The sequence below is a fragment of the Calypte anna genome, chromosome 11, assembly GCF_003957555.1.
Source record: "Calypte anna isolate BGI_N300 chromosome 11, bCalAnn1_v1.p, whole genome shotgun sequence".
In the NCBI taxonomy this organism is placed as follows: domain Eukaryota; kingdom Metazoa; phylum Chordata; class Aves; order Apodiformes; family Trochilidae; genus Calypte; species Calypte anna.
The window spans coordinates 3,898,290-3,969,942 of NC_044257.1; the positions used below are offsets into that span (position 1 = coordinate 3,898,290).

At 44.8% G+C, this 71,653-nt stretch overlaps 1 protein-coding gene across 1 annotated transcript; it reads right to left on the reverse strand.

The window, feature by feature from the left end:
* Positions 1–35,575: 35,575 nt before the first annotated feature.
* Positions 35,576–39,234, reverse strand: IRX6 (iroquois homeobox 6). Its single transcript, XM_030457998.1, is given in 8 exon segments — positions 35,576–35,605; positions 35,607–35,640; positions 35,882–35,978; positions 36,222–36,705; positions 36,819–37,152; positions 37,432–37,541; positions 37,800–38,045; positions 39,190–39,234. Coding segments are annotated over 8 exon segments (1,380 nt in total).
* Positions 39,235–71,653: the final 32,419 nt, after the last annotated feature.

The window sequence follows — 71,653 nt, forward strand, 5'->3', positions numbered from 1 at the left end:
GTTTCAAAGATGACCCATTACTTGGTGTGTGAGCTATAGCACATAACTTCCATTTGTCTCCCTAATAGAGAATCTAACACTGTGAGTTTTTCAAGCTGAGATTTTTTAGAACAAAACAGAGAACAGCAAATATTTTCATGATTTCCCAAAAGACGAATGTGGAGCTTGTTGCTCTGACATTGAGAGGAAGTCAACAATGTAATAAATAACAAAAAATAATCAGAGTTTTAATGGGATGGAATTTTTTTTAAAATGCAGCGGATAACATGAACGTATGCTTCAGAGCATGGGTCTGCATTTCACAAACATAGTTTAAGTTTTCTGTATTTAAATCTATTGGGGAATAAAAACACCAGGGAAAAGGGGGAAGTCTATTTAAGGGGCAACTCCAGCAGGATAATAAATAGGTATTAAATGGCCAGGTGTGGATGTAAGCAGACAATTTCTGCCCATCTGAGAAATGAAGTTCTGCAGCTCCAAGAGGAATGGTTGAAATAAAAACTCCAACTACAGCCCAGATTTGGTATTCCATGGGTTAGCTGAGTTTCACATTAACAGTACTACAGACACTGAGGCATATGAACTGGCTCTCTAAAGAGCCAGGCCATGTCCAACTGGGCTGGACTTTCATGACATGAACTTAACTGGTGTGCTGGTGGTGGTGAGCTGGAGCTAATTACACCCTGCTGGACCTGAGCTCATTTACACTGAGGCACTGGGATGTCTCTGTTCCTCTGTTCCTCTATGTCCCCTGATGTTTTTTTTCCCGTTCTTTCTCCATGGCATGATGCATCCTAGTGTCCTTTGCTTGTATGTACAATGGAGCATGATCAGATTTGTAAGAAGGTCCTTAAAGTGTTTTGTAAAGGCAGCAGTGGCTCCAGAGACCTCCTGGTCTTATGTTTTTTAAGTAGTAATTATCTGGGCAGGTAATTCCATATCTGTGTTTGTCAGTGCCTGTGCAGGCTGACAAATTGGGCTGAGCACTCCTGCAGGAAGGAGTTGGAATGTGCAGATTCCTGTGCAGGTCCAGGTGAGCACTGGCAGTGTTTCTGTACCAAGCACTGCCACAGGAATTACTGCAAACTGCACAAAACTGCTGTCAGGTTTTTGTGGGTTTGGAGATTTCATGTCTAAATCTTTTCCATATTTCATATTTCTCTGTGTCTTTATCATGCATTTCATGTATGATACAAATACATGTATATGTATTTGGAAAGTATTTGTATCAGATTGTTATGGAGGGGATCCTAAAATGTATCAGAGGCTCTAAGGTTTTTATTTACACCAACTTTTTTTCTGCTATTCTTTTGTTTTCTTCTTACAAAAAAAGAAAGCTAACTAACTGTGCAACTGAGAAAAAAAAATAGTTAAGAATTGAAATGTGATAGTGCAAAGTGACCTACCAAAGATTTGAGAGACAGGAAACATGCTTAGATTATCAGTAATGGCTGTGGACCCATCAGGAAAACTCAACTTAGAAAAACTTGGGTTTAATAAACTAGGCTGGAGAAGTTTGTATTGGAGATCCACTATTGCCTTCTGATAGCTGTATGAGAGACTGGTCTGCTGACAGGCTGTTCTTCTTGATACTTCCTCTTCTTAGCAATCACAATGTTTCTCTTTCCAAGGCCAGATCCAATACCCAGGGAAGTAAGTCTATACTAAAAATCCCGGGATCCTATACCCTACTGTGCTATAAGAGCCAAGGCATGGGTTTGAGAGTCCACTACATCTGGTTCATTAGGTGCTGAAATGAGTTTTGCCAGAAAATTACTTCCTCCTGTAGGCAACGTGTTGCATTTGTAGGAAAGGCACAGTCAGTGACCTTAGCTGAATCTCCTAATTCTGTGTGTTCAGCCAGAAAGGGCTGGATTCCTTGCAGATAGATATCAGCATTGTTCCCAGCTTTATGTTTCCATAAAGTGTCCTGATACGTGCATGGCTTGGGTTGTTTTAAAGAAGGATATTCTATTAATGAGCAAATATAAGAAAGAATCTTTTAATGTCAGTCTTAGTTTAAGTGAGTAAGGGAGGGAAGACCAGAACCTGCAGCTGTGTTACTGTGATGAAGGTGATTCTGGTATTGTAGAGTTCTGTACAGCTTCCCCAAAATAGTAGATGTACCCTGGCAGTAATGTCTGCAACTTCTATTCAGCTGCCTATGCCTTACTGACTCAACTGCTTATTTTTGAGCCGTTGTACTTAGGATAAGCAATGGTAATGTAATTCCAGTATTGCCAGCATTGCACATCAGGCATTAAAGACAATTAATGGGCTTTAACTTCCCAAATTACTTAAGAGCTTTCAGAAGAAATCTGGAGAATAATTTTCAGTCATTGGAATGAAAATGTCACAGTTTTGTGCTTTGGTAAATAACCAGTTCACAGAGATGTCTTACTTATCACTGTGGTATGCTGATTCATTAAGGGCTAATTGCAGAGGTCTCTAAATGAAACACCACAAACCACATTCCACTCCAGTGCCAGTTTGTTTAAAGTCTGCAAAGCTTTATTATTAGCACGATTTAATTATGAAAATGGCAACCATGGAGAATTCTGAACACATTCTTTCCCTTGATCATTAGTTACAGGGCAAAAATGAAACACTTTCAACAATGAAGGGTTCATATTTCAAGCTTATACAGTAGCTGCTAAAAGGCTATACTCAGAAAATCAATTTTATTAAAGTCCTTCAAGCACTAAAGGGACCTCCATGCAACTAAGCAATTTTAAAAACATGTCCACAAGCAGTGACTTTTTGATTCATGTTTTTAGCAGGGTTATATTTTCACTGTTTTCAATATTGTCCCCCAAAGCAGGGTCAGGAATGGTTTGAGGGGGGAGAAGAGGTGAGCAAAGCACATTCTGACATAGCTGTGACTTGCATCCTTTACCTTAACGTACTTAAAAGAGGACTATGAGCTGGATCAGAGAGGCCTGGCATGCTCTTAACTAAAACAGATCAAAAATCAATGGTGTTTTCACCTTTTTTAGCTTTCTTTTGAAGCCCAGGAAATTAAGTTTGGGGGACTACGAAGAAATGTTTTAGGCTCTGGATTTTTTTTGAAAAATGAAGCTGTGATTTGAGCTAAAAATAACAAGAAACTATTTTCCTAGAGATAAGAGGGAATGACGTGTATGGTGAGAGGATGAAAAGAGTTTACACATTGCTCTGCTCCTAAAGAGGTGGCAGGGAGCTGAGAGTTGTGTCACTAGTTCAGGGCCCAACATTACTGGACAAATGGAGAACTGAGTGCAAGCCCACCAAAGTCATCGAGTTGGGAAGTGAATTATTGTCCTGATCCAAACTCCTTTGACTTCCATGAATCAAAACTCCCTAAATCAGGGCATAAGCCAAGCTTAGAAAGTCTTTTAGTGCATCCTGAAATTGCAATGGATAGAAAAATCTTCAGCTTTATATACGTGTCCATGTGCATAACTGAGTTAAATCTTTTAAAATGGGTGTAAGCATCCCATTGGTTGTCCACAGGAAAAGTAAACTATCATCTAAAATGAAATATCAATAAAACATTGCTAGTGAGGTAAAAGGTAAAGAGAGAAACATATAAAATAACAAAACCAGAAGCAGATGAAATGGGTGCCTTAGGAGGGTTGTTGTCACCATTAAGAAAACAATAACTTGAAGCAGAACTGTCCCCTCTTATCCGTGGTATGGTTTACCTTTCTTCCTTGTTATTTACATATGTGCTTTTCACTTCTTCTTGTTCTTTGATTTTTTTTCAGCCCCTTATTTCCAAATGCACTGTCTACTTGTCACTCAGTAGCTCAAGCTGTTCCAGATATCCAAGCAGATAGATCAATAAATACAAATTTTTTCATGTGTAGTATCTAAAATGTAGGAATGAGAGCTGAAAGATGATGCAATCTAAAAGAGTTGTTTCTGTTTCTGCCATTTAAAAAGAACATCCTCATCCAAGTCATCCTTGCCCATATGAATATTTCCATGTGTTTCTGTAGGAAGAATCCACTGCCTGCTGTTGAAGTGGGGAAGCTGCAGTAGTTTGGATGTGCTTGGGAAGGGCTTAATGTGCTCAGAGGAGGCTTCCTGCTGCTGCCCTGCCAAAGCAGGTAGAGCCAGGAGGGCTTCTAGGAAATTGTTTCCATTGGATGTTTACAAAATAAGCCCCACAATCTCTCAGCCCAAAATAACTCCCAAAACTTTGGCTGCAGTTTTAGAGCATGGGCAGGATTTTCAAATGCACGATGTTTGGCCTAATAATCTTCCCATTTAGCATGGTTATGAACCTTGCATTAGCTTAGTAGAAACAAACCAAAGCAAACTGGCAGCATGTTAAAGAAATTATGATCAAGTGCATGCTTATGTATACATCCAACATTCCAAATATTCCATGCTGAAGCCACTGAGGTCAGTCCAACATGTTTTATCAGTTAGAATGTGTGAATTAATCCAAATTCCCCACATCTTTCAGATTTAACAGCAATGGATCAGTGAAGTCATTACATTCTTTTTTTTTCTTTTCTACTTTTATATGATGGGATGTTAGACCTTAAGCCTCTGGTGACAGCAATAAATATCCATCATTAGTTTTGAGTGATTATGACAGACTGATCCAATTCTGCCTATAAAAGATCATTTCCTTCTGGGAACTGTAAGGAATGTAACTGATGGCAGGAAAAACAAACCCTCTTCTTGGAAAACTTAAAATGTGTAAATCAGATTTTTGATGCTAATGTTGGTTGGTGTCATTTTCAGTTGCATAAAATTAGGTATTGATATTGTCTGTTTCTGCACAATTTGAAAATCCTACAGCACCATCCCCACTTGGGGCCTGGCTTTCCTTTGCAGCTCTGCTGCCCCAGGAGCAATTCCCCTCCCTGCTTCTCATCACTTTTAACTGTACAGGAGGAGAGCTCTGCAATGAGGAACAAACCCTTAGGGGCTCAGACCTGGACAGTCCAGGAGTGTTGAGCCTCTTGGCCACACACATTCAGGGCAGCCTGGTGGAAGCAGTGAGGAGCTGACAGGTTTTTGTTTGCAACAAGAGTTACTTGGCACAACCTCAGTAAAAGAACCCCACCTCAAGTGGCTCTGGAGCAAGGTGGTACAAGTATTAAATAAAAGCAGATATTAGGTGACCCACTTAATTTTTAAGAAGGGCAACGCAGCTCAAATTGTGACTCGCTGCTGCTGCTGGCTGAAATGGGTTTGTCTTGCTGAGCAGCAGTCTAGTGAGTTCTGCACAGCTCTTGTTCAAAGCAAAAAGCCCATGGGCTTAAGAAGGGCTAAGTGGATTATGAGGGGAAACAATTTTTGATCTATGAAAATATATATATCATCAAAACCAACCATCCACTTAAGGGTCGAGATCTGGATTCTTATTTTCAACAAAATGCTTATGAAGAAAAGAAAAATGAAACCTCCCCAAAATGCTTGTTTTAAACTTTTCAGACTACAGATATATCTTTACCAACACAACAGATTCATGAAAGGATTTGATGTTCCAAAGGAGCAGTTCCCCTCAGCCACATCTGCAAAATCAAATACAAAAATGTCTTTCAGCTCCACTGGGTTTTTCATCCAGCTCATGACAAAATGAGCCTGACCTCCCCAGGTATTGCAGAGAAGGCCCCCATCTTCAGCTCACTGTAAATACTGACTTCTCAAGCAGGCAGCTAAGGAGAAAGCCAAGGATTGCTTCCTCCTGCCACTGCTGAGTGGGACTCTGTAAAGTGCCATTTGAGCTGTAAGCTGAATACAGTGGTTCAGGACACAGAAATCCTCTGACCACCTCTTTACTCCCCCTCATTTACTTCAAGTTGCCACTGTCTTCATCTGTGCTTTTTCCTTGGCTAACTGATGTGAGCTTAATTTGGCTTTTGCCATGTTCTGTTTTCTGCTGGTGACATTATTGACCATTTTGGGTGGTAAAAAACAACAGAAAAATATCAATAACAATTTACTGGTTATTCTAATTAATGAATTTACCCCACGACTCAGCTACAGTCACAACTGTGTGTTCAGGCTAAGCCTGCAGATGGTGGGGCAGTACTCACAAACTCAGGTGCTGTGTTCAGACTAAGCAGCCTATGAATTCTTCGTACATTTCAACAGACCAAACAGAGACACCTCATAAATCATCACAGCTCTGTTGATTTCATAAGAGTTTAAGATTTAAATTCAGACCTAACCTTTCAAATAATCGAGTAAGTTTTCTAACAATGACCAAAGCCTGTAAGAGCCTTCTTATTACTTTTGACTACAAAATACTTTTTGGTTTGGTTAAGAACAAGTAGATGAACTGATAGGAATACAAATGTTGAGTTTAAAATAAAATCTTGTGGCTGGGACAACATATGAAGTAGGGAAAGAAAAAAAAGAAGTCTTAAGTTGCAGTAAACTTCCACACCTGGAGCAGGAGTGACTCCTAAAGCTGCAGGGTGCAGTCCCCATCAGACATCCCCTTGTGTGCCTCCCCATCCCCAGGTAAGGCTTTGCAGCCCCGTTATAAATCCTTATTTCTGCAAGAGTCACTTCTCAGGGACACTTGTGTTACCCTGTGCTTCCAACAGCATCACAGGGACAGAGCCCTTCTCTGAGACCACTGAGTGGGTAGGGGTAAGCAGAGGCAGCCCCTTTAGATGGGGTGATGTGGCAGAGCTTTTTGTGAAGCTGCTGACTGGGGGACATCCCTGGCAGGTGCCAGGAGTGGCCTTGTGTCTGTTTCTCTAGAGGTCCAGCAACATGTAAATGAATGTCTTTCCAGTTTCTCCTGAGGTGCTTTTGTCCTTGGAGAGCTCTTGGGTGTAGGCTCTGGGCAGGACCTGTGTGATTGCTCTTTGTTGTAGAAACAAAGCTTTGCTCTCATCTTGCACCCTGATGCCTAGAAGGAAAATCTAAGTGTAAGGCAAAGCAGCTCTGTCCCTCACCATTGCATCCCTCCTTTTCTAAAGCTTGATTTTCATTTTCTTTATATATATTTTTTAAGATGTTATTTTTATCTGAACTTTCAAACTAACTATACTCAAGTGGATTAGGAACTGGGCAAAAGGAATTCACCTGGTGTCTGGCTGCATGCATGCTACACAGATGAAATCCCTAACCCTGCAAACACACTTCTGTCAGGAGTCCATGAGCTCATGGTAGTTCTTAGGATTGTTTGGATTAGAAAAGAATTGCAGGATTAAGTTTTAGCAGTTCATCTGAAATATAAGACATTTGCTGCTTAATCTTGCAAAGCAAGGCTTTCAAGTTTTCTTTTTCTTTAAAACAATATAAATATTGAGGCATTAAACTCAATGGGCACTTTCAGGAGATTCCTTTAACCATGTGAAATCGAGGCAGCTGTGATTAAAACTTGCATGATTTTTGATCTCTTCCCATCTGTACAAAGGAATTTATTTGCTATGTAATGAATATATGATCCAAACATTTGTGAAATGCCCGGAAGCTATCTGTGGATGCTTTTTCAGAAAGTCTGAGAATGATCTCTGGGTGCACCACCTGAACACGATGAGTTGGAAGTAGTAAAGCCCAGTGAGATCCCTGTCCTTGGCTGGTGCAGCTGTGGAGAGCAGAGCGCTCTGCTCTGCCAGAGCTGGGGCTTCTGGGCAGCCTGAGATGTCTGTGTCTGCATGGGCAGAGCACTTGTGCAGGCAGTTAATAAGGGATGTGATTCTTAACTCAGTGAAACCCAGATCCTAGGGCAGTAATTCAATTCTCAACATCTGATCATCTGCCCCTTCCTTAGAGCAACAGTAAGGGAAGTGTTCTCTGCTGGCAAGCTCCTTGGGCTTGGTGGCAGGGATCAGGGAAAGCACTTGTGTCCTGTGAGACCATTTGTCATTGATGCTAATTTCAGTGTTTGAAGAGCTACAGCCCTTCCCTGCTAGGGTTGTTGTGCAATGTGAATTTTGCTTTTCTCTTTGTGACTAGCTGTTACTTGGTGTTCTGTTCATACTTGTGAAATGTTCTGTCTGCTCTACGTGCAAGGACCTGGTGCAGAACTGGCAGGGAAGGGCTGGTCTGTCACTGTAAGCAATGCTGCTTTTGGGTATCATCACACTCAGGGAAAATACCTCCCATGTACTGAGTGCACTGCTCTCATGGTTCTAAATGGCTAAATTAACAATATATCCATGTGAGAGCAGGGGGGCTTTCTCATTTGTAAGCATTTATGAAATAATTATTTCTTCCCTTTTATTTGTTTTGTTTGTTGTTATGTCCCCCCCATGTCATATGAGAAATTCAGCTTTAATATTTTAAGGTCTTCACTTAGCTTGATAAAACCGAGTGCTTTCCAGTCTGATACTTCATCCTTCATTCATGTAACCACTCTCCTTTTGTTTCCCAGATTAGTCAGAGTTAAATCCAGACTGTCAGCTACATCTTTGAACTTGCTGGCTTTTCTTACAAGACTACATGTCTCTTTTTTTCTTGTTTATATTGATCTTATGATCTGACCTATGAAAGAGTGATCGGGAGGTTGGAGAGATTGTCACACTGCCATGATGGGATGCAGCAAGTAGAGGGAGCTGCAGAATAATGCAGCTGCTTTGCTTTAGCTGATTTCTGGTAGGAAATAATGATACCAGAAAAGTGCCTTAAAGTGGTGTTTCACAGCACCAACTGATCTGGGGGAAATCGTGTATCCCAGGTACCCAGCTAAGGTGTGAAGGGAGGGATTTCATTTGGTTATCTCACTTTCCAGTACTGCCATAGAAGTAGTGTATATCTGTATACATCTACACACACAGGGCTATTCTTGGCCTTCCCTACCTGGAAATAAACCTGGGGGGTTTCAGGCACTGTATGAGGGGGTTCCTTAAAACTGTGGCTGCTGCTGGAGTTTGATCTACTTGCTCTAGGGCTAAGCTGTTGCAAAACCTCTCTTTCAGGCAAACTCAAAAAGCCTATTTAATTTAGTAAAAGTGTAAATGTACACAAGTAAATAGTATAAAAGAAAGAATTAATTCTCCTTAAACTTACACCAGTAAGTTATTTTGAAAAAGCAGGTTGTAAATGTTTTCTCCTGCTAATTGGCTGTATTTTTAATAGATACATTAGATTAATGCTGTAGTGTTCTGCTTGATCCTAACTGGTTTCCCTTTCCATACAGACAGATGACTCTGAAAATACTCATACCTACAGGTTCAGAGTTCCCTAACATCAGTAAAGTTTATCCAGTGTCAGAAAAACCAAAATAATACCCCAGAGGTCTAGTAGTAAACCAAACAAAACAAGGCTTCTGCTTCTGGCTTACAAACCCCTCACATTTTTAGTTATAGTTTTAGGAGTTTTTGACTTAGTTGAAAGGTGCCCAGTGAGCAGATCTGGAGCGAGGCAGAGCTCTCCCCAGCACTGCCAGAGGCTCAGCTCCTCTGAGCATCATGACAGCAGAGATTGTTTTGCCCAGGTGGCTGTGAGTCTGTGTGGGTTTCAGTGCCCTTTATAATAATTTACACTTACTAATAAGAGATGTTAATTTCAACTAAACCACCAGTTGCTAACTTCAGTTTGTGGATTTGATCATCTGCTGTCAGCAATTGAAGTAATTAATAAAAATGGTAAATTTGTATATTGGGACGGTTACTACTACAGAGCAAAATTAGTTTAGGTTGTTGTAAGCAAACTGGCTGGGAATATTTTGTTGTGAGCAGTTTGTGGCTTCATTTAATCAAAACTAATATCTCCAATATCCATAGTTCTAACTTATTTTTCTCACTACCTATATTAGTAGGGTTTTTTTCATATATTCTTCACATCTTCATTTCACAGGTTCGGAGTTCATTCTCAACGAGTGCTGCTTAATAAGCACCTCAGATCAGTCTTTTCTGTGAAATGGTCTTCCCAGCACACTGATTTATTTTTGTAGTTGTAGAAAGCACATAAACACAGCCAAAGTGAATTAGTTCTTCTCTGAAGCAAATATTAATGAAAGAAGTCATCCATTTCCAGCAGCTGTGCATATATCAAGGAAAGCTTCCTAAGACTGAGCTGATTTTAGGTATACATTGAATATTAACTGAATATTTGATTACATCTAATGAAACCCAGGCAGTTGTAGCTGTTTCCGCTGTGATACCAGCTAGCTGGTACTTACTTGGTAGATCTGCTCTCCAAGAGGAGATTGGTGTTAGGGCATCTCTGCTGCAGTATTTCACTGACAAGAAACTTTGTGTTTTAGGAAGGTCTGGGAAATTCAGAAGCACCGCTCCTTTTACTGTACCTTGCTGGTTTGGTCCCACACCTTCAGCCCAGGAGCTGTAATTCTTGTTGGTGTTGATCATCTGCCATAGGTGCCTGTAGCTCAGACTGCTTGGTAGGATGAATTCCTTGCTCTGGCTCAGTCACTGGGCTTTGTTGGCCTCCACTGAAACCCACACTCAGATCTTTTCCTGAGCTGACAAAATGCTTTTTTTAAGAGATATTGTTTTATTTTTTTTAAAGCTGCTGTTTATTACATTTAGAGGATGTTTCAATGTACCACTGAAATAATTTTTAAAAGGAGCCATTTTTTAAAGGGACATTTTCTGATCCCATTTTGTTTCCTGATCCCTGCAGAAGATATGCTGTATTGTTGTGATTGTGCTGAAGTCTTGGACATGAAGTTTTAGTGTTAGCAAACTGAAGGAGCTCCACTTGCATTTCTCCTGATTTACATAAATGTCACCGAGCTCTTTTTCAAAGACTGGATGTGCCTTGAAAGTGTTCTCTCTGCCAAATCAGGTTTTGTAACAGGCACTTGCTGCCTTTTCTCTCTAAGTTTTTGTGAGGTGGTGGCAAATCTGTGTGCTGTCGTAACAGCTTCATTGCTTCCATTTGAATTTTCTTGGCATTACTTGGCATGAATCAGGACCATCTCCCTTTTTACTCTCTGTATGTGCAGCAAGGCTTAAGAGCACAAAGGCCCTGTGTTACCTGAGCTAAGATGAGCTGAACGTACAAGCCTTGAAATATGTCATCTAAAAACCCCTTGACTGATGGATGGAGCTGCTCGTCTGCTTCTTTATACCCAAATTCTCACCAGGGTCCATGTGAAGCTCTGTCAGCATCAGTCTGCCAGATTGTGCCTCCCGTTAGGAAATAGGTGCTAAAAGGACTGGATTCCTTTCTTGATGCCTTGGTGAGGGGAGGTGGTTTATTTTTAGGCCATGGCACCTCTATTAATACCATGGGGCTGTGAGTGAGGACTGAATTTGGAAGGCAGAGGGAGCAGGGGGGATTCTGCATTCCCGGCATATTCTCTCATCTCGATCCTTGACAGCAATGTGGCAGAGATTTGTGCCATTCTGCACTAGTGACTTGCCCAGAAGCAAATATTCTTATTTTTTCACTAACGCTTTAATTGAATTTAAGGAATTGGTTATGTTTTGCAATGGTATAAATGCCACATCAATGGTGTTCATTGAGAGAGATTATTATTGAGTGGATCAGATAAATATGGCCTACAAATGTGCTGATTTACTCCAGCTTGTAAAACAAAACAGTTTACGTATACAATTTAAACATTCTTTCTCCTTTTTTTTTTTTTTTTTTTTTTTCCCCCCTAACCACATCCCTTGTGTGCATAATTGAGATTTCCTTACCACCCAGGGGATAGCAGGGAACTCTTTGGGGCTGGGGCTGTGTTTTAAGCGGGTGCAGCTGGCAGCGCAGGCGGGGAGCGTGGAGGCTGCCGAGTGCCACACACCTCCAGCAACACTAGAGAGCAGGCTGACACTGCTGTACACTGCTCAGCCCTGCAATCTGCTGGAAATGTAATAATTGCTCTTTTATTCTTTAATAAACACACGCCACATCATACAGAGAAACAAGGTGAGAGAATGAGAGAGAGGATATTGCATTCTTCCACAAAGGGCTGATCGGTTTTATTTTATGTGCTGTTTTCTTTTTTATACACCAGCAGAACAGTCCTGTTATTTAAAATTACTATTCCATCTTTCCTCCTCTACTCCCCCCCCCATCTTTTAGTTAAATTCATGTATTGATTAGAGCCCATTAGTGTGTAATCAATTTTTAATTTGACTCATCTTACAAATCATGTTTATCTTTCTCAATAAAAAAAAAAATGTATAGTTCATATCTTGTTTCTGCAATAAACTGACAAAAAGACATCCAGAACTAAAACTGGAACTCAAGCTGCAGATGTAAAAATACAGATTGAGATAACTTGCAAACTATTAAAAAGAATGATCTTTAAGCAAATTATTATAGAAGAGAGAGGCAAGTATGGAGGGAAATGTTGGGAGGCTTTATTTTTTTAATTTATTTTTTATGTGTGGATTGTTTTATTTTTTACTCCTTTTTTCCTGAACGGACAGGACTGGAGATTGTGACATCAGTGAAATATGGCAGACATACTGCTTCGTGTGCCAGTGGTCTGGCACTGATCACTTAGGAAAGGAAGCAAATTTTCTATCTGGATTCTTATTCTGTGATCATGTCCTGAGGATGTGGTGTGCTTCTGCCCTGGCTGCTCTGCAAACTTCCCTGTTGTTGACTGTAGATTTTTTTTTTCTGATGTAGCAAACCCAAAATGTTTTAAATACTGAAGTTATTTTTAAATTTTGAGATCAGAAGGCATATGATACATTTCAAGGCTACTGGAGGAGATACCAGAATTCAGGCAATAATTATTGTGCTTTATACAAGCAGGATCCATGTAGATACCAACTAATCCCCTCCACTGAGGCACGGAGAGCCAGTATTATTATCCCTGTGTTATGGATAAGAAAATTGAGATGAATAGTTAGCAGAAGGCCATGTATTTATGTCAAAGTTAGGAGAAAATTTTAAAACAGTGAAGCTTTGCATATGATGAGTAGTTACTGATATAAACGAAGTCTTTGCATCTTTTTTAAGTCTGTCTTTTGGGGGCTAGAACTAGACCTGCTTGTGGCTTGCTCATGGTTTTATTTTCCCTAGTATTTACAGTAAAGAGTGTGTAAAATAACTGGAGCAGCAGTGGTGCCTGGAGAGAAGGAGAGAAACGCTTTGGGTGGAATGTACTGAACTGTTTCAAGCAAGGAGTTCCTTTTCCCAAAAGCCTGGTCCAAACAAGGAATTTTGAAATAACATTTTCACTTCAGAATCCTACAAGTTCAATAAAAATATTTTTAAAGCATATAAGCCCACAAACAGTAAGTGTGTAGGCTCAGCTTACTCCAAGAGAACCCCTTTTTAATTTTTTCCCTTTAATATTTTTCACTCCAGACAGGAGGGACTTCCCCCCAAAATCTATTCTACTCACAGTTCACCTATAGAGAACTTTATTTTTCTCTAAATACATTTCAACAGCAGACTCTGTGATCATCCAGGACTGGGTAGATACAATCCATATGTTTCTCCTTTTAGGAAATATGACTCTTATACAACAGCTAAAAAGTAAAGACCGGAAAGATTTGCAGCACCGTATAGCTTATTAGTCCCTAATCCTTATTGTAAAAGACATTTTGTACAGTACAAGATACGCTGTGCACGTGTGGATGCTGGCAGATTAGTCTCTAACAAGGCTGAATAGTTGAGATTTCTCACAGAGAATGATCACTGGGGAAGTCAGAGGATGGAAGGGCCAAACACAACTGAGAAAAATGTTTTTCCAGTTCAGCCCTGTAAAATTTCTGTAATGCAATCTGAAAAGCAGCGTGCTCTTTGGGTCAGGTTCTGAATGGAGATACTGGATCACAGGGGGAAATTTTGTGGAAATGGTTGAAGTATTGAATTGAAGAATCATGCATAAATTGATGACTTTTGAGTAGCTCAGGCTAAATTTTCCCAGTGTGCTTTAGTGGAATGAACTGTGTCTTAACTTTGTGGTGTGGGCTTTTGGGAATCAGATGGAGCCAACTGCTCTGTCTCCTGTCTGTAACCACCCAACCTGCTCCGGCTGACAATGTTCCTCTTGTTGCAGCCCTGGCTCACTCACAGCCACACTGCCCAGCTGATGGACACCTTCAGGCCAGGCCAGGCAAGACCTGATGGTCTCCATTAGGAGCTGTATATTTTTATTTAGTGCAAAATTCTGCGAGTGTGAAAACGCAGGAGTCCCCTCCGTGGTTTTTAGAAAGTGATGGAATATCTATTGCTGTTACCTTTTATCTGATACACCCAAACTGCAGAGCTAGATCCAGCTCTGAAATGTTCTTTTAAGTTCCTCATGACAAGGTCTTTAATTAGCACTTGCAGAGCATTGCCATGCCATGACACCGTGCTACTACTAATGAAAATAAACCCCAAGTTGTGTTCCTTGGTCTGTTGACATTTACAGTTGTGCAGGCTGAGCCAGGCTGGGAGCTGCCGCTTATGAGTAGGTAAGTCAGTCAGACACCAAAGCACAACCCGAGCTTCAAACCTGGGGCAGAAATCAGTGAGACGGTGGCTGCAATGCTGCCTGTCCCCAGCTGGCCCTGCTATTGAGCCCCGGTGGCTTTTTCCCTGCTGGGATGCTGCTCTCAAAGGCCACCTCGGGACTTGCCCTGCCGTGGTTACAAAGTTGAGGATAATTTAGCTCTTCTGTTAACTTAGAAACCTGCGATGATGGGAAGAAATAGTTGCTGTAAAGCATAATGCATATGGAAATGGGAACAACGTAGCTGAGATCAGTCTTGGAGTTTCAATTGACTTTGGACCATCAGGATTTTGGCCAGTTGCTTGAAACCTTCAGTGTGTCAGTGAGGTATCAGGGAGGGACTCACCCTCGTTTGCTTCTGGCTGAAGGTGTTTCTAGGCATCTCCTTATGTGTGAGACTTGCAGAAGAGGGAAAATAGAGTCGTTGCTTCTCATTTTCTTGCAGTTCTTTTTTCTAAATATAAACAGATAAATATGTAATACCAGAAAGCTTAACTTGGGTATAATGTGGGAGAAGGAGGGGGAAAAGGAAAGGCTTCATAATCTAAAAGAAGTGCAAAAATATTTGCGCTGTATTTTAGTCTTTTTTATTTCCTTTTGGCTTTGTTTGTTTTGTGGCATTAGTGGGATAGACCCTACCAATTTTGCTGGCATCTATTTGTAACCCTGGAATGCTTTTTGGCAGATGTAAAATTAGAAACAAATTTCATGTGTTCTGCAGTGCCCTCCAGTGCTATAGAGAACAGGAACAGAATATGTGGCTTTGTCAGGATGACTCCAGGAAACCACAAAGAAGCAGAGATTAGAAACAAAATTGGGAAAATAAATAAATAAAAAAGGAAATACCCCACCCCCTATGTAGCAGATGCTGTGCAGCCTGGGAGAGGAGTACAGAGCAGAGCCCCCCCTGCCCTGATGAGAGCAAACAATGGAGCCCTCGGTGTGACAGGAGACAAGGGCACGGGATTCAGGGTGGCTTTCAAATGAGTGGTTCCAGGGTTTGGTGGCAAGATGATGCTCCAAAATGTACCTGTCTATTTGCAGGCATGTGAATAAATAAATCCCCATTCCCTTCCCCCCAGCAGGGTGGGAGTGCTGTACGCTCAGACCATCAAATTAAAAGCAGGCAGGTTTTCATTTCCAAGCCTGCATGTTTGGAGATGATGGATGGTGAGATATATGTCCCTATGATGAAGGTTTCATTACAATTTTTTTTTTTTAATGTGCAACAACATGGCTCTTCACTTCCAAACAAGAAGTGCCATCCTCTTGCTTGTAGCTCCTAGATCCAATACCTGTGATTTTGCCACAGGAAATTATCAAATAACTGATTAATTTATTGATTTAATATAAAGTCAGTATAAATATTGATTTCATATATTTGCTCTGGTTTTACTGCAAAGCTTCCAAAATTTTGAAAGACATAATAAACTATATAAATGAAAACAGAGATGGATAATGATGGGGTGACTAGGGAACTGATTGGTGGGATAATTTAAATGCAAGTATTCAAGGAGATTTAACTAACTTGTCTCTGCCACAATGTTCTGCCAGAAAATCTGGACTGTCTGTGGCATTGCTCATGTGTAGAATAGGTTAAAGTTTACTTGAGGGAAACACGGGACTGTGGAAACACGTGCAGTCTGAAAGGTGAGCTACTGCCTGACAGGGATGCAGATGGAGCAAGCTCTGTGCTGGGTGTCATGTGTGCTGACACAGTTACAAATGCAGGGAAAGGGAACCTCCCTGAAATTGCTCAGTGATTTTCCTGCAATTATCAACTCGATTTCATGTTAGCTGTTTCTCACCTTGCCTTCTCTCCACACTCTCCTAAGGGATTTTTTTTTTTTTTTTTGCTTCAATTTGCACATACGTGCACAGTATAAAAGTGCCCTCATCTCCTTAAGCCTCTCTCTCTGTCACTGTAAATGTTGCCCTCTGAATGCAAGAAGGACACCAGTGACCCATTTTTGTGTGGCGTCAAAATGTGAAAGTTCAAACAGCATTTTGTGATTTTTCTGATAATACCCTTGCAGCCTTTAGTGCTGCTACCCCAGAGCTGGCAGAGTTCTAGGAAAGAGGGGGAGCGTTCTAGGAAAAACCTAGTGACACCACTTCCCCCTACCCCTGCAGCACTGCCCCCCATTAAAAACACATTTTGCTCTGGCACTGAGAGGATAAATTAAAACCACCCAGACAGCTTTAGGTTATGTGTCTGAGTGCTGAATCCAGCTGGGCTTTTGCTGAGGGCATGCTGGGGAGTACACACGCTGAGAGCTATGTAATGTCCTCGTGCACACAGTCACTAATAATTTTTCCCTCTTGCTCTTTGCTGGAGTCTTTGTCCCACTCGTTCAAATTAGATCCTGCAGGAGGATTTCTCAGGTTGCTTTCTAGTGGACTTTCCTTCTTTAGCCATCAGTGGGTGCAGTGAGGAATTTCTGTCATGGCAAGACTTCTCTGCACCCCTTCCTGGGAAGGTCAGTGAAGGAACAGACAAGAGCTCATGTCTGACCTGCACACAAATCCAGCCCACCCCCTGCTTAAGCACTAAATTGACATTTGATGTCACTCAGATGAGAGTCCATCTCAGTATCATCTGATTTTGGTTTCTCTAAGATTTTCTCCACCAGACACTGTTACTTTAGGGTCATTTTAGAGAATGTACATTTTTGAGCTCTGGGAAATGAATATTTCATATTCAAGGTCTGATGAAGTGACTGGTAAAGCTATATATTGCTTCCAAGTCAGTAGTTACTTGTTTTTCTTGTACTAACAGGGGTCCAGTAAGTTTTTAAAAAGGCAAATTTATCCTCTCGTGTAAGGTTCTGATGGGTGGAGAACTGTGCCTGAGATCCCAACACTCAGAAGCTACTAGGAATTGGAGCTCTTTGAAAAAAGAAAACCTACTTTCCCTACCAAATGGCTGGGAGATGGTCACTTGTGTATTATATGCACGCTTGAAATAAATCTGCTGTTTTATTTTTTCAAAATATTTGAGTTTTGAATGCTGTGTACTGAAAATGCAAAATTAAATGCTTGTAACTTTATGAATTTAATCTTTTGGTGCTGTGTTGCCTTCTGGGTGTGCCACCATTAACTGCAGCTGTCCATCAAGGCCAAAACATACCTTTGACTGACTTCATTCTTCTGAAGAAAGCATCTGGATTAGAAATGCTGTAGTGCTCCAGTGAGGAGGTACTGCATGATTGTAACATAAAACTTGTATTAAGCCATTTTGACAGGGGTAGCATTCCCAGTGAGGTTGGTTGGTAGAACTTGGCTGCCTGTCCAGCACATGCCTGAAGTTTGGTTGTTGCCTGAAACTCCTTGGGCACCTCTTGGGCTGTACTTCAGGAAGGGCAACTGAGTACCTGGAGAGGTGGGCAGCTCTGTACCTGCAACCAGGCAGAACTGAGGAAAGCTTTTTTTGTGTGTGTTCCATCACTCTACAGCTACAGTGTCCCATGCGGCCACCTTCTAGCACGGTAAACTTTTTGTGAAAAAGTTTATTTTGTCTTAAGTAACACAGACAAGCTAGAAAAGCAGAGAATGTTCTCATGGAACACCCTGAGCCTTTAACAAGGCAGCAGAGTCACAGCTGAATTCATGTCATACGCAGCCTTCTGCCTGAAATTTTAACAGACAAAGTCACTGTGGGCCAAAGCCTTGTGTGTAGGTTTTGAACTCACAAAGGCTTTAAAAATGAGCACGTTCTTCTTGTATGTGTTCTTCCAACCCTGCTCCTTAGTGTGAAGTGATCTATTCCTGTGGGGCAGACCCCTGGAAACAGCATTCCTGCTGTGAGGGACTTTGTGCCATGTGGCAGAGCTGCTCCTCCCTGAGGGGCAGAGCTGGCAGGACCTGCCCAGCCTCTCCAAAAATCCCCTCCCTTCTGTATGCCATAGGTGAGTGCTTTTCGGGCACAGGGAAGAGCTGAAGTTGGTTGCATCCAAACCTGGGGTTGGTGCTGTGATCTTACGTGGCTCTTCTTGACTGCAGAGTCATCCTCAGCCTTGCACACCTTAAACTGCTGCCTGGGCTCTTTTAGTTTGTCCATGATTGTTACTAAAGCTGTTATAAACTGTTTTCCCTTGCAAGGAGATTTTGGTTTGTAAATCTTTAAAATAATCCAAAAACCTCTGTTGGTGGTGACAAGGTAAACTACTACCTTTTTATGATTAGTGCTACAGTTTGGCAGAAGTATTATTTTTTTTTTTCAGTTTTTACTGTTATAAGTAAAGGTTTTGACTGTCACATGAAGTTTTCTTTGGGAGTCCTTCATTTCAATTATTTAGTTGAGTGAGAAAGAAGTACAGATTTTATAAACTTGCTCCCAAGAGTGTAGTAGGATGTTGTCAGGCCATGTAATTCCTTGATCCTGGATTTTTATCAGGAGAAACATAACTGGGAGGAAAAGGGAGGAAGGAGACACCTGACTACTGCCCATGTTTGCTGGGTGGGAAGAGTAGCTCAAGGCTGACAATTCCTGTGGCAGATTTCTGAAGAGAGCTCTGACTCCCTGTGACATCCTTTCCACCTTAAGTAGCCCAAAGACAGAAAAATAAAGATTACTTTGGGTTTGTTCCAGCTGTTTGAGTTTTCAGGTTTCCTTCCAGTGTCTGTTTTCCTTTTTCATCTTCCTCTTCCTAGAAAATGTCTGTGCTAGAGGTAGCATAGCAGGGTGGAGACCCCTCCGAGCCCACCTTTGGATCTGGTCATGTTGGCACAAGGTGCTCAGCAGGCTGGGGATGTGCCTGAGATAGCCCACACCAGACTCTGCTGGCCCTGGCCCCTCGCTGTGTCACTGAATGTCCAGTGGGATGGGAGAAAGAGATGGAATCATCGTGCTGGTCCCCGGCAAGCTGGCAAATGACATTGCTGACCACGTGTAAAATAGTGACCCAGCACTGCCCTGGGCGGCTGTCCCTCAGAAGGGACCCATGGGCACAGTGAGCAGCAGTGCAGCTTCCACCATCACCTCCCAGTTAGCAGATAACCCTTGGGCTTCCTTCACTGCCTTGCTCACTGTGCTTTCCTTTCTTGGAGCTTATCAGACCAGTTGAAAAGAAACAAAGGTAGAGGTATTCCTGGCCTAGAGATGGGTCCTAACCTCCTCAGAAAAACCTTGCAGCCGTTTCAAAGGCAAGTTCTGCAAGTGCTGCTGCACTCACTGGTCCCTGTGGTGTGCTGCCTGGTGTACAAGAAATAAAGAAAAGCCCTTGACTATTAGTGGGTTCTGCTGTAATTCAGAATAATACCAGATGTTTCATTATGTATCAGGCAGCTATAAAACAGCTTCTTTGAGCCATTGAACAAAGACAGTTGACAAAAGAAAAATTAATGTTGTGTCTTTGATCTCTTGGTTTAAATTTGTCTTTTTATAAATAGTGATGGGTTCTGGTTAAAAACACTAACAATTTGTTAAATATGCAAATGTCTGAAGTTTCTTAGCAACAGAACAAATAAGTGTTTTTCTTCTAATATAATATGTATGCTAGTTTAGTAAGCACACAATAAGTTAATTAGGCTGTGGTTAGGTATTATTTGTAAATGTCATATTAGCATGCTGTTTTGTTTCTTTGTTGCAACTGAAAAGCCTCAAACTTACTGATCTCACTTATTGCATTTGTTTTTTCCTCTAGTTTCCAAATGAGTTTATATTTTAACATACTTGCGGGCAGAATAATGATTTATTAAGTTGCCTGTTTATTATTGTTTTGCTGGGTTGTGATGTCTCCTTGTCTTTACATTGTTAGCAACGTCAGAGATTTTGCAGGGAAATTCTGAGAAAGCACACATTACATGTGTACTGAAGCTGCTGCAGTGTACTGTGATTAATGTTGTTACAATGAATACCAAATGAATTAATAATGATGGGGCCACTAAATTTTAAAATGTTGGCATTTGTCTAAATGCTGCTCCGAGAGAGGGTGGAGGAGCTTGGCACGGTAGGAATTGGACAAAGCAGCATTTTTGCTGCCAGCATCCAAGCAGTTTGTTTCTCTCCAGTTACAGTCAGCTGTTAACATATTCACTGCCAGGGAGATTTAGGTAAATCCAGGGAACTTTTTCCTGTGACTGTAAAACTTCACTTTAGAGTCTTCTGTTTCTCCCCTCCTCTGGCAAAGCCTTCTGCCAATAGCTCTGCTACTTCCATGGTCATGGTGTAGCAGGTGGGGAGAAATTCCAGTCCCATATGCCTCTGGGTCACTGGTGAAAGGAAGGGATGGGCAAGTACCTTCATGCACACAACCAAGCAACAAGTAACTGTCTTGTGAAAATTTTGAAAGTTTGAAACAGGTAGGACTGCACTGCTAACCCAGGAATGCTTCCCTGACCATCCTGAAGCACATTTTGAAGTGTCTTTAGTTTCACTCTGGTGGTCCTGTAGTTCTTTATCAGTAGGGAGTAGTTTTAGATGAGGCTTTTTTGTCCTGTTGAGATGTCTGGAAGAACAGAACGCTGAATTGGAGTTCACAGAGAGCAGCATGTGCATGGCACAGCATCCACCTGGCTGCAGCCCAGCCCTGCAACTGGATGAGAGATGCTTTAGAAGCAATGGCTTTGACTCTGTGGTTGTGGTAATGTTTCCATCCACACTGAAAGTTATTTTTTGCTATTTCTGAGCACTGGGAGATGGATTTTTATGCTCTGTGCATGGGGGCTCATACCTTCTCTTAAGTTTTCAAAATGTTCTCAAAAGTTTTCAAATGGCCATCAGAAATTATCTAATTAGATCCTTGCTACATGCCAAAGGATGAAGGTGATTAGTTCTTCTAATTTTAATGAAACAAAGAAGCTTTTCTGCAAAAATAAAACAAGATACCATGGGCTACTTCTGCCCCCAAATTATCAGCAATTATCAGTAATACAGTCACCTCCTATTATGTGCTAGACCAAAAGTTATAAAATCAAACACACGATTTTATGAAGGAAGGTGAAACCCAGCAGAGCTGATGTTGATGTGCAGTAGCTCCCATGGTTTACACAAGGGTATCCTAGATAAATTTTGGATTTCTTCTTTCAAATATAAATAATAAGTTGATGATTTTTTGTTGCTCTCTGGCTACTGCATTTACCCATGCTGATTAGGTGTGATGGTGGTGTTGGGGACAGCTGTAGCAACAGTATTCTAACATTTGGATCTCTACCAACTTGTGGCAAACTTCATTACTGCAGCATCCCTGGGAGTTGAAGGTGATTTGGCTTCTGTATTTTGAAATAATTCCATCCCATCAGCAAAGTGACTTTGTTGTCCTGGGAGAAAATGTCATGAGCATGTAGACTGGCCACATGTGTAATGCAGGGCATGGATTTTGGCTTTATGTTTTCACCCATGAATTAAAGAATTCTGGGTGGTTTATTATCTAGGAATCCTGGAGCACAGTGAATGATGGACCCCTTCCCAGCAGTCTGTTCAATGTATTAATTATCTTAACGAGTAATTGTATCAAAAGCTTTTAATTCTTGATGAATCTGAAACCTGTGATGCAGGTTGGTTGGTTTTCCCCTCCCTGGAAGCCACAGAAGGACCATATGCAGCAATCTGCCTGTGGTTTTGCAAGGACAACTCATGCAGATTGGGTGCCTGCCCTCTGAGGCTGGGGAGACACAGCCAGCTGGGGTACCTGCCAGCTCCCAAATCCTGTTTATGAGCAGGATTGCAGAGGGGACCTCCAGAAAGAAGACTTGTTTTGGGGCTTGGCCAAAGTAAATGGCCTGAAAAAGTGGGCAGCCACCTTCTCTGTTGTGTGATGGTTTCCAGCTGCCACCAGCCCTCCTAAGAAAAGGGAGGAGAGTTGGGGTATGAGGGTGGGATGTGCCCCTGGCTTGTGACCAGCTCTGGCTCTGCATATGAAGGAGCAGCACAGGACTGTACACCCAAATTTTGTTAATATCCTACAATCCATCTTAATGGAAAAATCAAAGTTCCATGATAAATCACCCTCTCTAGTTTACTCAGAGTTAACCTGGGTGTCCCCTTGACATCAATCCATTTGTGCTGGTTTGGGTGGTTCTGTTGTTTTTGGCCAGTGTGGTTTTGGCTGTTTGACATTTTGTCTTCCTTTTGTGAGTCAGACTGTAGAGCCCTTGCCTGTAAGATCATCTCTGGCCTGTGCTGAGGTGACACCAAATGGGGTTTGGCTGTGATTCCTTGCAAGGGCTCCTGGTGCTGACAGAGGAGATCACAGATAGGTGTGGAGGGGTCCCAAAGAACATGAGCTGCCCAGGCTTGCACAGGGAGTCTTTCAACGGAAGATGCTTTGCTTTTCTTAAGTTTGTGCAAAGCAAATCCAACATCCCAGTCAAGCATGTGGGATTTCTGTTTCATTGGGGGTCACAGAGGAAAGGAAGTTTTAGAGCCTGTGCTCCTTGAATGCCTCTAAACACCCAGCAAGTGCTCTACATGCTAATTGGGAGAATGTTAATGGCCTGGAATGTTGTCACAGGATTACACTTTCCCAAGAAACATGGAGCCATAGCTAGTTCCCAAAGTAAGCACCACAGAGTGCAGGATGGGGCATGATGGTGCCTTTGGTTGTGTGGAACAGAACAGTGGGTTGGGTCAGTTGCCCGATGGACAGACAGACAGCTGGACAGCGTGACAGTCCTTGTGCCATTGTTATCCTCTCCCTTTCCCACTGGCTGTGGCAGGAGCCTTTGTCTGCTGCAGCCAGGTGGGAGGGGGCTTACCACAAAAGAACAGTTTGGTTAAAGCATTCTGGTGTTTTATGAATAAATTGGATTCTGCTCCCAGCATTATGAACCTGCTGTATTCTGACAGGCTTAGGGGGAGATTACCGTGCGCTTGAACGAATCAGGATCCACAGATCCACACAAATACTGGGTTTTAACAAAAATATACTGTGATTAAGGCACACAGCAGATCAAATTCAGCCCCAACTTACGCTAGGTGCAATCTCATTGATATCCATGGGTTAAAAAGCAATTTTTACAACTTAAAGCAATCAGAAATCAGCTTAGTGTACAGACTTAGTCGACCAAAATAAGGCCCAAGAGACTGTACGCTAAGCTGACTTCTGATTGCTTTAATTTTTTTAAACTTTTATCAAAGATTAATGGTCAATTATCTGGCAATCTGATTTTCTGGTACAGATTCCATTTGCATAATTTCATAGACACTTAAAATATGACCAGACTCTAATCAGTATGAAATGGGTTGAGGCATGGTTTGGTATGGCTGATCAGAATCAGCCACAATCCCTGTAAATATGTACTGCTGCTGTAGCAGGGAGGGGGATTTCAATGAGCTGATTTTAATGGGCAGTAAACAAGAAGGTTAGATTTTTTCTTTTTCTCTTTGCCTGGCTAAATATGACTTCAGGGCTAATAGGCAAAAGTACGTAGTCAAAACTTGCTTTCCTTCAGGTTTTTCATTATTTGCTTGGGCACCACTGTTTCTCCAGGTATTCCTGCCATTTATTTGCTTTTGATACAATACTTGCAAAAATGTCCATCAAACTGCACACACAGGTTAAGGTAGAAAATATTTTGCAATATTTGCCCTCCAGATTAATCTTAACTCATATGAGAGTGGAGTGCTGCTCTTTTGTAATATGCATGCAGGTCCCTGAATGAGAGGTAAAAAAACCCTAACAACCAAAAACCAAAATCATCTTAGAATTAAGGAAAGTTCATCTCCCAAAGAGGGCTGATAATGCTGCTTTATGGATATTTCAGGGCAAGGAAAGATAGTCAGGTTCTTTCCTTTTTCTGGCTGTATATGTCATGGGCCAGACCATGCTCTGGCAGCTGGATGGAACCACTGGAGTACATCCTCAAGAAAGACCCCTGGTCTTGATGTGGAGGTGTCAAGAAATGGAGAATTTACCATCTCCTTTCATCATCTGATCTAGTGCCTAATTCCTCTTCTGTTCCAGTGTGTTCCTTATTGTTCATATTTTCCTGCTTTACCTCCAGCCTGTTAGGATTTTCTCTGGTACCTACCTGGCTGTGATGCCCTGTGCTACCTCTGTCTCCTTTTGGGTTGCACAAAACTGCTCCAGCACTTCAAGGAGCTGTCAACCTGATGCTCAGTGCCCTGCAATGCATCTGCTTTGGCTTTAATCCACTTAGTAACAAAAGCGATGGAGACAGCAAAAGGACAACTACAGGAGGAGGTTAGCCACGTGGTGGGAGGGTTTATGGAGTTCATGCTGAATGCTTCTGCAGCTGCTGACATCTCTCTTGGTGTTACCAAGCCTCCCCGGTGCAGTGCAGCCTGAAGCCAGCCATAGCCTCCAGCTCATTTTTCCTTTGGCTCTTCAGTAGGAGTGGGCTTTTGTGCTCTTTAATCTTTTAAGATTTCTTGCAAAACAGGAGCTTGGGATTCTGCTGGTGTCCTGTTTGGTCTGTTCTGCTGTTTGGTGGCTGCTCTTTTTCACTTGGAGGTTTATTAGTAGGGATTTTAGGCTGGAGAGACTGAGAGCCAGCGGGCCAGCAGTTATTTAGTCACCAGGACAATCTGCTGCCATGGAGGAGACCAGGGTCTGGGGATGGTGGGGGACACAGTCTCACTGGCAGAGATACCTCACAATTAGTGAATGTTCAGGTACCTGTCAGACTGACCATAATGAGGGGGAAATATGTTCCAAGTCAGGCAGTGGTTTGTGACATTTTGGGGGTTTTTTAAGGAGGAAAAAAAAGTGGGGGTGTGCAAGGGTCCGTTGGTTTCATTGCCCTTGAGGCATCAGTGACATGGGTAGGTGTCATCAGAAAGGAAATGAGTAAATTAGTAGAAAATGTTACAATAATAAATCTGGTCCTTCTGCCACCTGAAGCAGTGAATCAACTTCTGGTTGTCTGTAGTGAGCTGGCAGGGGCAGGATGCTCACAGATTCTGAACCTTTTCCAATTCATTGCAGACTTCCCAAGGATAGGAGTTGTAAACAGCCAAAACTTCTGTACTGACCCAATCACTCCCATTTTGGTTTATCCACAAATACTAATTTTTATAAGCCTGAAAGTAAATGCAGGGGGTTTCTCTCCTGTCTTTTGCTGGGTTTTTGGGTCACAGTGCTCATTACTCATCTGTCCCATAAGTACGAGACGTACAGACACAGAGAAATGGGTCAGGAGAAAGCTAATGTCTCGTAAAGACATGCGCAAAGTTTGGGGTTTGATTTCTTAATTTGTTTTGTTCTGTTTTGTTTTCAAGTTCTGCCATGATTTGTAAACCAGGTGAGTTTCTGAACACAAGGAGTGCAGGACTGCAGAGCCCACCTTCCCCGGGTCCCCAAGTCCCACTTAAGCAGTCAGCAAAGAAAAACAGTGAGCTTGCCCTAAATGTTGGTATACAACAAAAAGAGGATTCCTAGGTGAGAGGACTCAAATTGAAAGAAACAGTAAAAGAGTGGATTTCGGGTTATCAAAAACTATAAATGTCTGTGTGTGTAAAACTCCATTCACTTCTTTCCACCAGGGACCCCCTTGCAGAGCTTTCTCCTCCTGGTTGTATTAATTTCTTTTGTTGTTTTGTTAGCATCTCTTTTGGGGTAGGTTGTTTTTTTGTTTTTTTTTTTCAGCACCATTTCTTTGTACTGCTGATATTTCCTCCCAAACTATGAACAAAAGGAAGAGAAACGCCTTATGGGGAAAAAATCCTATGAATTATAAAAACACTTATAATTTCTTTTAAGACTTTGGAACTGTCTGATATAATGAAACAGAAGTGTATATATAAAACACTGCCATGGACTGCACAGAACAGGGAAATATGGATTTTGAAGATCAATAGAAGTTAATCTGTTAGCTTCATCCTCCATTTAATTCCATAAGATTTTTCTGCCAAGGTGTGAGGGAGTACTATGGAAATGGATATGAAATGTCTTAGATTTTGGGGGGGTCAACTGCCAGAACTTTATGGTGGAGATCGGGTTTCTGAGAGAGTCTCTGAAGGTTTTGGTTTGACCCTGGCAAAGTCCCCTCCCTGAGGAGGTCTCACATTTATATATTCACTGGGGTTTTTCCTTGTGAAATTAAGCAACAAAAAAATGGTTCTCAGTTTTGTTTTTAACTGGTCTTTTATTTTAAGATCTGGTAAAGTGAAAAGCAGCTGTGGAATACTGCTGTTAACCTTTGCAACACTGAGACAAAACCCCAAGCTGCAAGCCCGTGATACGTAAGTGCCTGCAGCCTTTCTGGTTTTTCTTTTAGAAACAATTATTCTTGTCCCTGCCACCCTAAGAAAGCTTAAAGTTCTTTAAATTGAGAAAAATGCCTATTTAAAGGCATAGGTGTATTCATGTTTATCGTCATGCACCTACAGGTCCCATATTTTTTGCAAGGTTAGTTACAGAAATTCAAGTTCTCCCAACAAAGTGCAAAGGTGTCAGTCCTGGGCCTGAGCAAACACCCTGAGCTGTCAGCTCTGCCTCGGCTGAACCCGGGGCCAGGGGTCACCCACGGGGCGTCTGTAAAGAGTGCAGGGACAAAAGTTGTTAGTGGTGTGGTACCTGGGGAGATGTGTGTCTGCAACATCCATCAGCCTTCCTAAGGCAATCCTATGGGATTCTGTTAAAGAATAGGGGTTTCTTTCTGTTTCTCATTTATGCAAATAAAAGGTGAACCGGAAAAGACATCAATAAGAGGTAAGTGGCAATATCAGGTCACTTTTAATGCCAGATCACTCAGGTTCTGACAAGTCAAGTAGGAAGAATGTGCCATTTATCAATATAATAAACAGGTATATCACTCCTAACAACACACAGCACTCTTGAAACCTTACCTCAGAGCAAACAACCCATATCCTTTGCAACGTATTAAGCAGGACCCCTCTGTAGTGCTTCTTTCTCTAAGCACTGGAACTGGCCACAGAGCTGACAGTGTGCAATGGAACTTGCTGTGAGCTGCAATGGAAATTTGGCAGGTCCTGCTCACTTCTCTTGACATCATATGAAGGAAAATATATAGATTTTCTCTTCACTTTATGTAGGGTAAAATTATGATCCAGGCTTTGGAAGAATAACCATCAGTAACAGAGCTTTATAGACATGTCAGTGGAGCTAGCTGGAAGGATGGAAGAAAATGAGGGAGCTCAAGTGGAGTATTCATTATACTTTCTGGTTTAGGGGAGCTTAATTTCTCCCTCCCCTCTGTCTTTCCCCTACTTTCTCTCTCAAATAATTGTTGCTGAAAAAACATTTTATTCCTTTAAAGCCTAACTTCCCTCCCCCAGTACTGCACATCACAAGTTTGTATAAAAATATCTTTTGGGTTATGTTTTCAATTGTGCTCATCAGTGCTGTGATTGGCAACATCAGTCATAGCAATTGCATGGAGGGAAAAAAGAGAAACAAACACCCCACTCCTAACCAGTTTGGGTGATCACAGGGGATGAGTACAACCCTGAGGCCGGGACTAATCCCTCTGGACTTCAGGCATTTCAGTAAATTGCCTGACTAGGGAGCACATCCAGGTTCCTCTAGAGAGGAAAGCAGCTCTGGAGCTTTGTGGGTGTCAGTGGGAGAAACTTTGCTCTCCGTTTGAGATGGAGGACTTTTCTTTTAGAAAAAAAGTTTTATTCTGGGATATCTCAGCCCAAATCTTCATGCTAGGGATTGGCTGAGGTGTCCCAGTCAAGTTAAGAAATTGTACAGCAGTGGGCAGATGTCTGTGCTCTCCCACAGTGATTCCAGCTTTTATTCCGTAAGAAATCAGGCCCAAAGTTTTATTCTGGAGAACAAAATCCAGCATGCTCTGAAAACAAATAGTGTGCCCAGAGTTTTCTTTGGGGAGAGTCTGAGGGAACTAACCATGCGACAGATGATGTTCAGGGTCCCTTCACAGGCTGCTGCACTCATGACCGGGCTGTTTGGGCTGCCATAAGCCAAAACACTGCTCTGAAATTCAGGTCTGTGCAGTGAAGCTCTGGTGATATCCTTACAGCAGTCAAGAGAAAACCCACTAGACTATGTCACAGTTCTCCCTGGAGGGAAAAGCACTGAGTATCAGTGAGGCTTAGAAAACAATAGCCCATAAACCTGTAGTGCACTGAATTCCATAAGTAGTAATTCAAGTGGTGCTAATTTTGTAATCACTGTTACAGGTTTGATTTATCAGCTGTATCAGCCTGACCTGACAGGGAGCAGTGAAAGGGACAGTGAGCAGCAAGCCCTGCATCCCACTCCAGAGAGCCTTCAGACTGAGCCTGGGGCATCTCTGCACAGAGTATGTTGTTCCACAAAGAAGTGGGGATACTGAGTCTTTGCTGGGTCCTGGTTCTCCTCAGCCCTTACAGTGCCACTTGTGAGCCTTTGCAAGTTAAATCCATCTTAATACCATCCTGAGTGGAGCTGGAGGTTGTGCAGCCCTCCATTAGCCACCGGATTTGGGGTGAAAAGTGACCCTTGTCACTATTTTTTGGAGTTGTGCTCAAAGTACAACTGTCCCTGAGACTACAGTCCCACACTGTAATATTAGTCTGCTTCATTTATGAAATACCATGTATTATATTTGTAGCCTGAGTTTTAAATGTGTATGAAGAGAAAATGAGGTTATATTATTGCTGTAATTGAGAGGAACTGGGACAAGTTTTATTAATTTCCTGCCAGAAAATACTGAGTAAGCCAATATTTTATGGGAAAGTTCAGGGAATAGAATAATATATGTTACAATTCTGAATTCTGGAGGATACTTGAAGAGTTTTACTGGCAATTGATTTTTCTACAGGTAAATTGTAATCTTAGATAGGCAGATGTGCCCCTGAATATAGTGTCTCTACTGAGATGTGCTCACGAAGGGTGCTATGAAATGGAAGCAGGAGGTTTATCAGCTCTGCTCTGACACATGGAGAGAAATTGGAAATCCTGCCTGTAGAAGCTTCCTTTCCCTCAGCTGAGGCAACTCTTACTGCATTAGCTGCATTACTCTGGCTACTGAAGGTTTATAAAAATATTTAGTATATTAATTTCTTATTTAAAAAATCAGTTATTTGAGATTTCTTTTAAGAAATTATTTCTCTTTATAGGAAATACCTCATCCTGGTCTGTGTTAACTCTTACCTGTCATGGTTTTCTGTCATTCCCTAATTGTGCAATGGTTTTGTAAGTCTTTAGTTTTCTGTATCTCTCTGCAGTATCAGCCAAAGATTTAAAAACTGCACTTTTTAGACAGCACTGGTAAAAGCTGCTGAGCTCTTGAGCTGACAGACCTTTGGGGAGAGGTCTGGGAGATGCTCCTGGTTTTGTAGTCCTTGGGAGAATGAGCTCAGGTAGCTGGAAGAGGCAGCAGCTCTGTCTGCAACAAGAATGTCTCTGCTCTGGGGTTCCCCCCCCACTTCTGGGGAGGCTCTGGGTGAGTAGGGGGGGTTGGTGGTGACTGCAGCTTCAGAGAAAGTGGCACCAGTTAAGGGAGCAGAAAGGGATTGACCCTGCAGATGAGAGACCTTCTGCTTTCAGTTTTGCTGGTTCTTGTTTTTATAGGTAAATTAGTGGAGAGATTTTCACACTGTTGGTTTTACATGCTCCTGGTGACCTGTGCTCTGTGTTGTGCCACTGTTTCACATCGGGTTGTCATGGAGGTTATGGTGTGTCGGGGGTTGGTGCAAAAACATCTGCCTAATAGGAGCCTGCTGATCTGTCCTGCACAATGTGGTTGCTTCATCCTTTCTCTTCTTCTGAATGGTAACATCACAGAAACACTTTGCTGGTACTGAAATTGCTGGAGTCAAAGTAGTAATGGCAGTGTAAAAGAGGTGAAAATATATGAGTTAGGGAAACCACCTTCCCCTGTGACAGGGGGGTGACTCCACGGTGCTTTTGGCCTTTCTTTGGGAAACAAAATAACTGCTGAATGGAGGTGGCTGGACAGCAAAACTGCTGCTGCACTGGGAAAATTTTGAACCTGTGTGTCTTAGCAGTATGGGCTGCTTGTGTTTTAGGTCTTTTCTTCATGCTGCGAGGATTCACAGACTTCTGCATTGATCTCACTCCCTGAGTGGCTTTAGGGCCACTTTGAAATTATCTTCCTACACATGCGAAGGCATTGTCTTGAGCACAGCAGCATCCCTGTCTTGATTACCTAACAGGCTGTGGCACCTGGCCAGGGCTGATAGCAGATGTTTCACAGGAATGGTTATTTCTGCTTCTAGTCTTCCTGAGTATTTATTATTCAAGACAAAATCAGCTGTTCTGCCCTCGTCACTGCTGGATTTGGATTGTGCACCAGCAAGCTTGTTATGCTGCTGGTACAAGATTGCAGCAGAACCATCCCTGGTCGTACCTCTGCCTGTGTCACTTCTCAATAAAAGCTGTGTTTGTCATGTTGTCCTGTGGGTGTAAAACTTTTCACTCTGAGGAGCTGCTCTGCAGCTTCACTGTTAGGGAGACTTGTGCTCCACAAGCATTATGGAGCTCCAGGGAAGATCTGCTACTGCAAACACTGCAAGAGAGTATTGGCAAGAAATTCTGAGTGCTGCTGTCAGAGGGTTGGCCTCCTGCAGTATGTGGAGCACTTGTATGGGCTGAGCACGGTGACCAAACCATCAGACCTCCCCAGGATAAACTTTTTTTCTTAGCTGTTCAATAAGTTTAAGGTATTCCATTAAGCAGATGGCTCTAGAGGGCATTTTTTAGATGTTGTACATTGATCATGTGTGTATTTACAACTCAGAAGTAAATCCTCTTGAATCAGTCATGTGCTGTTACATTTTTGGTTAAAAACTGGAGTTAGCTTTCACATGTCTGAAGGCCAGTTTGTATGGGCCTGTTTTTTTGAATGGTCAGTGTGGCCAAGAGTATCTGCCCTTTACCAGGAGGACTGAAAAGTCCCTTTTTTGCCATTTTGCAAAATGGCAAAAAGAAAATAAAATTTAAATTTGCTTGATTTTCTTGAGGTTTCCCCTGAAGCCTGTCAGCAGGACAAACACCACTGCTGCATTACTAATGGCAGTCAGGAGTACACCTTGATGGCAGCAGAGTGGTGTATTTAGGATATTTTTTCTTTAGATGAAAAGCCTTGCTTTTGGATTCAGGCTAGGGGAAGAAAAAAAAAAGTATTCATCCTGCTAAGTAGATTGAAAGGGAATCCAGATTAAACAAATCATTAAATCATTCATTCTAGAATGTTATCCACCTGTTCTGGCCTGTAATTTATTTTCAGATGAACAGCAGGTTTAAAAAAAAAAATGAACAAAAAGCAATACAAGGAAAAGAATTATTTTCCCTTAACAGATGCTTTGAACTTGAAATGACACCTGGCCTGGAGAGCTGCTTGTGCAGCTTTTGAGATATTTTTGAACCAATTTGCTTCCATTGCTTCATAACCTCAACAGCCACGTTATGCTGAACTTTCTGCTGTAGCCACCTTTGACAAGGGATCCCCAAGGCTTTTGCCAGTAAAATTCACCCCTCTAATGCGGGATGGGAAACCCACAGGGGACAGGGCACCTGCTTGAGGGCACCCAGCTGGGGTGAGAGGTCCCGGACACTTCAGTGTCACAGTCACTCTCCTCACATGCTAGTGGGGGAGCAAGGGAAGTTTTCCTTTCTCCTGTGTTCCTGAAAGGACATTTGTGTTTCAAAAGGTTGGGAAGGGCCAATCTGGGTGGTTGCTTGTGTTGTCCAGACCTTCTCATGACTCCCGAAGGATTCCCCATGCTGTCTAGCAGAACCTGTGTGTTTTATGCTGCCCGTATTGGAGGGGAGGTGGGATGGGAAGGAGGTGAAGTGCTGGAAGCAGGTGAGCATGGACGAGTGCTGGGAGCACGGGAAAGGTAGTGGAAGATGGTTCCACACCTCCTCTCTGGCCAGCTGCAGCTGAAGGCAGTCACAGTCTGAGCCCACATGTCTCTCTGGTATAGATTTAAACATGCTTTGCCATTTTGGTGGCCGGTTTTCAAATGAATTCCCATTTGCTGGATGCAGCAAGGTTAAAGCGGGGATCCGTTGCAGCAACCCGCCTGGGGAGGGAGGAGGGGGCAGAAGCCCCTCATGGGAAATATGCGGGTGTCGGGAGCCGGGCGGGGACTGCCCGGTATCTGTTCCCTCCGCGTTCCCCGGCTGCTTCTCTCGTCGGTAAATCAGACTGACAAACGCTACCCCCGGGAGGCTGATTGCTGGCACCAGCCCGTCTCCGCGTTCACCTGGGGGCCGGGCACCGGGGCCGCTGCCCCTGCGGGGAGCGGGGCCGGGCGCGGGGGTCACCGCGGGGGCGCAGGAAGGGCCGGGGGAGCCGCGCCGTCTCGGCCGCACAAAGCCGCCTTTTCATCGCGGCCTCCTGCCCCCGCCGAGCCCGTAATTGTCTTTGACAAAACTTCATTAGCGAGCGCGGCGGATGCGGCGGCGGCCCCGCGGTCGCGCTGCCTTTGAGCGGGCGCAGTGGAGTGTGCGCGGCCCCGCCGCTGCCGCTCGGGGCCATTAGCCCGGCAACTTTGTTTTAGAAACTTCCCACCCCAGCGGGGGACGCGTCAATCACCTGCTCCCGCCTGCCCTTCTCCCCCACGGCCCCGGCCTGTCCCCACGAGTGCTAATTGGGGGGCGATACGAGACTGCGGGGCTTGCGCAGCCGGTGCCAGGCGCGTCCCAGCGGCTGCGGAAAAGGGGGAGACCCGACCCTTAATAACGAAATGGGGATGGGTGGGGTGGGGGGGAAGAGAGGGGCTGCTCTCCGTCGGCATCTCGGCTCCAACGCGCCAGGGGGGAGCCAGGGTATGCACCTTGCGCTCCCTGCCTTGTCCCTCGCCCGGACGGGCTGAGGGTCAGGCGTACTGGGGTTTGCGGCGGGCCGGGCCGGGTTGCTAGGGCCTCGCACCGTCCGGACCTGGCGGCGCTGTCTCCGTCCTCTTTCCCCGAATGGCCCCAGGGGAGCAGACTCTTTGAGCTTCCCTTCAAAATGTGCCCTGCAGAGACGGGTGGGTTGCTCCCGTGCTGGTGCACAACCCGGGCTTACTTGCCAGGGCTCAACGGAATTAAAAAGCCCACCTCGTAGCAAAGCCCAGCCAGAAAACGGTTTAAATATGTTTATTATAGCGTTGGAGCCTTCTGCAATTGTTCCCGTAGCACCCGGGCGAGCCCGTTATTGCGGTTCTGTGTCTGGTCGCTCACGGGCTCCGCTCCCAGTATTAGTTCTCAATCAATCCCCGTTCTGGTTTTTAATCAAAACAGTATTCGGAATATGATTCCCGGAGATTATATTTTGAGAGATTTGCGATACTGGCGTGACAGATTGCAGGGGAGTCCTAGGCGGGAGGGATAATCTGCATCTCGCTCACTTGACCTTTAATAAAAGGGGAGTAAAAGTAATAAATAATAATAATTTAAAAAAAAAAAGTCTTAAGACTCCCTGGAGGTTACCTTCGTTCCCGCATTAAAAAGACCCCAAAGCTTGCACCCGACTAATTACCCACTCCCAGGAGCTTCGCGGCTCCTTCAAGTGCTCCTGGGAAGGCTGGCGAGGACAGGGGCCGCGGGGGAGAGCCAGGAGTTCGGCGGAACTCCGGGCTGGAGGCCCGTGCCACTTTCGTCCCCCGTGGGCATTTCCGGAGGACGCTGGAGGGCTGCCTCGCCGGGGACTCTGCCAAAGCCGCGCCGGATGGAGCTGGGTCTGTTCACTTCGAGCTGGGCGGACACGGCAGGGAGCGGGACCCGGCCACTGCAGACACGCGTGGGGGACCTGCGCTTTGTTCCCAGGGCAGATAATACCTGTCCCCTCCAGTGGAGGAGGGGCGGAAATGTCGCCTTGCAAGAACCTATCCAAAAGGCCTAATACTCGTTATTACAAGCCCTAATCCTTCAAATCCGACTTGAAATAATGTTTATCTTTTCGCAGCTTAATTTCCCCCGCTCTGAGCTGCGGGTCACTGCAACAGACTGCGGCTTCTGCGCCGCAGGACTGCCTCGGAGCGCCGAAAAAACCCGTGGCCGGGTTTATCCGGAGGGGCTCCCAGCGAGCCCAGGCCCACTCCCGGTCGGACCCAGCTCCGCTCCCGGCCGCTTCTTATCTGTTGGCCCTCGCGTACCCTTATCCCTTCCCACCCTTTACCGCCCTGGCCTTTGCAAAGCCCGACAAGTTTTGCTGTCTTTGCCGGGTACCCCGCAGCCCAGAGCTCCTCCGCTCCCTGGCCCGGGAGAGGCTGGCGCTGTGAGCGGGGTCAAAGCTGAAGGCAGCCATCGCCCCCGTCCCCTGGGTTGACCTGAAGCTTCTCCTTTCCCCTACGAGCTGCTTCTCTGGTCGCAAACCCAGAGGACTCCCATCTCTGCAGCCCCACTTGTCTTGGTAGTCTTTGGTAAACATATAGAAGTCTACTCGATATTCAAGATTTATTTCCCTGATTTATTAAGGCAGAATACATTGGACTCTATTGACCACAAATGACTTAATGTAAATGTTGACCCGGGTGAACTTGGAAATAGCAGGTATCGGGTTGATCTATAGATGACCTCTTAATTACCAGAGTTACTAATTTAAATTATTGCCACTCCTTCTAGAGACAGGAACAAAGAAACATTCTTTCCTCATCCCTGCTTGGTTTATTAGTCCGAACACGAAGTGTTTGATGACACTTTTAATTAAACAGAAATAATGCAGAGATACGGTTTCCCTTTCTCGTCTGCCCTGTAAAGTGCAGCACTGCTCTTTTCACTGACTGATGGCGGTGACCCACTAACAACGTCCTATTTCGCCGCCTGGTCGCCACCCGATGCCCGGGGGTGCCCCGGCGGTGCCCCGGGGCTGGCAGCGAGTGCCCGGGGCGGGCCGGGGACCGCTCTGCGCAGGTTCCTGGCTGAAGAGCTGCCGGGGTCACAGGATGGTTTTGCGGCGTTCAGCTCATCCGTATTAATTAGACTCTGAAAAAATACCTCCAGTAGTATCTGTGTACAAAGATTCAAAATAACCAGCCCTGCTTAACCTGCGCCGCTCCTTTACCTCCCGCCTCCTTAGGACAGCGCAGAACGCACCTTCGCGGAGTAGGGCTGAGTTGAGGAAGCAGGTTTGGGAGGAAAAGGAAAACCAAACCACAATGTGGGGGTGGGAAAGAGAATGTTTTGGGGGTTTTTTTGGACAACGCAGTTAATGAGGAGTGTTGAACAAATGGCAAGTGGCCGGCGTCAGATAGGCCAGTCCCGCGGGCGCGGCCGCTCCGCCCGCTTCAGCTCCCACGTGTGCGGCACGTTGTGCCACAGCGGGACATTTCCCTGGCGAGGGCAGGGAAGGACGAGCCATGGGCAATGCCTTGCAGCGAGGTCCCCGCCGTCCAGGGGAGAAGTTTCTGTCGATGTTTCAAGCCAAGTGCCTCGCGGGAGCCGGAGCTTCCGTCGCCAGCGCTTAGGAAGGGGTGGGCGGCCCTGCGGAAGGGAGAAGAGATAATGAGGGTTTTCTAGGCGGGCTCCGGTGCCTGCTGGACCCCGCCGGCCTTCCACGGGGCTGTGCCCTGGGGTGCTGCCCCGCCCGGGCGGAGACTCCGGCAGCAGAGCAGGGCCGTGGTCTCGGCACTGCGCTCCCAGGCCAGGGCCACTCCGGTGACCGGGGCCGGGCTTGCGCTTCATGGGAGATGAGTCCCAGCCGCTGGCCCGGTACCTACCTCACCTCCGCAGCACCGGCCGGAACGCCGTTCGCAGTCTGTCCAGGCAGGTGCCACCCAGCTCGGCGCCTCCCGGGCCGCCCTTGGCGCCCCGTCCGGTGCCTGCACAGACACAAGCGGCTCGGGGTGGGCCCGGCCCGGCCCCGCCGCCCTCCCCTGCCCGCTCGCTTCGAGCGGGGAAGCCTCGGCCGCAACCCGCAGTACACCTGGGCACGGCTTAACCCCGCGGCCGCTCTGGGCCCGGCGGGGAGAGAGTGTTACCGCGAAGGCGGGCTCACGCCGCGCCCTGTGTCCCGGCCCGGCCCGTGGTCCCCCCCGTCTCCGCGGCCCCGCCGCCGCGGGTACCTTCGCCCGCCGCTGCCGCGTACTGGCACGGCTCGCCCAGCCCGCGGTGGGACGCGCAGCTCCGCGAGAGCGGCTGCAAGTTGAAAGCAGAGCTCCGGAAGGCCTTGGCGGACAGGGGCAGCTCTCCCGCCGCGCAGCCGCCCCCCTCCGCGCCGCGGCCCTCGGAGCTGCCCCGGCGCGTCGCGCTGGCCCCGGCGGTGCGCGCAAGCGACCAGATGCGCGGCTTCTCCGCGGGCGCGTAGAGCGACGGTGGGCCGGGCAGGGCGGCGGGGCCGAAGTCTACGGCGGACGCCTTGGCGCAGGCAAAGGCGCGGAACGGGCCGGGCAGGCTGCAGTCGCTCCGCGGAGTCTCAGGCAGCGCCGCGCCGAGGCCGGGGGCTTCCTGCAGGGAGCTGGCGCGGCCCTTCTCCGGCTTCCCCGCCTCCTCTTCATCATCCTCCTCCTCTAGGTCGTCCAAGTCGCTGAACCGCAGCTCCTTGTCCTCCTTGCAGATCTTCTGGTCTGCTTGGACATACGGGAGGGCGAAGAGGCAGCAGGGCGTTAGAGCGGGTGCGGGGAAGTTGGGGGCCCTCTAAACGGGCTGTCACTTCGAGGTACTTTGTGGCACCCGTCCTGCCTCTCCCGCCTACCTCTGCTCTCCGTGCAGTATTCGTCCTCTTCCCGCGGGTTTTCATCTTTCCTGTCATCCCCCGCTTTGTTCTTGGGGGACCAGGTCATTTTGTTTTCTTTCTTGAGCCTCCGTCTGGCGTTAGCAAACCAAGTGGACACTTGTGTCAGGGTCATTTTGGTGATGATGGCCAGCATGATTTTCTCTCCTTTGGTGGGGTAGGGATTTTTGCGGTGTTCGTACAACCAGGTCTTGAGGGTGCTCGTCGTCTCTCTCGTTGCATTTTTGCGTCTGGCCGTACCACTGAAATCCACCGTCCCGTACCTGCTGAGAGATGGTTAGGAGGGGGGGCAGATAGCGGGAAATCCCCTGCCGGGCTCGGCCCCACCGCAGGCCGGTGTGGCCCTGCCCATCTGCCTTCCTGCCCTTCCCGCCTGCTATCGCTGCCGAAGTTAATTTTAGCTGACTGGTGTTCCCGGGGCGCCTCGTTTCTTTTGTACAACGTTTGCCAGGTCGGAGCCCCCCGCCCCCCGCCGTTTGATGTCGACCGCCGCCTCGCAGGGGGATGCTAATGCTGCCGGGCGCTGATCAAAGGGGTTTTACCTGTCGTACTGGTACTGCCCCAAGGAATGATCATAGGAGTAGTAGGCAGCGGGCTGCGAGATTCCCGAGTGCAATGTGCCGGCGCCTTCCTTGATTTCATACTGGGGATTCTGCAGGGAAAAAGGCAGATTTTGGAGTCGAGCGGGATGGAAACCCCGCCGTCCCCCGTCGCCCTGGGTCCCCGCGGTAGCCAAGTTCCTTCTCTCCCCCTCCCCCGCCCCGACGGGACGGCGCCGGTTCCGCGTTCTTTAGAGGCCCTTGGCCCCTACTCCGATTGCTAACCACCAAGTTTGCTGCCTGTTGCACCCCTCATCCCTCCCTTCCTCCCCTACCCCCCCGGTGCGCTGCCTGAGCGACCGGGCACTTACCAGCGCGGTGTAGAGCGCAGCGGGCTCGGCGCTGTAGGGCAGGTAATTGCCGTAGCCCTGGCCGGCGGCGTACGGGGCTCCGTACATGCCCAGAGCCGCATTGAGCTCGGCGCGGCCAGGCGCCAGGAGCCGGCTCTCGTACGGGGAGCAGCAGAGGGAGGCGGCGGCCGGCGCCGAGGAGGCATCCGGCACGGAGCGGGGGGCAGCCTCACAGCAGGTCGTGATGGGGCTGGCGGGCACGAAAAACTGCGGAGAAGAGAGGAGAGAGCGGGACGACGCCCAGTCACTGTCGAGGCAGCCCCGTCGGGGGGAATTTAGAAGCGTTGCGCGTCTGTGGTTGTGCAGGAAGGGGGGGGGGGAAAGTGCTAGGGGGATGGGAGGGTGAGGAGGGGGATAGCGAGCCCGGGATGAAGCAACTAATTATAGAAACCTGGAAATAAACGGAATGGGAAGTGGGAACCCTTGGGAAGGGGGCACGATTAATCAAGCAGACAAAACTTTTAAGGAAATAATTGCTCTCGAAAATGCCAAAAGATCCGTACTGTTCCTTCCTTCCCGCCCCTGCTTGGTCCGTGTGCATTGATTTAAAGGCAAGAAGTTGCGATTATAGTTAATTTGGCAATAGACAAAACAGTAAATATGTCAGCGCAATTGAAGGCATTTGATTTCAGTAAGTTCAAGGGGACAGCTAACTTCCCAAGCGAGGAAGGCACATCTTGCAGTGATTACAGTGTATAAATAGTTCAACCCAAATAAATAGTGACTCGAGATACGGTATAGCGACGACTTAGTTAACACAGGGTGCCTTGGTGTGGGTGGGGGTGTCCTTCGGAAATTGTAAGGGGAAAAAAAAAAGCCCTCCCGACAGATCCTAATAAAATACAGGAAAGGGATCGACCCGGGGAGGAAGGGTGGAGAAAACGGCAGAACCCGGTTCCGCAGGAACGCTAGTGAGATCCCCATTCCGCTGAAACCCGATGCCCCTGTCCGCACACCATCCGCGAGTGCCCGGGCGGCAGCGGTTCGGCGGGGGCAGCGCCCGGTGCTGCGCGGCCGCTCCGCGGGCTTGGGTATCAGTCGCAGCCGGGATTTATGTATTTATTTGTTTGTTGCGCTTCAAACTGAACGGTGGAAAGGGGGAGAGGGGGAGGGGGAATTACCGGTTTCCTAAACGCCTTTGCTGTGCACGCTGAGAGTTATTTGTTTAAGCCTAACACAACACAAACGAGACATAAACACACACGCACATTTTTTTAAAAAAGGCTCCAGATGTGCCCTTTAAAAAAGACTCTAAGTAAGGGAAAGGGAAGAAAAAAAGGGAGGGGGAACAAGACATCTGGACAGCAGCAGCAGAATCTGAACAAAAGTGAGTGCTGCTCACTCGCCTTACCTGTGAGGTGGTGCTGTAGGGGTATCCGAACTGAGAGAAGGACATAGTTGCTCCTTATTTTTGGACCATAGGCAATATTTTCCCCCCAAGATCGATTGTAACTAAACCCTGCTTCAAGATGCACCTACTCACACACACATTTCCACGTATGGTTTTTTTTTTTTTTTTTTTTTTTTTTTTTTTTCTCTCTTTTTTTTTTTTTCCCCCCCTTTTTTTTTTCTTTTCCTCAATTATAAATGATTGCACTTAGGAAAACCCGCCAGACATCTGAGGCAGGGGGGGGGTTACTGCCTGGATTAAAGAAAGAGGCTACCCCCCACTTCCCATCTCTCAATAAATACGTTTGTATCAAGAGAGTTTAAAAAGCCACCCCACATGTATAGAGAGTTTAAGTGCAAAGGGGCTTTTTCAAAGAGGGGGGGAAAATCACGTAGGGCTTGCAAGATACAGAGCTTGCTTGTTGTATTATTTTCTGCTCTATAGGTCTTTAGCGCTCATCGGTGGGCGAGGAGCGGGGTGACGTCACGGCCCTGCCGGCAGGAGCAGGCAGCGGCGGGCAGGAGCAGGCAGCGCGGCGCGCCCGCTCGCAGCACTTGTTTCATGTTGTTTTAATGTTGTACTGTGATGCACGTCAAAGGCAAGGACCGGAGATGCCGTGCGGTTGGTCTCTCTTCTCATCCCTCTCTCTTTTTTAAACCAGCTCAGTTTGACCTGGGTGGGGATATAAATGGGGAAAATCACGGCATCCACCAGTTGTGCGCCCCTCGCCCCCGCCAGCGTGACCCTGCAGGTGCAGAAGGAAGAGCCGAGGGAAGGGAAGAGCGGCTGTACCGGGCGAACCCGAGCCCCGAGCGCTCCGGATTGGCCCCGCCGGCGCAGCCGCTGGCCCTTCCGCTGATGTGCCAGGCAAGCACCCTCAGGGCCGGGCTCTGTTGCACATCCTGGTACCGCTTTTTCAGTCAAGACCGTTAGTTGTACTTTCCCCCTTCCCCTCCTTGGCTCCTCTGCCCTTCGCGGCGGCCCAGAGCCGCAGGAGTGGGGTCACACCTCGCCCCGCACGACGTGCTCTGCCTGCGCGGGCAGGGGCACGGCTGCGGACGGGGCAAGGAGCCGGCTGGAGGGCAGCCCGCCTACCCGGCAGCCCGAAACCTCCTTCCCTAATGAGTGCTAAGCGGGCCATCCATTCTTTTCTCTTGGATCTGAAATGGTCCCAGCAGGAGAAGGCGGTGAGGAAGGGGGGGGGACGCGAGGCGGGGCCGTGGCAGGTCAGTGGGGAGGTGATGGATGGATGCCTGCAGCCTGGCCTGCCCATTACCGCTACAGCGTAATTGCATCAATTAACAAATGGAAATACCCCTGTTTAACCAGCGACTTACATGTTGTGAGTTCTCCTTTGAGGCGAGATCCCCGGGAGGCAAATGGGGATTTCCCCCTTCTGCGGCGGGGGCTGCCGCAGCGCTCCCGGGCCTGGCAGGGCTCGATGTCCTGCCGCTGGGAATTTAGAAAGGGGAAAAAAACCCACCCCAAAACTCCCACCACAAAAGAAGAACCCTTAATTTGCCTCGTCACGACACACCCCGGCGGCACTTCTCCCGGGCAGACCGGTGCCGTGCCCCGCGGCAGCGGAGAGGAGAGACGGGCAGCCCGGTGCCCGTGCCCGTCCCCGTCGGAGCCGCCGCCGCCTGCCGCTCCCCGACGGGTGGCGCTGCCGAGCCGCGAGTGGTGCACGGCCCGGCCCGGTCCGGTGCTGCCTGGCCCGGCCCGGCTTGCCCTTGCCCCGCCCGGGCGGGCGGAGGTCCGGCGGCAGACAGCGGGAGCAGCCACCGCTGGGGCGCTCGGCCCCGGCTCAGCCCGGGCGGCTCAAGGGTGTAGCGGCCCTTGGCAGGGCAGGGCGCTTGTCCGTGGCCCCTCCGCCGGAACAGGGAGCGGAGCGGGCTGTCCGCGCCGTCGAGGCATCAGAGCGGGGCTGGGGCGAGAGGGGAGCGCGGTGGCGGAGCCGGGGTGAGCGGACCGGCCCGGAGGTCAGGGGATGCTGAGAGTCCTCCAGCACCGCCCGCAGCCCGGCGGGAAGGAGCGCTCAGGCAGTGTAAAACTGAGCCGTTTCAGTTGTCGTTAACGGGGGCAATAACTTAAGAAAATTCATTAAAGAACACCTTTGAGCGGCATTACTGCTAATTATTTAATTGCAAGTATCCCTATGGGGGAAATTATGCTAATTATAAAGTAATAAAATCACTTGTTTTAAAGCACTTAGTTCAGCAAAATTTAGTCTTTTCACCAGAACATTTCTGATGTTATTTGCTGAAAGACACAACAAGAGTAGCTGAACGCTTCTCCTGCCAGCGCTCCGAGCCCCGGGGAGCTGTCGCTGGCACTGTGCGTGCAGGGAGGTTGCTTGTGGGGTTCTCGCTGCCCTTGCTGATGTGACAAGCACAGCAGCTGCCAAAACCGGGGCAGAATTCGCTGCACAAAAGCCCTTTGATAACAGACATAATGCAGATCAATGCAAACATTGCTTTTGCTAATCCTTATTGTGCACAATCAAGGTGAAAGCATATCTATTACCTGTCAGGTACGTTGTAGCTGAATTCAGCTTTGAGAGATGGCCTTCTGCAACCCAGTTCTCTCTGCACTTGCAGCACTCTGACCTATGGAGATGTTTCTGTAGCATACTTCGTTTTATAGATGACCAAGAGCTATCCAGGTGACCCTTCTAATTGCCATTACTCTCCGGGATATTAAATGGTATTCCCATTAATTAACGCAAGTACTAAGTTGCTCTCTAACTCTTCAGAAGAACACAAACTCTGGCTCATTGTGTTCTTCTGAGCACTGCCACCACTTACCCTGTCCTGTCAGTTTGTCACTGAGCAACTGGACTCACAGTGCCAAAGCTGCCGAAACATCTTGTAAATATTATCGCAAACCTTATGTTAACAGGTTCTTGAACTAGAATTGGTGGAGGGCAGCTCTAGGGAAGGAGTGTGCAAATTGCCATTCTTTTCATCTCAGGGAAACTGCTTCCACAGCCGGTTTTCCGTTCTGTGCATACAGAGTGTCTGGGAGAAGCACAGCCCATGGTGTCCGTGGTCACTGCAGAGGTTTCTTTCCTTAATCTCGATCTGTGTCTCCTCTCTCCCTACACGCGAGCATCTCATCCCACCCCAGGGCAGACCCAGCCTCCACCCAGGCATCCTAGTGAGGACTGTGAGACTGTGAACATGAGGAGAACCAGAAAATGCTCTTTCTTGATTCACAAAGTTTTGCTTGTGAAAAGGAGGAGCATGAGGCTTAGCTGTACACTTCTGCAAGCAGTTCTTCTTGAAGTGAGGCAGGAGTTCAAATGCAGCTTACAATGGGATTTTTTGATGCTTTTAAAATCATCGTCACTTGGTTTAGCTCTGATACTGCTTTTCTTGGGAGGTAATTGCAAGGGGTGAAAGTAACAGCCTCTGCTTCCCACCAAAGCAAATGCAGCCAGCAATAACTGCAGATGAAATGATGGGTTAGTGGAAATTAATAAGTGTTGAATTATCATTTCTGGAAAGGAGGAACAATGTTCAAAAAGGAGTACGAATAAAGCAGATTTAAAAGCCTGTAGCAGAAACGTGGCTGAGAAGAAAGTGTCTTTATATTTTAGAATATGGGGAAGATATTTTTTTGTCTGTTGCTTTTTTGTACGGAGAAAATGAAAATTCTCCAAGTCCATGCATGAATAAACAAGTACAGCTGGGCAGCCTAATACATAATTTATACAGATCAGTCACTGCAGATTTAACTGAATAAAGCCAAAATGAACACTAATTGTTTTGACAAACTAAAATAGTGTATATGATGGTTTATTGTGAAGCTTGCTGGTTACTGTCCTTATCTCAGTGGCTATTGTCAGCACTGATTTCTGCATGAGAAGCAGAAAAAGGCAAAACTAATTAGGACAATATTAAGATTAATATCTTGTTGAAGATAAAGCATTTTAATTGCTTAACATACAAGCAGAAAAGAGAAAGACCTGTCTTCAGGACAGAGGGGAGAATTGGCACAGTGAAGCATGGGACAAATCCTGATTTAGGAATTGAGGAATAATTGCTGAGAGAACATGTGGTACCTTGTCAGCTGAAGGCTAAACCTGAAGGTAGATTTAGTTTTGTTGGGGTTTTGTTTTGGTTTTTTGCTTTTTTTTTTTTAGATTACTTTTGAGATAGGAAAGGAATAACTTTGATTGCCTTTGGACACTTGTCTTGGAAAAAGGGAACAACCAAAAAGATTTCAGTGGATTTCAGGAGAGTTATGTGTGTAGGCTTGTTAATCCAAGAAGCTTCAGAGTTTGGTCTGGTTTTGGTATGTGCAAAGTGAAAGGAAAACATGGATGAGCCTTTACTTTGGTCATCCAGACCCTCATTCAGCTGGATGCCTACGGAAGAGCTGTTTCAAATTTTACCTGGAAATGAATTAAGACTCAAATGTGAGTAATAATAATAATGATATTCACAGGCATCCCTAAGCACCACTTCTGTCTGGACTCCTCCACATGACAGGGAGCTGCTTCTTCCTACCAGTCCTCTATGGTGGCCTGACCCTGCCACCTTGCTCTCCTGCCTCATCTCCAAGGACTGGCAGCTCTATTTGCCTTGCACCATCACTTTTTTAATGACTTATGGGGTTGCTGAATCACAGATCATCACCTTATTTGCTGTGATTAGATTTTAGGATATAGTTGCAAAAAAAAAAAAAAAAAGGAGTTGGGCTTGACTGTTCCTGAAGATGGAGGATGGTTGGAGCCACAGTTTTAATCTGGACCATTCTGTGCCTGGAAGTGGGCAAGCAGGTGGAAGCTAGACGTGGCTCTTCCCCATGCCCCTTGGACATGGGGCCATCACTAAACCTTGCATATGAAACTGTACCTGACCAGTGAGAAAAGACGTCTTTTATAAGAGCACCCTGCCTCAGGGTAACTCAACGTTTCTGTACCAGGTTTCTTAGGGTTACGTGTAGATTATTCTATAAAGCATGAGTGAAGAAACATCTACACAGAACTCAGGGGACTTCACCTCTGAGGATTTGTTTGTGCTCTGCTGAGATCAAGCCTAAGTTACAGGGGCAGGGTCAGAGCAGTGTCACAGCTCTCATTCAGGATGACTCCTCTGTGGCTTCAGTTTCCAGTAAAATCAATGGAAATAATTTAGATTTTTTTTTTTTTTTTTTTTTTTTTTTTTTTTTTTTTTTTTAATGAAACGATTGCTGTTTTGAAACTGCTTAAATGGGGCATTGGGCTCACCAGGTACCATTAACCCCCAGGCTGTGTCAGTGCTTTCCTGGCCTTTGGATGAGCAGATGAAGGTTTGTAATTTAGTATCACCTTAGATATAGTTTGTCTGCTTTGTTCTGTGGCAGTGAATGACAGTTCTGTTCCATTGCCTGCTCTGCTTGCTGTAATTTCCAGAATCTGTTTTTTAATTAGCGAGCAGGTAACATCCGACAGTGCCTTATTTTCCAAGAGTTATCATCAACTTCTGTGCAGTATTAAACACGGGTATCAGAACTGCTTCCTTATATGCTTTCCTGTTGTGATTTACAAAAACCCAGTTGTAACTGAGAACACTGGAAACATAGGAAGCTTCTAGCTTCTTCCAAACCCAGAAGCAGCTTAACCCAAGGGCTGTTCCCAGCCCTATCAAACCATTTGGCCTTGAGCATCTTCATGGGTTAACATCTGAGTGAAGAAAGGGCTCAGCTCAACTCCCCCTCCAAATGCTCTTTAAATTAAATCTGTTTTACATTTGTAGAAATGACTGCAGAGCAGGACCTGCTGGGTAGTGTACCAAGGACCCTTGTTCTGGTCTCCTTCAAGTAATTCAGTTTTTTCTCCACTCTTTCCTTCCTGTGGTGTTTCAGGCAGTACTGAGTGCTGGGGGGGCACTGGGGAAGAGCCACAATAGTGATGGGCCAGCCAGAGTCCAGTACTCTGGGGAAACTGGGACCACTTGTGATTTCACACATAAGCAGCACTAATCTACAATAAATCTTCTAAAATCAATAAAAATATGGAAAGTATATAATTTTTAAAGAAAAAACACACGAGACATGGCCATCAGGGGCACAGCCATTCTAATACCTGTGTCTGGTTGAAACTGCAATTAAAAACATTCCAATAATAAATCTGCTTTCAGTCTCGTTTAATGCTTTTAACTTTCTTGAAAGTTCAAGCTAGTATCCCAAAAATGTGCCAGGACTTTCACAATGTATTTTATGGACTCATAAATAAATATGGCGATTAATCTAACCAATATTTCTTTCATATTTGATGACAATTTATTATGACACTCACTCATTCAGTGCACAAAAACTCTAATGCACTTAAAATCGGATTTCAAACCAAACGTTTTATGGGAAAATATAGTATTGATCATCCATTTAAAGGCATCATGTGATGATTCATAACCTGCTATAAAAAGGATCTTATGAGGACATACAGAATGAGTTTTGTGGACCACTCTCACCAGAAAATCCAATGTACAAGATCTATAGTTCCCTGTGATGTATTATAGTTCTGTTTGGAGTTTTCACCTACAGTGTTATTGTGGCTTATGATGGATAGTTGTTTTAGTATAAAATATTTTGCATGTCTAAACTAAAATGAATTAGATACTTATTTGTTAAATGTACACCAGCACTTTCTGTCCATTTATCCAAATTCAGCCACAAAATTAATCCCTTTCAGAGACAATTTCCCCAGTTTTGGGTATATTAGCTGGGCAATTTTTGCAGTAGGCATCTGCTGCTGTATCCTTTAATAAAACATGACCTAGGAGGCACAGGTGTGTGGTACATCCCCTGCCAGGTGCTGCTGAGAAGCTGCTGGGACTTCTGCTCTGCTGGGCCAGCAGCATCAATGGCTGGGCTGCTGGTTGTGCAGTGCATGCTGGAAACATTCTCCAAGTTGAAAAGCTCTACAAGATCCTGAAAATACAGGCTGGGAGAGTAATTTATTTGAACTTGAGCTGGGGTGCAGAGGGAAGGAAGGGGATGGCTGCACGTTGCCTGCAGCTTCATGTCCTGGCTGCACAGTGGGGGCTTCTCCAGTCCCTCAGCATCAGGGGGAAATGCTGCTGTGGTTTCCCTGCTCCCAGAGCCATGAGTCCCAGGAGGCTCCATGGGGTGGCTCTGGGCCACAGTGAGCTGATGCTGCTTCCTGCATCCCTGGCTGCATCCCAGCCCATGAGCTCCAGCCTCCAGCTCAGCCTGGGATAGCTGTCCTGCAAGTGCCTGGGGTTTTACAGCCTTGAAAACAGCTGAGTTCTGATCTCATTCTCTGAGATTCTTAATACAATGATGTGTTCCTGTTGGAACAGCCCCCAGTCGTTGCCAGCCTAATTATTTTCTGGATCTTTCCTTAATGCCATAGGCTTTGGATGGTGACACCAATGCTTGGAGAGACAGCAGAAGGAAATAAGTAGTGAAGGCTAAAGCACTTGGTTAAAGAAAAGTCTCATTTATAAATCAATTTTAATAACATATTTAAAAGCTCTCACATTTGCCTTTAATGTGTTTCCATTTCCCCTTTGGTCATTAATATTTAAAATATTTTTCTTTACTGATCTTTTTTCTATTGTGTCCTTTCTAACTTTCCTTTCTTTAATCTGCAAACAGTGAGTCTTTGAGGAATACATAATCCATGAGAAATCCAGATAATTTAATACAGGAGGAAACTTCAGTCCTATGAAAGAAACTTCAGAGGAGTTGAGTAATTGTTTAAAAGTTATTTCAACCACTTTACCTCACCAAAGGGTGTATGTTTTCATTGATGGATTTTCAAAATGAGAAGGTCCCATTATTTCTACTAAGTAATAATCAGCAATGAACTTTTTAGAAAGCCCAACAACCCTGTGGAAAATGTTTTTCACCAAGCGTGTCACGAAGTGGCTTTATTCCATGGGTTATTTAAGGGCATGAGATTTGCTGGAAATCCATTGCACTTGCATGCCAGAGGCCTACTTTATTTTTGAAAATGTGTTTTGCATTCCTTGGTTTTACAAATTTCTCACATGGAGATCATCCCTTCAAATGTGCTGGTAGAGAAAAAGGAGAGGACTTAAGGAGGAAAGTCAGTTACTCATCTCCCAAGAGGGGTCAAGTGAAAACCTCAGGCATATTCTTTGGAGGATTCATCACGTTTTATAAGTAATGTGGATTTTATAAATAATATTGAAATGCAGCTATGGTGTGGGTGACTGCAGCCACAGGTGGCTTTGGAGCTGGCCATGCTCCTCATCACTTTAATTGCAGATTGCCCAGTGCTGAGAGCAATTGCAGCTCCAGCTGAGGGAAGGGGCCAAGAGCTGCTCCTGTAAAGTGAACTTGTTACACTTGCTCAGTTAAGTGAACTTCTTACACCTGGGGCAGGAGGAAGGTGAGGGGCTGGGCTGTGGTTTAGGATAAAATGTGTGTGGAAGGAAGAAGGAGAGCTCTGTGGCTGCAGGATGGGGAGAGCCTGAGGTGGGTGAACAGTGATGGGGTGTCCCCAGCATGCTGGGGTCTTCCAGCTGCACTTGGGGTGAGTCTGGGAGAGGCAGAGCTTGGTGAGGATCTGCCTGGGGGGTTGGAAGATGGGGGGGTAAAATGGCTGTAAAGAGGGTAGGTGGCTTCTCAAAGTTGTAGAAAAGCTCAGTAGCAGAAGCAGTAGCCACTTCTTTTCTTGATGAAGGCACCCAGCAGTGTTTAACTGGAGTAGAATATCATCTGGGAGGAGATACAGGAGCTAAATTTAACTTGTAAATTCTCTGGACACAATGGGGAGAAAACTATTCATTGATGTATCATGGGGAGATTCTATGAACAATGAAATAACATGCTTTATAGTGGAACAGGATAATGGCTGCTCCTCAGAGACACTGAGAAGGATTTTAAACAATTAACAGTACCAATTTAATTTTTTATTAAGAGTATATCTTCTTCTAAGCTTGTGCTGGGTTCTAATGTTATATATATATGTATATACACACACATGCATATTATTCTCAGTCTGTTATTTGTGTAGGACTTATTAATGATTTGCAATTGAGTGATGGAGCAAAGGATACCAAACTGTAACAAAGCTGCAATGGGCATCTGCAATGCTTTATATTTTCAAAGAAGAGTTTAATGTGGAGAGGTTCTCTAATATTTTAATACCTGCTGGGAAGTGTTGTAGCTACCATGGCTATTTTTTGTATTGTCTTCTCACATTTGTAAAATACACACTGGGTTTTGGGTGGTGGGTTTAGCACCAGAGATCTGTACTGGTGGTAGTGAGGGAGGAAATGTGTGTGGATATGCCACGGGCTCTTGTTGAGAGCAAAAGAGGAGTTGGTTGTGCTGAGAGTTATGGCAGGGAGTGGTGGGTCTGCCTGGGTGCCTGACTGAGGGGGGTGGTGTGACCCTGGAAGGTGCTGGTTCTCTGAAGTTATGGTTGCATGGAACAGCACCAGCTCCCCCAAGGCTGAGCCCTAAATGATGGACAAAGGCTTCTTCCTTTGCTTGATTTATTTTTTACTTGTGCATCAGCTCCCAGTGCCTCTTTGATTATGCAGAGCAAGAAAAAGGCCAAGTAAATATACAGCAGGCAGCAGCACTGGAATAGCCTTGCTGGGAGGTTCTCACCCTGCTGCATGTGCTCCTCAGCCCTTTCTGTGGAGTTTTACTCTAAAGTTATTCAATAAAAATATTGCTCCATAGATTGTTTTACCCATACTCATTTGTTGAGCCTAAATATTTATTCAACCTCCTTCCATGGCTTGTAGGCTGATGGTTAACAGGGTTTCATTGCAGAAATACATGCTGGCCTCCCTTTGCTGGTGTGCTGGCACCCCCAGAGGGGCCCTGAGCAGTGTGACTGTGGGTGCAGGGGGGATCAGCTGCAGTCTGTCCCCCAGCCCTGCCCAGGTGGCTCCTGCTCACAGACCACTTGAGTGCAGGGCTCTGTGTGTGTGTGGCCTCCCCGTGAGGGGGTCACCAGTTTGGGAGCTCTCCCAGGACTTCAGGGCTGGGTACCCCCATGCCCAGTGGTCTCCTGTCTTTTCTGTGCATGTGGCTCAGTTGTGTGTCCCAAATAACCCCTGGTACAGCTGAACATGTACTAGGATATGAGTATTGTTTTATTTAATATTCTTTCTGAATTCACATACAGGCAGTGCACAGCCACCCTCTCTAGTATTTATTGTAAAAACTTGTAAAAAATCCATAAAGTGTGTGGGTGTAGCAAGTGAACCCCACAGGGTTCAGGTTCAAACTGGTGTGGTATGAATGTCCCGATGGTGCCAAAGCATGGTGGGTTTTATTTTTTTTTGTCTTTAAGACAGCATTGGTTTAGTCTGTTCTTAAACACCTTTTGTGCTGCTAATTTGTTCTATATTTGTTCTTTCAACCCTAATTGTGTGGCATAGGGAGAAAGCAGAGCTGTGGTGTTAGAGCTTTGAGAATGAGGGGTAGCAGGGTTATCTGGAAGATCTTTGATACCAAAGAGATGCAGAAAATATTAAAACCCCAGTGGCCTTCATCAAGCAGGTGTAGTCATTAATGCAGTGGTGTTACAGCTGGGTGTTCCTGAAGCCCCAGTGGTGGAAAGGTCTTTGCTCTGTGGCAATTGCAGAATGTGTGACCCAGTGTGGAGGGAGCCAAGGGCCAGGGCAGGGGTTGGTGACAGCACAGCTGAGTGGGGTTTGCATCGATGGGAGACCTTGTTAGGTCAATTTCAAAGCAGAGCCTTAAAGTCAATGTAATTATGCAAATGCTGCCCTTGCTATTAGCACTTTTGCCCTGATAGCTTTAGCATCTATTTTGCAAATGAAGTTACTGTCAGGTTTCATTATGCTGTTTACTGACCCATTGCTTTGGAGATGCAGCTCTCCCTCTTGGGTATCTGCTGCTCCTGCCACTGCAAACCAAGGGACATGACCCAGCAGAGACCCATCTCTGCTGCTCTTTAATGGGATGACTTTGAAGAGTTATGTTAGTGTCCAGTCCAAGTGGTTACTGACCCAAAACATTTTTCTTTCTCTTCTCAGGAGTATTCCTGTGCAAGTGTTACCTTTCTTGCTAAACTCACATCATCATAGTTTCACTTCAGAACCTTCAAAAAAGGCCTTGGAATGTTTACTTATTAAACCAGAAACCAGAAGTGTGTTGGGAGAGGTAGAGGGAAGCAGAGCAGGTGACTGAGATTCACAGGTTTAGCATTAGCTTGAAACTGCATCCGTTAATTAAATGCTTTGCCATTAACTTGGAGGAGTCTATGGCTACTAAACAGAGCTGCTAAAATCTCCCTGGTTTTCATGTGTTGCAGTGGAATGGCCTTCTTGAAGACCAAAAGAAGGAAGGGTCCAAACCAGTCCATGCATGATGAGAATTAGCAATATATAGCAAAAATTCTTGAGAGAAAAAAATCACTTGCAAAATCTTTGTGCATTTTGGGTACACACAAGTCAGATTATGATTTCTAGACCTAGAAAAAAAAATCTTGGTCTTTTTTATTAGATTACCCTGTCAGTCTTGCAAGTTTCTCCCTGCCTTCTGTGATGGCCACATGGGTTGGAACTGGAGTGTGCCTGAGGGGGAGCAGGGCTTGTAGCTCCCTGCAATGAGACTTGAACCATCCTTGGGAAGGGCTCAGGCTCAAGCTTTGCTGGTTTAAAGATTTTTCTAGAGAGCCTTTCCCAGGATAGGTGCTGATCAATCATTAAGCAGTGAGCATGCAGGGGGATGGCTTTGCCTTCCTGAAGCCAGCAGCTCCTTGCTCCTTCTGTGGCTCTGAGCAATGAGCTGCTCACAGCCAGCTGCTTGCCTCTGGTTTGGCCTTTTGCTCATCTTTTCAGGTTTACTTTGGGGAACTGAAACTCTTGAGAGACTTTCTGCTGACATGGGTAGTGTTGTAAGGAGAGTCAAGCTTTGAGGCTTATTTGTAAGCAAGTTTGGCACAGAAAATCTGCCCAGGACTGCAGTGCCTTTGCTGGGGCTACCTCCACGTGCCTTTGTTTCTCCTTAAAGACATCCTGGTTCAATGCAGTTTTCATTTTAAACTCCCTGTGTCTACTCAAAATCAGTCTGACTCAGGTTTGCTTGCTGCTGGACTTACTCACATGAGCTAACAAGTTTTAATGTAGCTAAAGCTGGGGTTTGCATCAGGTCAATTTAAAACTTATCTCCTAAAGCTATTGCAGGGCTTCCCATGTTGACAGGCTAAAGAATTACTGACCACCAGCTGGTGGCCACCACTGTTTGCATCCCAGTGTCTCCATTGCTACATCACTGTCTGGGCACTTTAGGAGCCCCTGTTTGGATTTGCAAATCAGAATGGAAAACTAACAGTACAAGTAGCAGTCCCTCTCATGTACCCAGGCTGCTGTTGAAAGCCTGTCAAGCTGTTGGTAGATAAATATTTTTCTGGAGTCAAGAGCAGAGCAGCATGTGACAATTTCAATTACCAGAGTTCATATTTAAATGTAAGTGGCTTCTTTAAAATGCAACAAACTTCATAATTATGATCTTCTGATACTTTCGTAGCACTTGCACATGGCACTTCAATAAGCAAGCAAAGCAAGAAATGGAGTTTAGAATTTCTGTGATGTCTGCGTATTTGTGGCTCTGTTTTAACCTCTTTGTTTTAAATACCTCATTTCTTAATTTGGCAGTTTGTGTAACTGGAGTGAATTTACACAGAACAAAATGCAGCCTTGTGGTTAGATCCCTGCTTATGTCCTTAATCTGATGGAGGAGTTTCTGCTGGAAAAAAACCATGACTCCAAGCAGCTCAATAGCAGTACAAAAGTATTGCCAAAGCTAAATGATCATTAAGGACTGCTTGGGTCAGTGCCTTATTAGTGCAAATTATTTGAGCTCTTGCAAATCCTTCTGCTCAGAGCACCCTGCTGATGGTTTCAGACTGCGAGCCGTGCGGAAGTTATAAAATATTGATTTGACTTGTAATGTTCCTTGATATCTGAGTCAATTCACAAGATCTGTGCAATAGCAAGGCTTGAAGTAGGGGGAACACTCGGGCCCTGACCTGCTTCATTAAAATACCTCTTAACTGAATTTTAATAATAATATATGGTAAGGCATCTAGTAGCACCTGGGCTTACTGATCAATGTGGGAAGTGTAGTCATGTCTTATACCAAAATATTTTATCATCTCCTTCCCCAGCCTTTGACCCCCATGCTGCTTTCTGTGCAAATTCTTGTTTTCAATATACTAAAATCCAGAGAAGGAAAATGAAGCTGGGAACTCCTCAGGCAACAACTGTGTTGTGTTGCATTGCAGTGTGCGTACAGCACCCTGCTGCCTTCCCAGGGAGGCACCACTGCAGCAGCTGTGTGTAACCAGCCCTTGGAATTTTGTCTGGGAGTTTGTGCTGAGTTTGTTGCCTGTGCTGCTGTATGTGGCCCTCACTTCGGTGGGGAGATGCCAGAGCCAGCTGGGATGCAGGGGAAAAATGAGGTGGCCCTGAAAAAGCCACTCACCAGTTTGCAGGGGGAGTTGGTGCTGTTTAACAAGGGAACAGCAGCAGGAAGGGTTTGCTCTGTACCAGGCAGAACACAGTGGATCTTAGAAATACAAGGTGCTGGCTTCTGCAGAGCTGTAGGAAAGGTGTCCTGCTGCAGCACTGCCCTCTCACATAGTAATTGTGTGTTCTTTAAATGCTGCTGGGTGGTGGTGCAGAGGAGGGAGATGGGAGGGGTGTGGGATGGTCACTGGAGTGTGGCTGCTGAGACCCTGGAGAAGGTTTGATTTTCTGGCCCCAGAACTACTTCCAGAGTTTTCAGGACTTCTTAACTCTTGCTCACAATTTGGTTGCTGATCAGCAAAGAAATGGTAATTCAACAGACTTTAAGTAAATGAAAAAACAGGGAAGAAACCAAGCTGGACCTTAGAGGGGAGTGCAATTACAATGAGAATTATATCACGCCGTGTAAATGGTTGGGGATGGTATAATAAAATATTCACAGAGCCTCTTGAAGCACATGCTTTACAATATACATTTTAAAATAGAGTTGTGTTGTTGGCTGAAAGCAGTTTACCATTCACAGTGAATTTTAGATGTTGCTAGGCCTTTGCACTGATTTAATGCTCAGCTAATTCCTCTAATTCTTTGTGTTTTGTGATATCCTTTAAAATGAAACTAAAATTGCTATTTGAAGCCAATGCATGCCCAGGTGGCTGAGCTTTTTGGAGGGATAAGAGCTGAGTTTGGGCATTCTTAAGCAGCACTCTTAATTCTGAAGGATGGGCTCAAGCAAACTGACTTGAATTGCTGCTATTTGTGTCAAGGCAGATGTTGTACACAGTATATGAAGTGCAGTGTAAATAATTTACCTAGCCTTTCAACATGGAAATAGCAACATGATAAAGTAGCAAAACATACCAGGTTTCCAGCCAAACACATCCCTGACTAATTAGCCTAGCTAAAACAAATAGATTTTTTTTTTCCTGGAGAGAAACTGATTTAAATTCAAGGTAAAGGCTGCAGCAAGCAATAGTTTCCAGTTTTAGAAACTATCATAGTTTCTTTCTTAAAGTAGTCATCCTCAAAAACACTCCAAGATTACCTTCCCTGTTTTTTAGTTATTACAAAGCCAGTTTTAAATCTTGCTCTAGGTGCAGATTTACCCTCCAAAGACTGTCAGTGCTTAAGGATCTGCAGGGTACCTACCTGGGAGCCTTATTGTTGGTGAATGGTGGTGAGGGAAGTCTAAACCAAAACCTAATAATGATTAAATGGCTTTGAGTACTGTTTTGGGTTTGTTCCATCACCAGTGCCTTTGCTGGGGGGTACTTTTCAGCCAGCTTAGGACCAGTGAGTGTGGGGGTTTGGCAAGGATGAAGGTTAAGCAGTATTGTTGTCTTTTTCTCACTCTTGTGATGGCAGAAAAGGGAACAACCTTCTGCTGTGTTGGCTTACACAGTTCTGTGCTTAAGGCTGAAACTCCTTTACTATAAAGCTTATTTTCAGTGTGATTCCTTTCTCTCCTTTTCTGTAAAAAAAAAGGTCATAGTATCTTTCCTTTTGAAGCAGCATCTTCTGGGATGCTGAGTAAAAATTGGGGAGAGTTTTTTAAAATGATGATACTTGAAATAGGCTGGCTGTGGTTTTTCTTCCTGACATTTATTTTAATACTTTGGGGCTTATTTTTAACTCCTGGAGAGTTTGGCCTAGAAACTTGATTTGTTTTGTTTGGCTGGACTTGCTGAGAATAAGGATGTCTAGGGGTATTTTGGAGGGAAATATGAAGATTAAAGACCTGTTTGGTGCATAGAAATGATTGTTGATGATTTAAATGGTTAGAGATGGAAATGGAGTTGTTTCTGGCTCAGTTTGCTAGAGCCAGATGAGCTGAAGGAGAAGGAAGTGTGCAGGAGAGGCACCTGAGAAGGAAAATGAGGCACAGAGGGGCTCTGGAGGAGGTGGTCACCATTGGGCAGCTCTGAGGTTGGTGTGTCACTCCCTGCTTCTTGTATAGGCTGTTTGAGTATGTTTTGCTCATTAAAACTACTGCATGTGAGGCACAGGGCTGCTCATCCTGCACCCTTTCACCCCAGGCCTGACACAATAATGAGGGTCTTAGAACCTCATAGCAGTCACTGCCCTCCTGCACTGTGTTAAAGCCCTGTGTGGCACCTTTGCTCAGGACCCTCTAAACTGGTGCTTAAAAAATGGCTTTTGTGTTAGTCCTCACATTACTGAAATAAAAAATTCACCCCAGCTGGACTGTTCTAAGCCCTGGAGGAAATCCCTGCTTCTCACCAACAGGTTTTTCAGATGGTTTGAGGAGAATGAGTCCTGTGCTCCGTGCCAGTTCAGGTGTAAGCAGATACGTATCTTGCATAGCAGGCACATCCATTTATTGCAGGTTCATCTCTTTCACATTTTCTCCTCTGCAGTACAGTGCACTGGAAATGCAAAGAATAAAATGGCTTTGTTGTAATGGAAATCTGTTCATGATTTCTTGAACTCTGCACTGCTGGAAGTACTGGGAGAGGAGCTTTGGAGCTTCAAGGTAGGAAGTGAACCCTGCAACTAATAAAGGGTTGCAGAGCAACCCCCAAAAATGGAGTTGATTCTTTAATTTGGCAGCTGGTAGGTTCAGACAACCCCAGGCTTGTTGGCTGTGGTCTTTGCAGCAGATTTCAGTGGGAATGAGAGCAATAGGACCAAGGAACTAAACCTCACCAGGTACTCAGGAGAAGCTCTTCTACCTTCTGCTTGACTAGCACAGCCTCCTTATAACTAGTCCCCCAGGACTTAGTCACTATTTGGTTAATTTCCTACTACAGAGGAAACCTCAGGCATCATATTGATCTGGCCCTAGATACTATAGGTGTTTCTTTGCCAGCAGAGATGTACAGAAATACTAGTGCTCTTTTTTTTAATACCAACTCAGCTGTTTGCTGATCAGCAGTGACTATTTAAATTGACCAATCTACCTCACCCTGGCTGGAGATCAAGGGATCAGCACTTAATTTCATTCCTTGAATAAAGATTTTATATATATATATATGTATATATATATATATATTTCCACATGGAAATATCAGAACATGAAAGGTTAAATCAATATGGAGTTTTACATTGCTTAAAGGGCATTTGCATCAAAGCAGCCATGAATGCAATTCACTTGTTTAATGAATTTTTTATGCTTATTTAATGAATTTCACAAAGGTTTGGTGTTTTTCATAAAATGGATAAGGACTTCCAGTTTTATGAAATAATAAAAATGGAACTCAGGTTATGAAATGAGCAATCTCATTAGCTAGGCATGATATATTCATATGAAAGTGTACATGTTTCTGAATTATTGCAAGCAGCTCCAATTGGAACTCGTTGTAATGGTATTGCAAATATGTCTTTAGTTAAGATATCAGAAAGTGACTGAAAGAAATTATATTTTGATTGCTAATAATGGTTTAATTAATACTGACTGTGTTTAGCATACTGTGGATATGTTCCTCCTTCCAGAAATGTGTGCTTGTATTCTTCAATGGTAGATATTGAAATGTAGCACTATTTCTAGCCCCTTTTTGCCAAAATTGCAGCTTAATTTTGTGTTTGTAGAGCTTCACCCTCTGTTTTGTTATGCTGATGAAGAGAGGGAAACATTATGAATGTGCCTTAATTTGCACCCTGGTGCTTCTGTAATGTACTTGTGGGACTGATCATAATGCTAAAAAGTTTCCCCAGCTTGATGGGACTCCAGGAGCTGAGGTTGTTTGAGCACCTCTTGCTGCAGGGCTGCTTGCTGGGGGGATGCTGTGCTCCTCTCCAGCAGGAACAGCAAGCAAGGCTGCCACTTGTACTCCTGTTTGGAAGGGATGGATGGAATCATCTTGGTTAAATTGTGTGTCTGGAAGCTGCTGTCTTGATTTCTGAGCCCAGGATGCTGCCTTTGAGTTCAGTGGGGCCACTCATGGGCACCAAACTACAAGCCTGGGCCAGTGTCTTACCATGTGCTGACTGATTCCCATGGAATTCTGTGTCTCCAGGCTCACTGGCCATCAGGGTCCCACCACCCCAGTTAGGATATGATGTACCCAAGGTCCCTTCACCAGCCTGGGTATTTGCATTGTGCTAGGGTTGTGGATGATATCTGAGAGTGTTTTCCTTCATCCCTTTCCTATCCCTCTTCAGATATTGCAGCCAAACCTTCTTTCTCTTTCTTTTCTGACACACTGGAATGATTTGCCCTATACAAAGCAGCCTTTGCAACGTGCAGTAACCAGAATATTGTAACTGGACTCAGTGAAGCAGCTCCAAGTGAAGCAAAGGAATCCCACTGCCCAACCCTGCTGGTTTACAGCCCTGATATTTGCTAAGGGAGAGAGCAGAAATATTGCAGTAATAAGAGAGAAAGCAGGACTTTGAAAATTAATGGTCTTGCCTTATTAGACATCCACTGTGCTGTACTCATCAGTAAGCTTGTTAAATATATGCAACAAGGCACAGCAAGGCAGGGAAACTCAGTAGTGTAATGGGCCATCATCTGTGGTTATTAGAGGAAAAGAAGAGATTAAAGGCCTTCTCACCTCTGAAGTGTCACCATCCCATTCCCTGGCTGAAAAGAGGCAGCATTTCCATCTGCTTCTGCTGGGGCAGCTCCCCCAGGGTGCTGGGGTGCAGGAGGAGCAGGGCTGGCTGAGCAGCTCCCTGGTGCTGCTGGATCTGCACTGCTGGTCTGGCTCCTGGGCTGCATTCTGCTTTTTGTCTCGGGCATCTAAGTGTTGGTGTACTCTTAGAAATCTACTGTGACAACTTTTGCAGCATTGAGTCTTAAAGGCTGGGGGCTCTCTTGTGCAGGTAACAACACTGGAGTGGGGGGATGGAATCCATCTCCCAGCTGGAGGGGTTGCTGGACCCCCAGAAGATGGAGGAGGGTCCTGTCCCCCCCTTCCCTGGGCCCTCTCCTCCCTGCACAGCCTCTGTGTCCTTGCAAACCAGAGGAAAATCAGTGTTTTGCTTCTGACAAAAGAAGCATTTTACAAAACCAGCAAGAGTGTGGCACAGTTGGGTGGTTTTTAAAATTTATTTGTTTTCCTATGTCCCAGAGCAAATGTGTCCTTGAGCCAGGTTTGGTGCTGAGGGTTCCTCGGGCCTTGGCAGCAGTGTGACTGATGCTCAGGAATTGGAGGGGAGGCTCAGGAACCTTCCTGGAGCTCAGTCAGCCTGACTATGGTGTACCTGAGAGTTTCATAGCATTGCACCAGATTTAATAACTGGCTGGTATTCAATTTGTGATATAAAATAACATCTCTTATTATATCTAGCATAAATATTTACTTCAGAGATTCAACTAAAAAAAACATTTGCTTGCCTTCAAAGCCTATCAGTTTCTCATCTGTGGCTGACAAAGAAAGCTTTGAGTGCTTAAATTCATTACTAGAAATTAAATTACAATTTTCAACACTAAAGCTTCTGTGATTCCAGACACCTCTCCTTACCTTTTATTGTGTTTGACAGTAACTAGACTCTCAAGGTAAGTGGTGGAGTGTAGCTCTATTTAAATGTAAAGCATAAAATGAAAACTGGGGGGAAGAAAAACATTGAAGGTAGGAAATTAGAACAGTTATTGAGTTCCAAACTATGGTTAATGAGTGTGCAGAAAGAAAACATCATCCTGGCCTAGTGAGCTGGAGCATTACAACTGTTGCAACACTTCTTGTGTTTTTAAAAGGAAATAAGTAATAACCCTGACACATGGGAAGTTTTCAGTTTGCATTTTTTAGTGCCTCAGGGGAGTGCAGAGTTTCTGGTTTAGAATCTGTTAAAATTCTCTTTAAAAGGCAGGTTTTGTTCTGAAACCAAAACAAAAATTAACATATTAAGCATATCTGCAGGTCAGGAGTGTATGGGAGAGGGCTTGGCTGCTTCACCAGGACATGGCTTTTTCAGAATTGCTCAGCTGAGGTTATGGGCTGTGGGGGGAAGACTGAAAAGGACTGTCCCTTGTTGAAATAGGGTTAGTGTTTTGGGGTTTATTTATGCTGCATTGCCCTGGGTGTAATTAAAAGCTGGTTGTAAGCACCCAGGAGAGGATGGGGGCTGTGCACAGGTTCTCAGTTTTGGGGTGCTCTCCCATACTGCCAGGGAGGGGAGGCTGGGATGGGAGGGTGATGCCCAAGGGACCCTCTTGTTGGTCACTGCCTGTAGCCACAGGTTGGGGAGGTCACCCCTGTGCTGAGAGCAGGGGACAAGACAAGTCTAAAGCTGTAGCACCCTACTGAAAATGCCTTTTTTCTGTGTTGCTGGTGAGCTGATGCTGTCCTCACTGTTATACTTTAACTGGACTCATGTGGTTGGTAGTGACATATCTGGGCTAAATTGTTCTGTGCTCAGTCCTGAGATAGATGAAGTGACTCAGTTTTTAAGGAACATGGGACAATGTGCAGTTGAAAGCTGTTGTTCAGTCAAGTTATAGGACTATTTGACCTCCATTAATGGATGTTGCTTTGTCTCTGGGCTAATTATCCCTCTGGAGTGCCCTGCTAGCACAGCTGTGCAGCTTCTGGTACCTCACTGAATGCCCCACAAGGTACAAGGTGTGGTTTTATGAGCTGCTGCATTGTGAAGTTTAGGAATACTCTTGCATGTGCCATGTGCTATTTAAAAATCCCTTTCATGCACAGGTTGAAGTATTTGCATCTCCTGATACTGTTACTTAGCAAGCTGTTGACAGGTGTGAGCAACTTGATCAATATTTTATCTTTTCCAGGCCAAGAAGTTCATTATTATTGACACAGTGGCTGACTTCCTTCAGTCTGACAAATAACATCCCAAACAAAAGTAATTGGGAAAAAGTAATTGTGTGTTAATTTGGAAATATCTCAGGGCCAGGCTGGAACTTCAGGTTGAAGCTGGAGAGGGGATGTTTAAACTACAAATAATGTGGGAGAGGGCAGGGACCTCAGTCCAGTCCTTTTGCTGGGTTAGGATGAGGCAGGGCTCGTGTGCCCAGGGAGTGATTCCCACTCCAGGATGAACCCACCTGGGCTCATGCACACCTCTTCCCTCTTTTGGACAGAAATTTCACTCTGATCCTGAAGCAAAAGGAGTGACTGGTGTGTAGCATTCTGCCAAACAGCCAGCTTGTGTCCAGCTGGCATCAACCTCCTGTCCCTTCCCTCCAGAAGCTTCTCTGGTGATTTTTTTTTTTTTTTCACTTGGAGCAGGAGAACCCAAGCTCTTTCTCGCCTCCCTGAATGGCTGAGAGCAGTCCTGCTTCTGCCCTGCCACTTGCTACCCTGCAAATTTAAAAGCTTCTCTGAAGTCTGGATTAGTTTCTCTGTTTCCCAGACATGCAAAGCTTAAAATTAAATGGTTCAAATCTGCATCAAGATTGAATAATTTGGGTTTGGGCATAGTCTCAGATGCCCTTCAGGAAACAAAGCCCATGGTTAACCTAATCAACTCCTCTAATTCCACCAAATTCAGCTGAAACAGCATTTCTCCAGGACAACGAAATTTGAAGCTTAATAGCAAGTATTCTGATTTTTTTTTTTTTCCCCCCTTGTGCTTGAGAATGCCTTTGGCTCTGATATGTGGAGCAAAACGCTATTGGTTGGGGCTGGTGCTCAGCAGCTGAGTCCTGGTGCTTCCCATGTGTTGCTGTGTTGGTTGTTGTTATCATGTAATAACTTAGGGGGGCTCTTTGGGTTAGAGCACTTCAGAAATTATACTGCTGACTTAAAAAGCAGCACACAGGCAAGTTTGCAAACTCAAGTAGAGATTAAACTAAACCAAAATCTTTACTGGTAGTCAATGATGTTTGATTTTTATTTTTTTCTGTGTGTATGCATAATGTGTACAGACACTTTTTAATGCCTACAGCAGTAGCAGCCTTCCCTAGAAAGGACTGATCCATAAAGGTTTGTCCTCTGAAAAACACAGTGGCTTTGCTGAGCTCCAGCCTGTGAAGGTGTTAGAGAAACCTGAGCAAGTACTGTGAGAAACTGCAGGGTTTTTGCATGGTGATGCCATTTATTTTTTTTTCCCAACTCAAAAGTCTTAAGATACACTTGAGGTCACCACCAGAGGGATTTGACATCTACTTCCACTTGTGCCTTTGAAACTCTCTTGTTGTTTTTTGCTTGGTTGTTTTTTGGGCTTTTTTCCCTATGACTCCACATGCACCTATGTAAAAATAGGAGTGGGAAAAGGCATAAAATAGCTTTTTCCTGGAGGCTGGAGTGACCCAAGCTCAGTGTGTAGCCATGCTGCTGGCAGTCAGCAGCTCTCTGCCTCCTGCAGTTCCCCGGTCCCACTGCAGCCCCTTGCTGAGTGGCTTTTGTAGGAGTTTTTTCCACTTGCAATGAGCAGAATTCTGGCTGCATCCAGTGCCTGCTGAAGTCAGAGTCAGATGGGGCCTCAAATGTCAAACTCTCCGAGCTGCTACGTGTTTCTGTTCTTGGGGGAGAGGCCAAATGTTTGCAACGTTAGAATGTAAAATGTACAAGCTCTTGGTTGTCACATGCCATTAACTGTTTAAAGCATGACATCCCAGGAAAGGCTTCATTGTAATTCTCCAAATGAAGAAATCTGAAGTGAACTTCAAACTGTTTGCACAGTTTGGGTATTGTGTTTCAGGGTCAGATCGTGAACTCAGAGTTGTACCTACTCTCAATTTGGTTTAAACAAACAGCAGTCAGTTCAAGTCCTAAAAAAAAACAACTTTTACACTTTCTTTACTTTTTATTTACCAGGAAAACCTAGAAGCAATGCCTAGGTGGGAAAGCTTGCCCAGATACTCTTTTCCAGCGGTTTTCCCTGAGATACCTTTTGCTCGACCACATCATTAGTTAAGCTTTATCATCTTGAATTTGCTTTGCTCTTCCTGCAGCAGGATGAATAATGAGAAAAGCTGCACCTGAAGTAGGTACCTTGGCTACCTGGGCTTTTCCTGCTGCATCTGGTTGTACTTCCCCCCAGAAAAAAAAAACCTTGCAGCTGTTTAAGGCAGAAAGTGGTTCTGATTTATTGAGCTGTGTTGCTCAGTTGTATTTCAGTCATTTTGCTCTGTTAAGTGGCCCAGCAGAAGAAGAGTCTGGTATGTAAGAACTGGTAGTCGTGGCTCACCAATGCAAGCAGTGAAAACAGCTTTCTAGTCATCCTGATAGGAAACTGCCCCACTACCAAGATTATGAAAACAGAAATTACATAGTGCTGTGTGGAACAAAGTTGATTCAAGTGTGATGCTCAAAGGTCCTATTAAGCTGTCAGTTTGGTTTGCTTTGTCCTTGATTTTGCTCCACTAAAATTTCAGTTCTCAAAGCCAAACCTTTGCAGACTGACCTCGGTCTCCACCCAGGTTAATGCCCTTCAGAAGGATTTTTGTTACTTCAAAATGTCATGGTTGTCTCTCTGATCAGAAGTTCTCCATTCCTTTTTTATTATTATTATTTTTTTCAATGCCATGTGTAGCTCTAAGAGGCTAATTTGCCTCCAACTTCTGATACTAAAGAGGGGGTGTATGTTTGTGGTTGGTGGGCTGATAGCTGTGCATCTAATGTTAGCTGTCCCTGATGTTACTCAAATGAAATCCAGGGCTGGGGGGGAGTCTTTGCAGATGGATCCTTGTGAAGAAAGCACAGATACAGTGGATCTGACAGGGAATTTAGTGATGGTGGCAATAAAAAGAAATTCATGATTATTGGTGACCAAGGGGAGATTTATCTCAAAGTGTCTTTATAATCTTAAAATTTATTTCTGAGTATTTAAAATTTTTTAAAATAAAAACTTTGCCTATAGCTTTTTTTTTTTTTTTTTTGGTACAGGGAAAACATATTTCCATTAAATAATGTAATCAGGGTGGTTTTTGCTTAATTTCCAGTCCTCTCTATTTACTTCAAAATACTCCTACTGATGTTTGCTTGTTAGATTGCTTCCTGCACTGTACCGAGCAGCTGTGGCCTTCTCTTTGCTTGAGGAGTTCCTCTGGCCCTGACGTGGCTGCAAACCCCCAGTTCCTCAGGCTTACAACTAGCACAGCCCCTGCTTCCCATGCTGTAGGTATTGACCCACCAGCTTCTCTGCCAGGGCCAGAGCATTCTGCTCAGTCTGAGCCTCCTGTAAATCCAGTGTCACAAGGTGAAGGCCCCTTAGGAAAAGGGAAGAGGGGAGACCATCCCAACCATCACATCTGCTGTCCAGTGCCAGCCCCCAGCAACATGCAGGGGATGTCCCTCTGGATCATCTGCTTTTCTTCTTCTCTTATTGGAGACTGAGGGACTGGAGAAGGGATAAAGAGAATTGTTAAAGAGGTTTGCCTTGAATTTGTCAACCCCTTGTACAACATCTGCATGTTGTTTTGCTTCCTTTCCTGCCACTCCAGAGAGCACTGGCTTGGTGAGGAACAGATAGTTGAGTTCAGAAAGCAGAGCTTCTGTAAACTATACACAGTTGGGGAATATGCTGCTGGTGGATTTGTTCCATGAAATGCAAGGGAAGGATTCATGAGTACATAAAATAACAGCCTAATCAAAGAAATAAACAAGAACAAGTCTGTAATCTTCACAAAATTGGGGGAAAAAAGTGCTTCTGATGGACTTGCTCCTACTGTTTTCTTTGTAGCCGTTTCCAGAGCTCAGACCATCTGTTCCTTGTTGTAGGCTGTTAAGTGAAATGTGCTGCCAATACAAATAGCTCTGCTTGATGTTTGTTTGCATAAATTGTTTTGAAAGCTTCATGAGGAATTTTAAGGATTACTTACGGGGGTAGAACTCTGTGGAGGAGGAAATATAAATTTGATGGTGCACGTTGGAATCCATTAATTTGTTTGGAATTTATTATAAAAGTGAACATCCTATGCATTTATCGAAGGGGAAGGGAGGGAAACAATCATCATCTTGAGCCCAGAAGGTTATGGTGACAATATACTAACTTGGCCACATCACAGTAAATGTGATCAATCTGCATTCACATCTTTCTAAGCTGTAGCTGCCTTTCCTTACCCAATGAAACCCTGCAATAAATTCAGCTCTCAAAATTTCAAAGCCAAATGTTTGGGTTTTGTCTACTTGAGGAGTCTTAGGATGAGCTTTTTTCAACCTCTCGGGTACTGAACAGTTGTGTGGGATCAGTGGCCTTGAAATGAGTGACAAAGATAAGTGAGGTGAGTGGAGGGGAGTTACACCTGGCTGCTGGGACTGCAGTGCTGTTGGGCAATGTGTGTTATAGCACATGGAGGGGGATAATTCCCGTGCCCCAAAACTAATGGTCTGAAGGCTGACAAAAGATGAGGGATGAAATGTGCATAAGGAGGGAGGATTGGATTGAAGTCATCTAAGTCAGTGGCAGAGCCTGGGTAGCCAGACCCCTTTATCCTGCTCTGTGTGTGATGCTGCTGCCCAACAGGGAGGTGTTTGCCAGCAGGGAGCTGGGAGCAGGCTGGACAGAAGCAACTCTTCCCTTGCAGTTCTCTTCTTAGCAGAGATTTAGGTTGTTTATCTTTAGCCTTGCTGTTTGGAAAACCAAGGGTTTACCTTCCTGCCCATCAGAATCTGAATGGAATGACTTGACTCTGAGTTTTGAATGACTGAGCAGTCAGATGTTCCCCTTGTCTCTACAAAACTGAACATTAAACCCACAACTGCTCATACAAGCACACACGTGCTCCTTGGCTGCTCATCACAGCCTCGCAGTGGTAATTCTTTGGTTTTAAATGAATTGACCTGGCTGCTTTCATCTTCAGGTAATGCAGCCCCAGTTTATAATTCAGACCAGGAGCGTATGGAGATTTAGAAAGAGGCCCAGAGCTGTGCTTTACTGTGCCAGTTAAAGCATTTATACTGATGACAGTTAAATTGTTGAGGGCTCTGTTATTCATTTACATCACAGACACTGAGGTCCTCTGACGACCTACTGCAAATGTAAGCCAGATGTACCTAAACATATCTATTGTACGTTTTACTTCATTTCAAACACTTCTCCTGACTTTCAACTCAAACCTTCTGTCTGTCTTGTCATGCTACAGTGTTTAATGATATTTTATTGCATTAGCTCACAAAACCCTTGAGTTTTTCAGTTGTCCTAAGCTAATGGACTGGATCTGTACCCATTTGCTAATACAAGATCTTTTTTAGTAGGTAGCAGAACTATTAAACATAAATCAAGGTTTCCTATAAAATATTAGGTTTCTGCTGCATCTTACAAAAGGAGAGTCTGCAGTTTTACCTGATTATTATATCTTACAAGCTATAGTTAAAGCTTTTTTGAGATTTACTACATCCATACCTGGTAATTTCATACAAATCCATAATGATCATTTTGTATATTCCTTTCATTTAGCTCATAAAAGAAACCACACCATTTGCTAGCTGTAGAAACAAGAGCTGTCCCCTATTATTTGCTTTGGAAAAAGGCACTAAGAAACTTTTTTTCTTTTAAAGTATTTCTTTATTGCTTAACTTGCGTATCAAAAATGAGGCAATAAGGTAATGTCTTGCCTTAAAAAGCCAGAAAAGCAACCTTTTGTCATGGCAATAAAATATATTATTAAAATGTATTATATTGAAAACCAGGTTAAAATAGTATAAGCTTTGTGGGGGATTCATCATCATCTTGTTGCATCTTCAGTTGCAAACAGGTGTCTCCTGTTCACCTTTGGAGCAGGCACCCCACAACACTTGGAAGAAAAAGGCTGATGATTTGGTGCATTCTCTGATCCTAGCACTGGAAGCACTGGAGCAGATGCTTGGCTTAGCATTGTTCTTGATACATCCTCCCAAAGTGTCTTCTCTCCCTGCTGCTATTTTGAAGTACATGTTCCAGTCCCCTGAAGCAGATGTGGAGTGGTTAGGCTGTGCTCTGGATTGGGAGGATGCAGCTCAGAGGATGTGCTTGCTCTGAGTGGGATGCAGAGGCTATAACCCACACTGCTATTTTGTACCCTAGCAAGCTAGGAAACTGCACCACAGCTTCATCTCATTTTTACTGGTGTAAATCTGGAGGATTTTTCTGCCAGCCTTTTGGAGCTGGTTTAGAGTTACACGTTGTGAAGTTGAGTGCACTGTGGCTTGTTTCTTGGCCAGAAGGTAAATAAAGTTGATTGGAGCTGATCAGGAACTTCTGATAAAAGATTTCCTTGGAAATGCTGGTGTGATGAAACAAAGTTTAGGGAAAATGGAGTGTCTGAGGCCTGAGATCCCAGAGGGAGCAGGATGGGGCTGTTCACGCAAAATAGCCACAAGGCTGCCCCTGGGATATGGGACTACAGGGTTCAAATTCCCTCTGTGGGATTTGGAAAATTCTAGTCTCTCACGACTCTGGGTTGTGGTTAGCTTTGTGGTTATAACAGGGTGAATATGTCCCATTTGTGGATGGAAGGATAAAATGTTTGGAAGCTTTGTACTGGAATGCAATGCAGAGAGAAAACCAGCTTAGAAACCTCAAATATTTTTTTGTGAAACAGAATTCTTATTTGTAGTTTGCAGTACCATAGTTTTTTCTTTCTTCAGGCTTTGTACCTTGGGTTTGAGGTGGTATCATCAACACTAATTCTTGTTGTCATCTGCTGTTGCAGTATCTGTTACTTTCCTAAACAATGTAGTGTATTAAAATAACTCCAGAGAGGTCTTAGGGTGCTGTTGCCAAGGAACAAGACCACTGTCATGCTTGCTTTTTTTTTTTTTTTTTTTTGTAGATTTCATGAACTTGTTTTGGAACCAAGTTTGGTTGAATGTTTGTATTTGGGTAGGTTTATTGAGTAAGCTTACAACTGCATCTACAGGATGGTTGGAGTCAAGCTGGTGACATCAGATGCCTGTAGACCAGGTGATAACACCAGAGTGACCTTACAGAGGCTCTTTCTCCAAAGAAAACCAATGTTGCTTGCTGACTGTACATTATCATTTGAAATGCAGCACTGTCTAAACACATGGGACGTCATCCTCTATCACTGAAAAAACAGAAGCAAGCATGGTGTCTTTGCTGATCACTGGATACAAGCAGTTTTTCTTTCAACATTTCCTCAAATGAAAAAAACCAAAACCTCCCCACATCTAAGCCTCACAAGTAAACCACTAGGAATAACAAGACTAGAAATATGATCATCGTCCTAATGCCAATTTAGAAGACAAAATAACTATTATAGCTCAAGGTCATTCTGGCTGTGACTGAAGTTTGCCACTGTCTGCACAGGGAGGCTCCAAGTTTGTCATTCCAGGCATCTCCTGCAGCTGCTGGAGGTCTGGGGGGATTCTCTCCACCCAGATGTCGATTTGGGGGCCAGGGTGTGGGCTGGGGGATGGCCCCAGCTCTCCACTGGATGTCAGTGTTCCCCAGGCGTGCGGCTGCCCGAGCACTTCTCTGGCTGGGAAAAAAAAACCAAACCAAAAAGGGGGGAGGGGGAACTAAAGAAAATTAAAGAACAAAACAACCCTGACTCTTAAGGAAAACCATTTAGCAACTACTTTTGTAGTTTCTGTTCAGATCAGCCTTAATTATAAGGCAAACCTTGGCAGAAAGATCATGTTTACACTAAAAGACATCTTACGTGGCTTCCGGGCTCACGTGCCAAAAAGAGTTGGGTTTAGTTTCAGAAAAAACAAATGAACATTCTTCACTCATCTCCCTACAGTCTTGATATTTTGATATGCTGCAAAGTGAGTGATTCTGGTTTTGTCTCTGACAGTTGTTGTGGTTTCTTTTTTTCAATAGCCACAGAAAAATATTTTTGCAAATCAGTGAGAGCATGAGCGTGTCACTAAATGATTGATTGCTTGCTGGGTTTCAGCCTTTGATAATTAAGCTTAGCTTGTCTCCTCTTCAGTAGAGAATGGTATTGTGCCAGATTCAAACAACACATGAAAAATTGAAATCAGAAAATAAAAACCTCCTACAATCCAACTGCTCCCATCTGTTCCCCAGTTCAGAAGGGAATGCAGCAGTGGAAGAGGCACAGAACATGGAAGCAGCAGTAGGAGGAGTGGTGAGCACCTTAGCAGAATCCATCTTCCATGCTCACAGAAGTGCCCCCATGTGAAGTTCTTTCTTGAAGTTGGTTTTTTGTTTTGATTTTTTTCACTAAAATTCACAGAGGTAAGTTTGCTGAAGAGCCAAATGGGATTTGTAGCACATATTCAGCTCTGTTTGCACAGAGTGCAGTTGAGAATGTGTTGAGTGTGAAGATGTCCTGCAGCTTAGTCATACCATGCTGCTTCTTGAAAAAAGGCATATTTCTAAATGGAAGTCCTGAAGATGTTTTGTGGTCCTTGCATGGAATATATTTGAGGGCCCTCTCACCAATTTAGAAAAAAACATCCTCAAATGAGAAGTATGTTTTCATTTCCAGCAGTAGTATGAGCCCTGTGCTTGTTAGTGAAACTGGCTTTACCTAGCCTCTACCAAGGTCAGATTTAGGCTGAAGGTTTTAACCTGAAAAAACCCCAAACCAACTAAGGCATGTATTAGCCTTGGCTGTCCAGAGAACTGCAGGTGTGTACCTTGTGTTTTGAGTTGAGCATCTTATGCTCAAAGTTTCAAAAGAACAGCAATGTCCCAGCACCAGGGTGGGACCTTAACCAATATTTGAAAAGGGGAGTCTCTGTGCATCTCCTGAGAACCTTTACCTTGATACAGACTTCTGACCTGTTTTGGTTTGACTTGAGCTCCATTTAGACATTTGACTCAAGCTAAAGATACTGTCTTTTGCATTACAGATACACTCTGCAGTGGAACAGGTCCCACCTCTGGTGACAGGAGTGACCAGCAGTGACAGATGAAGCCATGAGCTGACCTCACTGCATGCTCTTCACAAGAGAGGTGTCCTGGGTGCAGGACAGGAAGAGAGAGGCTCTGAGAAACTCTGAAAGGTGAGTAAAGCTTGGGACTGACCTCCACAGTCCCAGAGATGTTGGTCTATACTTGGGGCAGATTCACGTTGTGATATGTAGGTGCACACAGCCCAGTGTTAAAGTTAAGCTTTGCTGTAAAGGGATTGCATTGCTTCCCCTGGAAGCTGCTGGTGCTTGATGTCAAGCAGTGAGCTGGAATATTGACTCTCCTTTTTGGAGGGAGTAATATTTGGGTCTGATTTGTAGCCTGTGTAGGTATGTAAGAAAGCAAACCCTCTTTGTCCAAAAGGGGTTCCAAACTCTTTGAGGATGGTAGTGAGACCTGATTCAAGAAAGACCTGGAGAAAACTGGAAAAACCTGGGCAAATTTTCTTTTGGACAGTGTAGCTGAGGTTGCTACTCAAGCTATCTGAGAAGCCAATTTTCCATTGCATTTGGTCGAGTGTCTGACTTTTCTAGAAGCTGTGCAACCTCTGAGCTCCTGAAAAGCTGAACCAGAGGCACTGACTGACTGAACACTTCCAAAAAAATGGGTTACATTATACTATTCCTTAAGGTTTTCAGTTCTGTCTGAGCTAAGCTCCTGTCTTGTCTTCAGCAAACTCCTGTGAACTGTCATGTAAAAAGCCAAATGGAAATGTCTGCTACATGTGTTTATCCCCCACTTTATTCACTGCTTTGTCTCCCTGCTTAAGCTGTCATAATACAGTGGGCCAGGAGCTGAGGTATTTAATGGCTCATGAATGTAGGCAAGCAAAACTGAGTAAATGGGTTACTGTGTTAGGCTGATTTCTCTCTAGTGAATTAAAGCAACTTGTGCACGTGTGACCTGTGCTGAATTTCAGCTGCCTTTTCTGCTAAAAGTAGGGTCATGCAACATCTGGTGTCTGTGCAGTCGGAGCTGTTTTGAGTTGCAGTAGGGAAGACTGAACCTTGTGACATTTAGATAAGATGCAAAATTATTTGATTTCACTTTAGTCCTCTAGTTTAAATTATTCTAAGCAAAAGGAAGGTGCAAACAACATCTAAGAAGTGAGATGCTTGCCTGTAGCCTTAGCAATGGATTGGCTGATTGACACTTAAGGTGACTTCTGCAGATTGCTGAAATATTGTCTAGATTGGCTACAGCTGGAGAACTGGGATAGGAAGCTGAAAACTGGCTCATCCCACCCCATTGTGCTGTATGCCTAGTGTCAAACACACTGAGAATTCCTTTCCTCTCCTTCCTTCTAATCTTTTTTATTTTGGATGTCAAATACATGTAAAGCTCTGAGTGTGCCAGATATGAAGAAATATAAACCTGGTGAACTGTGTTCACCAAGCTGAGGGATCAAACCCTAAGAGGAGTAAATTGCAGCGGCCTGGCTGTTGGGATGGATGCAGCACTCTTCCTGCTGAGGTGTTGGGCCTCAGAAGTCCCATCTCACTCCCATCAGTGGGAAACAGGCATCTGGGCTGTGAAGTTTGTATGTGAACCTTTGTAAAATGTAATCTTTACCATTCATTCCTACAACGTGTTTTCTTTCCTTGTGACAACCATAAAGTGTTTATTTGAGCATGCTGAGAACCCACATCTTATCTGGGCTTCTAACTTTTTCCTTTCGAAAGAGATAACAGAGGAAGGGGGGATCAGAGCAGGGAGGGAGAGAGATCATGGATAAAGATCCTATTTACATCTGTACAGTCACAGTTGAATATGCCTGTTATTTTCATCAGCCTCAAACAATTAGTTTAACTTGGTAATTTCTTACTGGAGTTGTAGTTTTGGCTTTTTTTTCTGCAAGAAAAATACCAAAGCTGTTTCACACCAGGAGTTGTACTGAGTTTGTGCAGCTCATACATGAATTAGAAACAAATAGGCTTCATTTCCTAAACTCTTACAGGCCTGTTAATGGTTAAGCCTTGCTGAGGCATCGTGCTTTCTTCCTTTACCAATTCTCTCCCCTTCATCTGGAAGAACAACATTTTTACTTTATACAGTCACTAGGAGAAAAAACTTACTTTGTAAGTGACCCTTGACTATATTGGCTCTCGTGGCTGACCCTAGGTTAAAGGATAGTGAGATAGCCCAAGCCTGCTTTTTGTCAGTGCTTCCACTCTACAGGAACTCTTGGAGATGCCTTGGTGGGAATCCAGTGATAAAACTGGAGCTCATTTCTCACTTAGAGAAAGGAAAACAAAACTGAGGAAAGAATGTTTCCTGCTACTCTTTGGTCAGTCGATAAGCTTAATTGGCCAGGCCTGCCTGCTGTACATTGATTGTACCTCCTAATAAAAGAGCTATTGATTGGCACTTTATTTAGCACTCACTTGCATGGACTGTAGTTTCTGCTAATGTTATTACTACATCAACCTTTTCCTGTTCCCCAGCTCTTTAGTGCAATAAATTACATCAAATGGCACCAGTGGTTTGGGTGTTCTTGGACTCTTGGACAGATTTTTAAAGTTTTTGACCTCTTTAGTACATGGTATGTCATCTCTAATACATACAGAAGTGTCTGATGGGATGCAGGAGGAATGCAGATGCTAACTTGTTATGAAAAAATACTGTAGTTGTTATGCCTCGACTGATGGCTTAATTGGACCACAGAAATCAAAGAAATTGATATTCCCTGACATCTGTTTAATGTGACTGTGATTAGTGAGCAATGGTGGCAGATTAATGGAGACAAATACCTACATCTTGGGAAGCTGCACTATCTTCCTAACCTTGCTGTTACTGGTAGAGGTTGGTGTTATGGGCTCCTGTCTCTCTGAAAGCCCCAGGTAGAGATTTGGATGGGTTAAATAAACTTGAAACTAAAAGCAAACATCTCTAGCAGTCCCAGGCTGTGCAAGTGTGGCACTTGGCTTCTCTGCTACCAATGCTTGGATTGCCCTGAAAGCAGAAATATAACTGGGGTGGGTCAGTCTCTCTTCTTGTTGAAGCTCAGAGCAGTGCCCATCAGCTTCTGATTTCAAGCTGGATTCGAGACTCAGGGAGGTAACTGGTATTTCAGACCTGATTTCAGTCCCCAGTCTGTGCTAAAAGGTCCTCTAACTTTGGATGAATTACGTAAATATTCTGCATCCTTTTACAAAATGAATACTGGTAGAGCCCAGTGCAAGAGGCCCTGTCTCAGCTGAGGTGCTGCTGTGCATTTTCTAAAGATGCCT